The following is a 72089-nucleotide window of genomic DNA, read 5'->3' as shown; positions in this document are numbered from 1 at the left end:
ACCGCCACAGTCTGCCACTTCCATTCCCCTGTTCCTTCTCTCATTTTTGCGCGCCAGCTGGGAGGGTTCATTACATTGGCAATATTGTATTATGGAAAATGGAGACTAGGAATATCGAGATACACTAATGTCGAAGGTCAAAATATTGAAAGGAAAGTGCATATACATATAGGAGGTATAGATTTACTACTTCTGACTCCACATCTATGCACCTTCAAGATATATATATATATACATATACATATACATATACATATACATATACATATAAGACATATATGTAAATATATTGTTGGGACTGGCACATTCTGGTTGGCTGAGACGAGGCTCTAGCCAGGCAGAACGTACCACTCCTGCACTCACCCTTGGGTAGCTTGGCACTGAGCAGGCAGGCTTGTCACAGAGGCAATGTGCAAAGCATTGGCACAGCACTCTCACACAATAAATACACTGAGCGTCACAAAATAGACTTCACATGTTGTGTATGTAATAAATTTTGTATTCGACACAAGCATTAAATAACACAACATGAACATTGTGTATTTCTGCTCATAAATCCCATTTGGAAATATCCCTGGCAGTACTAGGCCCAACTGTGTTAAAATGACATCAGTAATATGCACACTTGGGAACAATCCTACTATACCCCCCAGCAGCCTTATGCGTTGCGAACTATTGTCAGAACAAGGCCCACTCTGGCAATTATTAGAATTCAATACCATACAGTTATAGGGTGTGCCCGATCACAATGATATCAGAAATGTGTACACACAGATAATTACAACACTTTTAGATGTGGGGCAAGGCCTTCCTCTAACAAACCAACAGCAAACCCAGTATTCTTTTGGCAAGGAATTAACGTGTAAAGCAGCACCGCCATACAGTGTAATTAATAACAGGCAGAAACTCCCACATACACACTCAGTACCAATAAGCAGTTCCATGGATCACAAGCAGGTCCAGATAGAGCACAATCGCAGACACACAAGCACACAGTACCGTAATGTGGTGCAAATGATTTCCGGCAGGTCAGTTGAGTGATAATGCACATGCAGACCCAGTGGCCCAAGCCCTTCTGCACCATTCAGCGAGCCCGACGACCCTACACCCACTGGCTGGAGATAAAGAAAGCCTTCCCCTGATACTAGGCCAAAAGCAGCCGGACTCACACTTAATCAGGGATGGAAAAAGGCGGGGGTAGGTAGCAGGGCTAAATAGGTGGTAGTCAACAAATGGTGGTTCGCCACTACTTGGGAAGTTCACCCACGGTATGCAGAGAAAAAGCGGGCTGACACCTAGTCACATACGGATACACACAGTCACACAGACACTCACATAATATATGTTAGAAATAGTATCAGTCATTAGTAGTTGCATACACTATACTAATTTAAGTTATGTAGTTGCTTACGATATATACCTAACACTCATAAACTCACACTTAATGGATGATGTATCAGTGATGTCATTTGAGATGTCATCAGTGATGTCATCAGTGGTGTCACTGACCAAGTCATGAGTGATGTAATATCTGAGGTCAAAATCAGTGCATTGTCGAGTCATAAGTTAAGGGACTGGCCTCTCCTTTCAGTCCTCTTTCTGAGATGACTGGTGTACGTAGTAGGGTGTGGTAAGAGACTGGAGTCTCCTTTCAAGCCTCTCTCTCAGATAATGGATATGCATGGTGGGTGTGGGGAGGGACTGACCTCTCATTTCAGAGTCATTTCAGAACCTTCTCTCAGATGATGGGTGTGTGCAGTAGGGTGTTTGAGAAACTTGCTTCACCTTTCAGCCTCCTCTCTCAGATGATGGGGATTCCCAATAGGGTGTGTGGATGACTGGCCTATCCTTCAGACCTCTCTCTCAGATGATGGGTGTGCAAAGTAGGGTGAGTGAATGGGCCAACCTCTCCTTTCAGACCTTTCTCAGATGATGGGTTAGTGTAATAGTGAGTGAAGAGGGACTGGCATCTACTTTCAGGCCTCTCTCTCAGATGGGTGTACGTAGTAGAATGTGTGGATGACCTGACCTCTCTTTTCAGAACGCGCTCTCAGATGACAGGTGTGTTTGGTAGGGCGTACAGGGTGCGGCAGGCCTCTCCTGTTAGCAGGGCTGGACTGGCTGTAGCGGGCACCGGGCATTTCCCCAGTGGGCCGGAAGGAGTGGGGCCAGTTTTGTTTCCCACCAGCACCCCATGCCCCCCCAAATCCACACCCCTGCCCGGGCCGGTATGACTTAATTGCCAAGGCTGGTTTGCATTTTCAGTCCGGCCCTGCCTTTTAGACCTCTCTCCGAGATGGTGTGCATAGTAGAGTGTGTGTAGAAAGAGTCTTAACTCTACTCACAACTCTTCTCAGGATGATGGGCTCAAATAGTATACTCTGATAAACATAATCTTCACTAAGACTCCTTCTTACAGTAACAAGTATGCATACCAGAGTGTATTCAAAGATCACCTACTCCATTCAATTTTTCAGGATCTTGTGAGATTCTTGCGAGATCATAACATATTTTAAACAGTAGCGGGCGGTGGTGGGAGTGCTGAAGGGTGGTGAGGCGGGGCGGGGGAGGAGCAGGGTGGGGGGTAGTAAACTATGGAATATGGCTGAACAGAGGTAAGGTAACAAATAAATAAATAAAACTAATATTGTTGCGCGCGCTGCATCGCATTTGGCAATGCTGCGCGGGCAATGAAATTTGTTTTATTTATTTATTTGTTTACTTACCTCTGTTCGGGCGTATTCCATAGTTTACTACCCCCACCCTGCCCCTCCCCGCCTCACCTCACCGCCCTGCAGCACTCCCACCACCGGCTGCTACTGATTTTGAATAAGAAATAACCTTCTGTGCACCACAGTACTTATCTCTTACACACTCTCAAGTGCATATTCCAGCATGTGCTCAAAGATGTAGTCCTTCCCATTTTTCATGATCCTTAAAAGAGCCTTGCAAGATTGTAACTTTTTTAAAATAAGAATTAACCTTCTACACATCAAAGAACTTATCTGTTATACCTGGCATCATTGGCGTGGGTTTCCCCTGTATTTTTGCCTTTGCCTCCTGTGTTGTTGCTGTGAGTTGGATTTCGTTTTGCTGGTCTATATGCTTTGAGCACTTTGCCACTGATGTTCATTTCCAAAGTGCAAGTGCTCCCTTTGTAAATTATTGTTATGGATTGGTGAATCCATGATTGGCATATTTGATTTACTAGTCATTCCCTAGTACAGTGCACTGTGGGTTCCCAGGGCCTGTAAATCAAATGCTGCTGTGGGCCTGCAGCACTGATTGTGCCACCCACATAAGCAGCCTCTAAATATAACTCAGGCCTGCCATTGCAGAGCCTGTGTGCAGTCCGCTACTGCGATGTCGGCTTGGCAAATGCACTCACTTGCCAGGCACTAACCTTCCCTTTTCAAACATGTCAGTCACCCCTAAGGTAGGCCCAAGGTACCCCAGAGGGCAGGGTGCAGTGTTTGTTAAAGATGGGACATGCCCTGATGTGTGTGGCATGTCCTGATAGTGAAATACTGCCAAATTTGTTTTTCACTATTGTAAGGCTATCTGCCCCCATAGGATAGAATGGAAAGTTGAAAGAGCTGGAAGAAACTGGAGGAGGAGTACTGCCGCTTTGCTGTGTGCTGTCTGGGGTTGGCCTGCAGTGACGGTTTCTGCCACGGAGAGGAACTGTGTGTGTATCCTGCTTGTAAAGTATCTCCAAGGGCTTGAAGTGAGCTTGCCTCCTGTTCCAGAGGTTTCAGGAACAGCAAACACCTCACCATCCTTCTGGGCACCGTCTCTGGTTCTGCTGGTTCCCGTTGCTGCGGAACACAAGAGCAGCCAACTCCGTTGCCAAGTCTATCGCAGACTTCGTGTCCTGAAGGCACCTCAGAGAGCACCGCCTCGCTTCACCATGCAACCCTGGTCTCAATGACTCCGTCAATGAGCCGCTGCTTGCACCGCATCCTGCGGGAACCGCACTCCGCACCACTTTGCTACATGCTGCACAGACGTCATTGAGTCCGTTGCTGCCCGATTCAAACATCAACTGGCTCTGTCACTGCACCGTGGCCTGCCAGCACCGGATCGAGCGCCATCTCACCCTGCAACACAAGCCTTGGTCTCACCGACTTCGTCAATGAGTCGCTGCCTGCACCGAGCGGCGAGGACACCGGATGCTGCAACGCTTCCATCTCACATTGCAACCGCGACGGTTACCCTGACCAACTCGCATCGATGCGGTGGCCGCAACAATAAAGGTACTGTCTCTGAGTCTGTCGACGCTTTAGTTGATCCGTACCAACGCGTTGGTGGAATTGTTAGACTCTGTCGTGTTCATATCGCGGCAGACCCGAACAGAGCTACTGAGTCGGATGAACTGTGTTTTCACATTATTCCTGCAATTTAAAGGTTATTTTGCACAGTAACTATTTTTACAGTATTGTATGTTGGATTTTTGTAGTTTTTGGTCTTTTGTGTTTTAGATAAAGTTTTACTTATTTTTCTAAACTGGTGTGGTGTGCATTTATAGTGTTTTCACTGTGTTACTGTACGCATGCACACATGCTTTACATACTGCCTCTGAGATGAGCCTGTCTGCTCGTGCCAACCTATCAAGGGGGTGAGCAGGGGTTATATTAGAAGTGTATCCCCCTTGCGCTGACTGGGAAGAAGAGTCCCTACTTGGACAAAGGTACCTACCTCTGCCAACTAGAGACCCACATTTCTGAAATGATCTTTTGCACACTTCAACTGATAGAGTGTATTGAGAACTCATCTATTCCTTTTTACTATTCACTATCCCACAGGAGTCTCACAAGATTGTTAACATTACTTTAACACAATATACATTTGTTATGTTCACAGTAGTTATCCCTTAGACACCTACTCTCCAAATGTAGGGAGAAAGCATGTCTTTCAGCTGGGGAACATCCTTTACGACGCAGATTTTACTCCACAGTGCTTTTATGACGCGTCCGTTACAACGCAAGTCGTAACCACGACTTGCGCTGGAGGGCGCTAGAGGATTAAGAATAGTATATTTACTATTCCAACACCTTCCCTAGTGTCCACGGGGACTGGTGTTAGAATAGTAAATTATACTATTCTCAATCCGGGCCCCCAAACGCAAGTCGTGGTAACAACTTGCGTTGTAAGGGACGCGTTGTAAAAGCACGCGTTGTGACGGTATGCGTCGTACCGTCATACATCCCTTTCAGCTGCCCCCCTAAAATAGCATTTTTACTTCATTTCCACAATACCTCCAATTTCTCACAGTAAACAGTAATGGCAGCCATTTCATTTCCATCATTCCAAGAGCCATGCAATCAGAATGCTCATTCTTGCGTGATCCTCTTGCTCCCACAAGTGCATGAAGGCTCACGGGGAAGATGGGCCTCTAAAACAATCACAGTGCTACATTTTTGATTTTGCACTCTTGCCGGGCACCCGCAGGACTCCTGTGAGCCCAACTGCCAAGATATACATTTATTTTTTACTCTTAATGACTGAAAAATTACTTAACAGGTTTAAACCAAATCACAAAAAGCACAATCTTTGGACCAAGATCTAGCTTCCTGCCAAATTTGGTGTAGTTCAGTTCTCCAATTTTTACTATAGCCTGTCTTCAAAGTCTGTAGTAATCATGGAGATTTTATGTTTTGGGATCCCCTTTTTCCCATCTCCCACTTGACGGATGACCTCAAAACTTTCTAGGAAGGGGATGAGATGGATGAGCTTTCTTATTTGGAAAATTCGTGAAGACTCATCAAATGGGGCCAAAGTTATTAGCAAACGAAAAAATGTTCAGTCTATGGAAAAGCAGATCCGTCACCAGACAGTGCCGTCACCACCCCGGCAACCGCTGAGACCCCCGCTCCCACGATCACCACCCGCACCAACTGCCTGCTCGCCTGGACCAACATCAACGACGACGACACCATCAAGATCATGAACACCATCCACCCCGGATCCTCTGAAGACCCCTGCCAACACCACATCTTCAACAAAGCAAGCAGCACCATCGCACCCCATCTCTGGAAAACCATCAACATCTCCTTCGAGACAGCGACCGTCCCGGAGAGCTGGAAGCACGCAGAGATCAACGCCTTACTCAAGAAACCCAAAGCGGACCCCAAGGACCTCAAGAACTTCCAACCCATCTCCCTGCTCCTGTTCCCGGCGAAGGTTATCAAAAAAGGCCGTCAACAAACAACTGTCCAGCTTCCTCAAGGAGAACAGCACCCTGGACTCGACCCAGTCCGGGTTCCACAGCAACCACAGAACCGAAACTGCCCTCATCGCCGCCACCGACGACATCAGGACCATGCTTGACAATGGAGAAACTGCAGCCCTCATCCTTCTGGACCTGTCTGCCGCCTTCGAAAAGGTCTGCCACCACACACTACAAACACGCCTCCATGACGCAGGAATCCAACAGAAGGCCCTGGACTGGACCACCTCCTTCCTCCCTGGCAGAACTCAGAGCGCCCGCCTCCCCCCTTCCGCTCTGAAGCCACCGAGATCATCTGCGGCGTACCCCAAGGCTCATCCCTCAGCCCAACGCTGTTCAACGTCTACATGGCACCACTCGCCCATATCGTACGGCGGCACAACCTCAACATCATGTCCTATGTCGACGACACTCAGCTGATCCTCTCCCTCACCAAACACCCCCACACCGCCAAAGCCAACCTCCACGAAGGAATGAAGGCCGTCGCCGACTGGAAGAGAAACAGCCGACTGAAGCTGAACTCGAACAAGATGGAGATCCTCAACCTCGGATCCACACCCTTGGCCTGGGACTACTCCTGGTGGCTGACTGCAATAGGAGCACCCCCTACGCCCACCGACCACGCACGCAACCTAGGGGTCATCTTCGACTCCACCCTCTCCATGACGAAGCAGGTCAACGCCATCTCATCCTCCTGCTTCAACACTGTCTGCATGCTTCGCAGGATCTTCAAGTGGATCCCCACTGAAACTAGAAGGACGGTCACCCAGGCCCTTGTCAGCAGTAGACTGGACTACAACAAGGCTCTCTAAGCAGGAGCCCGGGCAAAACTCCTGAAACAGCTCCAACACATCCAGAACGCCTCTGCACGCCTGATCCTCGACATCCCTCACCGCAGCCACATCACACCCCACCTGAGAGAACTGCACTGGCTCCCCATCAACAAGAGGATAACCTTCAAGCTCCTCACCCACGCACACAGGGTACTCTACGACACCAGACCAGCCTATCTCAACAGCCGACTCAGCCTCTACCCTCCACCCACCAGCTCCGCTCTGCTGACCGTGCCCTCGCCACCGTCCCCCGCATCCGAAGAGTGACCGCCGGCGGCAGATCATTGTCCCACCTCACCACCAAGACATGGAACACCCTTCCCATCCGCCTGCGGCAGACCGAAGACCTCCTAACCTTCAGGAGACTCCTCAAGACCTGGATCATCGAAAAGTAGCAGCGTTCCCCCCCCCCCTGCACCTTGAGACCCTCACGGGTATCTAGTGTGCTATATAAATGCTATTATTGATTGATTGATTGAACTATAACTAGTTAGTGGCACCCGGCCCCAGGGAAATATATATATATATATATATATATATATATATATATATATATATATATATATATATATATATATATATATATATATATATACATATATGTTCTCATTAGTGACCAAAGCCAGAGGTGCAGCTGGCTCCTGTGTACTCATTGGGAGGTTGATTGATCAGCCCTTTATTTGCCCAATGGCTTTGTACGAGAAGAACACGAAAGTCACTCATATGACCATCTAAAACCTATTTTTTTCTGCTGAATACCCATTGCCTTGAATTAAAAAAGGGCTCGCCAGCAAATTAACAGGGAGTGTTGAGCCAGAGCAGAGTCAAGGATCCGACTCTGTTCCACGATCTAGTGCACGAGCCGAGCACTGGAAGTATTCGGGGCCTCATTTATGAGAAGTGACGCATCGATTTGTGAAAACAGTGATGCATCACTTCTCAGTGCGCCCTCCTTGCGACATGATGGATGCGTCATATTTACTGTATGATGCATCATGTCGCAAGGAGTTGCAGATACGTCAGTTTTTCTGATGTATCTGTAGGCGCAAAAATGACGCATTGCTGGAGTGTGTCACAAAAGTGACGCAACTCCAGCAATGTGTCCTTTCACATGGGGCAACCCCCATGTGAAAGGCCCTGTGTCAATCTTACGCTGTGAGGCAGGCATAAGATATTGACGCATTTGCACTCTAGAAGCGGTGCAGTGAAATCTCGTAGATTTCACAGCGTCACTTCTACAAGGCATACTTACGTGGGAACGCCCACCCTGCATACATTATACCTGACGCAGGTATTATGTAGCACAGGGGTTTACAAAGTGACACAGCTGCTTAGATGCGTCACTTTGTAAATAGGGCGCAACAGGGGGCATGTTTTACGCCGCCAATGCGTCACAAAAAGTGACGCAATGGAAGTGCAAAACTGTCACAAGGCCTCATAAATAAGGCCCTCAGCATGTAAATCATACAGCAAATATCTTCTAAAAATACGATAACATTTCTTCAAAATTCAAAAAAGTGTTTTTCTTTAACACATGGAAGAGTTACACCATAGTACATTGGATAATACACTGCATCAAGAGACATTTATTAAAAAATATTTTTTAAACATTCCTGTCCAATTACCTGATAACGATGCCATTGGTGAACTAAGGGTCAAGTTGCTTGTCATGTGCAGGGGCGGCTCACCAATAGAGGGCTAAAGAATGACGACCCACCACTTCAAATCATTTTAATTCGTCTGAGTTTAATTAGTGTAGGGGCCAGGCCGTTGAAGCCTAGGAGAAGGGGTATTGCAGCCACATAATTATTTATGACAATAATGCAGTGTAATTGAAGCGGACATGTCAATCTGGTCGATGCCTTTTTAACGGCCAGCCTGACATGAGTACTTTACCTCTCTGCAATTGGGTTCAATGGAAGGCTAGTGGAGTGCAATGATCGCAGTCCCTCAGTCTCCAGTGGAGCGTTTGGAGAACATGCCTTTGCCAATCACAAAACTTCTCTTATGCTCTTTACTGTAGTAAACAGCACTTAAGCAGCATCGGGATTGGTTGGAATACTTTCTATGGTGTGCAGCAATTTCACGCACAATGGAGCACAAGGGCGCAGTGCCCTGTCCTACGTGCTTATTGGAGACGGAGTCCCAAATGGATGCAAAGCGGTGAGGAATTGCAAGCTGTCCTTATATTCTTTAGTCATCCAGTGCTGTGCTGCTGTTTAATATAAACTTGAGTTCACAGCAATTTGTGAAGCAACTTGGAAGATACGTCCTTATCTTCGTGGTCGGGTGTTAGGAATGTGAATTGTATAGTGCTCCTTTGCTGCACAGTCCTAATGTGGTTCAGGTTCAATGAACTGAATAAGGTTGGTGTGGATATTGATTTTATTTCTACTCAGTGCATTATCTTTTGTTACATCTTCGCACGCTACAAATGGAGTCTGAGCAGGTGTGGAGGTCTTGTCTCTCACTGCCCATTACTTCCTTTAATCAGATTAAAGTTCTTCAAAGTCGCAGTGAGTTAATACTGTGTTGCAGCAGGAAACAAGTGTTTTCTTTTTTTTTAGTTAGTGCTGATCTGCCTAACAGTTTCTTTTATAAGATCTTTCACTAATTACATTGTCATTTGGCTATGATTGAAGACATTCTTGCAAAGGCTATCAAAGGCGGTGTATACATTGTTTCTTCAGAAATTAATTAACTTTCCACGTAAATGGTGAAATATACATATGTTCATGGGGGAATGTTAATTGTTGATGGCATTTGGTACACTCTGTTTGATGTCATTTATTCATTTGCTTCAACCCAAAAATGTTAAATCCTGGTATTTTTATAAACTTGAAAGGACAAAAGAGCTTGCTAATTCACTACCTTATTGATGTATTTGGACTTCAGACTGGCACTAATGAGATGAAAGCTGTGCCCTACCTGTGTACACATGTAAAAATGGCAAAATAATGAAGTAATACTATAACAAAATGTGTTGCATTACAGCACATAAAGTTACCTTTTGCTTCCATATATTTTGGTCCTCCCCTGCAGCATAATTCCAATGGCCCTACATATAATATAAAACCAGCAATATATTGAATCTTAAATCTCCATTTCTTCCCGAATGCAAGATTAGTTAGTGCTAAACAAAGACTCTGTTTGGCCACACTTCCGTCAGCACCCACAAGGACATACTTGTGAACAGTGTAAGATACGGCAATGGCGTTGCCGTAGGTGTGTGAGGAGCATTCTGCATTCCAACAGTGGTGTTATTTTTATAGAATGAAGGAGGTGGTAGAGGGGGCCCATATGACCTTCGGCCAATGGCACCCTTACTATGCCACTAGATAGCTGCCACAAGCTTATATTCAATCACACTCACTTGCGCCTTGCAAGTCAAGAACAATTGTTACACCTCACCACTTTCATATTTCACCAGCCACCACTGCTAATATGTCTAGATTCTTAGATGGAGCAACACTATATTCTATTAAAAGAAACACAAGAAGTGTTCATTCAGTGCACATCCTAAACTTGCATATTTGAAGGTTTTATTATGTGTGATAAATAAAGGGATGCTCAGTTAAATTACCTATTTGCAAAGATCTCACAATTTTATGAAGCAAAGTTTTTGGGATTGATCCCAGGTTTTCTACTTCCACATTGTACAGTTTAGCCACTAAAAGAGTAGTAGTGGAAAAAGAGCATATTGTCGGTTGCCTGTTTCACATCAAAGGTTTGCATGTCATTCTTAGCACACAAGGGTTGAGCATAGGTGACAGACATGCAAAAGCCACATGAAACCTAAGCTCGCTTTAGGCTCAAGGGTCCAAGAGGATCTCGAGTTGAACCAGAGCCTGGTATCAGGCACAAGTCTGACTCGAGCTTTCAGTGGCTCACCCAAAACTAGTGAAATTTGAGCAAAAGGGCTCGCCCCTTGAGATACCAGGAAGCAGACAGGTTCGTGGAGAAACTATCACTTGGAACACAATTTCTGCCTCAAACTATCTGTGGACAGTTTCTGCTTGATGCAGGCCTCTGCAGTAAAACATGCAATTTAATAACCAGTCTAATTTCTGACAGTTCAGGTAATTTACATTATGTTAAAATTCACGAATTCTGCGATCATGCAATTACGCAAGTGTAAAGGAACATTTTGCACATGCCTACAGATTACACTTTTGGAGCCGAATGTGATTTGCCAGTGTAAGAAATTGGGTTACTGGTTGAGGGGGTGAAATCCTACTCAAGCAGCAACCACAATCCATGTCAGAATGTGGCACAAGTGAACCCCAAATTAACCTGTGCTTACTCTCTGGGTAGCTTGGCATAGAGTAGTCATGTTTAACCTAGAGGCAATGTATAAGGTATTTAGACAGCACCCTCAAAGAGTAATAAAGTAATAAATTGAAAACACAACTCAAGAAAAATGCCACAATATTTTAGAAAAAAGGACAGAATCAAATAAATAAACCAAGACCAAAACAACAAAAATCCAATCCGTATGACCGGATATATACAATTTTAAACATGACAGTGTAAATAGCACCAAAAAGCAAACTGCGCCAATTGTGGATATCTGGCCATGCTAGACAGGGGCAAAGTCTCAAGTTCAGGCCAACTGTAATGATGTGCAAGCCAGCTACAGGAATCCAGTTAGACTTGCTGAACAAAAGTACCTTAAATCCTAGTTGTGGAGTGTTGAATTTGCGATGCGACATCTGGGCCATCATCAAGTATCCCATTGCAGAGAACTTGTGTAATGAAGTCTGGTATAGAGGATGCGTTGTGCAGTCGGATGATGTAGCTTTTCCAAGGAGCTGCAAGGCTGTGATGCTAGAATCTGTGCCGTCGTCAAGGCTGCCATCAACAATGGATTTGTAATGTGAGGACCTGAATCAGAAAGACATTGTGCAGCAGTGGTTCCAATGCAGGCTGCAAGGATGATGCAGAGTCCTTGCTCTGGGAGAATCCTTGTAGCAGAGGCGATGTGTTGTTTCTGCTTGGGGTTGTGTAACACAGCTGAGGAGATGTGCTGTTTCTGCCGGATCCACGGATGGGCTGGCAAAGAACCTTATGGGCCACTTCCATAGGACCAGGAGTGGAGTGGCAGCATTTGGCATGGTAAGACTCACAGATGGCAGAGTCCAGGTGCTGGGTGCTGGATGCAAGATTGCTGGAGCCTTCTGTCCCTGAAGCTTTAGTCAGGAGGCCAGCCAACTAGCCCTTTGAGCAACTCTGAGTTCAAAAGCTGCATGTCCAGTCCTTCGAACACAGGTCAGAGGGCAGCAGGTCAGCACAGCAGGGCAGCGGTTCCTCGGAGCAGCAGTCCAGCAAAGTGGCAGTGCTTTCAGCATCACAGCAGTCCTTGTTCCTGGCAGAGTATCCTCAGATCCATATGTGCCTGAGTTGGTGCCTGTGGTCTAATTTATACCTGGGCCTTCCTTTGAAGTAGAAAAGCGTTTAAGGTTTCGCTTTGACGCACACAGGCTTCCTGCCTTCCCTGTCTTGGCTCCGGACTAACTACTGGGGTTATGCAGACCTTTGTGAGGAGGCAGTGCACAGCCAATTCAAGTGTAACTAGGGCTGTGACCAGCTCCGCGCTTGCATCCTGCTAGTGATGGTCCACCCAGACAAACCTAAGCTCTTTATTGTGGGTGGCTGTCTATGAGGAATACACAACAGCCAACTGTCAGCTACACCCAGTCAAGTGAACCAGAGACACACTGCAGTTACTAAATGTCAGTGGCAGGAAAATGCCAACTTTTTAAAAGTGTTTTTTTCAAAATTGTAATTTAAAATCAGACTTTACCATAAGAGAGGCTTTTTCATTACAATTACAAAGACACCAAACATAAACCGTTTAGCTTTTCCCATTTGTAAGTTACAGCTTATTAAATGTAATAAGGTAACTCTGATGTTATCCTATGGGGGAGGTAGGCCTGCTGTAATGAAACATTGAATTAAGACTTCTTCACCACTAGGACATGTGAAACTTAAACATACACGTCCAAATTTTAAAATAGACTGCGCCCTGCCCCCAGGCTTTCCAAAGCCTACCCTAAGGGTCACTTACATGTATTAAGAAGTATTTGCAATGCAATTAATCTCACCTTTGGGACCTTATAAGTATTTAGTGATGCAGCATATTATTGCACATTAGTGCAAGGTAGATCTCCATGGCAACTCGCCAAATAATCAGATACAGCCACCTCTAAAATTCTACACCATGTGGTAGTTTGGTGGCTAATGTAAAGTAAAATTGTACACCCATGGGGAAAGTAAATCAAGCGCAGAGGAGCTGTTGCCTTCCTTAACCCCTTGGATGCACGCAAAATGTTGCCGCAGTTCGGGAAAATTTCATGCATGTGCAATTCGGACGGCTCCCGGCCTTCCGACGCAGACGCCACCTATTGAGTCGGACGGCTGGGAGCCGTCCGACACATCCAAAGGGTTAAGAAGAGCCAGCTTTAAAGGGGCACTTTTGAATATCGGAGAAGGACGAAAACTGAAGCTGACATCATCAAACAAGCAGCATTCTCAATGCCTATTGTTGATGACCGTGAGAGAAGCAGGCTGTAAGAGGTTTCACATGACTTTAACGGAAGGTGACCGACCAACCCCCCTGCCTCACTGTGGAGAAATCCAGCAGCCCAAATTGAATACTTCAACAGATTGCATGCAGACCACCTTGTTTTGACATTCCCTTGGGTTTGCTATCCTTTGCATACCTGTCAGGATATGGCATGTTTATATGTACCAAGAGTTAGTGTACATTACACACATAGAGAGTATAGTTAAACACATAGATTTTACCTTTGTGAATTGCTTGCACTTTTGTATTCATTGAATGTAGCATCTCCATGCATAAGTTTAATTGACATAACCTTGAAAAGGGTTAGTGTATCGCCCCTAAAGTGTTGTGTCCTAACATCAACAGGAAATGTAAATGTATGCATAGGTGTTTGCAAAGCAGTTTACAAGGGGAGATGCGTTTTTAGATTATTACAATGGAGAATAGCATTCATGAGTGGCAAGCCTTATTCACTGCTTAATTTGAGCCGGTGGTTGCAGGGGGGGCCTACCAACACTCATTTTTGGGATTGGCAATTATTTTTCCTCAACAAACTTTGATTCAGTGGAAGCAAGAGAAAAACATTAAAAGGGAAAGAGATGGGCAGAATATCGCTGACAGAGGAAGAAGCAGGGATGAAAAATAGTCTGCTAGAGTTAGATAAAGAGCCAGTGTGTAGTAATGTATTAAAGAGACATGAGATGGAATGAAGTCTATGCAGCTTTGGTATCTGATACACCAACCTTTGATAGCAGAGGCCGCAGACTATTGAGCAGAAATTTGGGCCATGGCACTTATTCTTTTGCAAATTAAGCCCTCCATATTACACGGAGATGTGTTCTCTGAAGAGGGTTGGGGCAGTTCTAATGTTAACAGGGTCTCTGTTCCCGAGGATAGGGACAAAGATGGAGAAGGCCTGTCTTCTATTAGTTTGTTGTCGTTTTTGTTTGCAGTCCAGGGATGTCCTGGCTGGTGTGGAGTTAGGCTTCTGAGATTGGTAGTTTCTCTACTGGATATTTTCATGGGCCCTTTCTGAGAACCATATACGTGACTGCGGCGGTCTTGGAGAGGACAATTGCGGGAAAATGCAGAACCGGGAAGTCAAGTGGATCTTATATTAGCAGCATGTCACACATCTCTTTGACTACAATATTAAGAAATGAGCTGACAGTTAGCATGAAACCAGACACACCTTGCTGAGTTAGTTTAAATTACATTTCCCCAGTACATGCAAGCTGGTACACATTTGACTAAGGATGTACAAACATTGGGCTATTTTTCCTTAAGTATACCCTCCACACAAGAACAAAAAGTTTACCAAACTAAGTCAACTTTGCAAAATACATTGAATGCTATTAAACAGTGAGATTTGCATTTTATTTTGGCCGCTGCGGCATCATAGCTGCAGGTTTCCTTCTCAGAGTATCCGAACTGTTCTCACTAAAAAACAGTGAGCATTCTCAAACAGGAGTATTCCAAAGACTCAAAAATGACCAGGAGCAGAAAAGTGGGGATGGATTCCGTAAACCTTCCATCGCATGACTCCGCTTTTCTCCAGAATCTCCAGAGCGACTCTTGGCATGGGAGCTCCTTTAATAAACTATATTAGTTTTACCTTTTTAAAACGTAAGCTTTAACTTTGAGGAATTGCACCGGATCTGAAGATTTTAACTCTGTTGGTACCTAGTGCTGGTAATAAAGCCACAACATCGTCTTTGCCTTTGGTGGGTTTTTAGTGGCGTTACATTTCGGGACTGCCGGCCTAATGCTATTTTATAGAATGAAAGAAGAGATGCTGAGCGTGTGACGTTTGTATAGATGAGGCATCATTTCAGTGTGTGCTACCAGTCATACTATAGGCTTACTTTAGCATAACTTTCACGATTTGGTGAAATGCTGTTGCACTGAAGAGTCCTGCAAATAGAAACACATGCAGGCATTTGCATAGCCAGCCTCTAGTGAGAGCAGTCTCGTAGCTTATTAGGTAAAAATATCCACAGAGCACATTGAGATAATTAGCACAATCAGGAGAATCCTATAATTATGAAGTGGATGCAGTAATTTAAACCTGAGATGTTCGTTCGAGTTGGGAATCCCTCCCGCCACTAGATGGGGCCGATGCTGACCCTCGCTGGGTATAAGCTATCCTTGCTTTCTGTTGCCTGCCTCTACTGCAGAGCTTAACAAGGCAACACGGACAACGGAAGGGGGGGGGGGGGTAAAGTCACCACGGAAAACGGGAGTGAGAGTGGGGGTGGGGTAAAGTCCCCACATACAATGGGAGGGAGGGGGGTGGGGTAAAGGCGCCATGGACAACAGGAGGGAGGGGGGTGGAGTAAAGTCAATGCTGACAATGGGAGGGGGGAGGTAAAGGCACTACGGACAACAGGAGGGGGCGTGGGGTAAAGTCACTACGGATAAAGGGAGGGAGGGGTGTGGGGTTCATTCACCATGGACAATGGTAGGAGGGGGATAGGGTAAAGCCACCATGGACAATGGTAGAGAGGGTGGTGGGGTAAAGTCACCATGGACATCGGGAGGGAAGGGGGAGTGGTAAAAGCACCACAGACAACGGGAGGGAAGGGTGGTTGGGGTAAAGTCACCACGGACAATGGCAGGGGGTGGGGTAAAGTCACCACAGACAACAGGAGGGAGGTGGGTGGGGTGAAGTCATCACGGACAATGGGAGGGATGGGAAGTGGGGTAAAGTCACCACGGACAATGGGAGGGAGGGGGGGTGGGGTAAAGTCACCACAGACAACGGGAGGGAGAGGGGGTGGGGTAAAGTCACCACAGACAATGGGAGGGAGAGGGGTGGGGTAAAGGTACCAGAGATAATGGGAGGGAAGGGGGTTGGGGTAAAGTCACCCCAGACAACAGGAGGGAGGGGGGTTGGGTAAAATCACCACGGACAACGGGGGGTGGGGTAAAGTCACCACGGACAACAGGAGGGAGGGGAGGTGTGTTAATGTCACCATGGACAACGGGAGGGAAGGGGAGATAAAGGCACCACAGACAACGGGAGGGGGTGGGTTAAAGGCTCCATGGACAATGGGAGGGAGGGGGAGGGGAGGGGTAAAGACACCACGGACAACAATTAGAAGGTACGAACTGCGGGAGGTTGGCGGGGGAAGGCACAGGAAGAAAATAGTGCTCACAATATAAATAAAACATACTGTGCAGCACTTGAAGTAAAGGGGCCAGTAGCCATCAAAGGATACAAATCATGACATGGCCGTCATAAGGAGGGACTAACAAGCCTAAAACCAATCGGAAGGCAGCATTTAGGAACAACAAAGACAGAAGCCAATGAAAAGATGGGCGGAAAGTGGGTGGACTTCCACTCCATACTGAATATTGCATGCTCCTAAAGGCTCGACCTAAAAAGAAAAGTCAGGGCCTGCCAAAAGGTTTATTTTGCCATATTGACATGACAGTTTAGAACTGCACACAGAAGCTACAATGGCGGGCCTGAAACACGTTTAAATGGCTACTCAAGTGGGTGGTACAACTAGTGATGCAGACTCACTAGTAACATTTAATCTACAGGCCTTGGGTACACATAATACCCCTTTACTATGGACTTACAAGAAAATTAAATATGCCATTTGGGTATAAACCAATATTGCCATTTTAGAGGAGAGAGCACAAGCACTTTAGCACTGGTCAGCAGTGGTAAAGTGTACAGAGTCCCAAAAGTCAACAAAAAGGGGTTCATAAAACAGGAGGGTGAAGGCAAATGGTTGGGGGATGACCCTGCAGAAAGGAGCAAGTCCAACAGCCAGTATCTTGCATGACGTGTTTTTAAGCAAATGTATTGCTTATGCAAAACGTCTGACAGCTTGTAATGTGGATGAGTAGTATGGGTATCACATACACACACACTCACCCACTTCCAACTATCCTCTCAGATGTGCACACACATATTCCCGCTCTCCCATCAATAGACAGTCACTCACCCCCTTGCACATATACAACCGCAATTCACTAACACATGGACACATACATTCACATCACACATACACAAATACACATTCATAATTAGGGCTCCTGGTTTTATGGTATTTATTTTTTTAACATTCCTGTCCGTATTTATCCATATTATTGGTATGTATCCATATTTATTTTGTGTTTTGAAAATAGATGGAGTTGCAAAATTGTATATTTCTACATTTATTTAACTCTTGCACATGCCTTTATACTTGGATGCTGACGCGTTTTAGCAAATAAAGAAGCCATAAATAATATAAAACTACCCCCAAAGGTACATATTAGCATTATACTACAAATATATGTTAACACATATCTGTATTTAAGTAAATTTCATCCTATTTGTTAACTCCCTATGTTGTCTAACTGTTCAGGTTTTGCTTGGAGTTCATGAAAGACAGCACGGGAAGTCTCTCACAAGAAGCACAATTTTTAGTATTTTTCCACTTTTAAAAATAAATACAGACAGGAAACACATTGTTTTCTGTCTGTATTTATCTGTAAAAATCAGTAAAAACGGAAAACTGGGAGCCTTATTCATAATTGTACATGCACCCATCATTCAGCAAGCAGTTCCTGGGCCACGCAGTAACAGTGAGTGGAGGAAAATGTAAGCACAAGGGCATTGGAATTTGTTGGAGGCTCAAAGGAAGGAAGGGACTCAAGGAAGGTTCTACCACCACCTTTGATTGTCAGCCAATGAGAGGAGGACCTTTCCAGACGTTGCAGACTGGGGTTGAGTCATTAAGAGGAGCTGACCCCTTCCCACTCTGCAAAGAGGCATCTTTGATCAGTCAGCCTTGGGCACTTCATTGCTTGCACCTAAAGCGACGAGGGCTTACTCTATCAGTCACACTCTCCCTCGTCATGATAGGAAGTGCATCAAAGGCTTTTACCATGCTGATGATGTCACAGCCCTCGGGCCCATGAAGTCTTCAGCCCTGCAAAGCTAGACTCACACTGTCAGGAGTCTGTGCATTAGTGAATTTAAAGAGCATGGCTGCCTGACCCTGACATACTGAGGGCCTCATTTACAAGCCCCTTGAGCTGCTGCTGCGTCACTTTTTTTGGAGGCAGCAGCAGCGCAATCAGTGCACCACACTTTCCCATAGAGGCCCGGATTGGCCGTTGCGGGCACCGGGCAATCCCCCGGTGTGCCGCTAGGAAGGGGGCCGGTTTTGGGCCCCTGGGGGCCGTTTTTGTTACAGGGCCGTTTTTGCAGCGTTGAACGGCCCTGTAACACAATCGGCCTAAAACAGGCCCTGGCAAAGAGCACAGTTGCACCCCTGGGGTGGGGCGGGCCGGCCGAGCACTTTGCCGGGGCCGGTTTTGGTTCCCAGTCCGGCCCATATCTATAAACTGAGGCATTGGGTCCAGTGCATCAGTTTGTAGAGACCGGCACCGGGGCTCATGTATGCAAGTTATCATGTACACTAAAAAGCCACGTAGAACTGGAGCAGTGAAAATTACATTTCACTGTTGTCACTCTATCACTTCACTGTGTAATGAGGAGGTGCACTGCATTAAAATCCTTACTGCTGCTCAGACCAGGCATAAGGAATGATGCAGGGCTTTAAAAATGGGTCTGGCCTATGTTATGTTATGTTATGTTATGTTATCAGTTTTGTAAAGCGCAAACAGCTGCCCCCGCAACGGGGCATCCCGGCGCTGGAACCATAACACAACCAACTGAAACAAGGGGAAGGGAGGGACCTAACAGGGGGGGAAGAGATAGGTTTTAGTTGCTCTATGGAAAGCTAGAAGGTTGTCAATGCATCGAATATTGAGGGGGAGGGAGTTCCATAATTTGGCCCCCAGTAGTTTGAAGGAGCGCCCTCCGATGCGGCAGAACTTAGTGTGGGGTACTATTGCTAGGTGTTGCCCCATGGACCTGAGATTCCGTTTGGGAGTGTAGGGGGTCAACAGCGAGCGGAGTAGCTCCGGGCCTTCGTTCTTCATGATTTTAAAGGCGAATATGAGGGCCTTGAACTGGATGCGGGCTTCCATGGGTAACCAATGTAATCTGTGAATGGTTGCTCTCGCCGAGCATCTTCTTGGGAGACCTACTATAGCCCTTGCCGCCGAATTTTGGATCCGTTGGAGTCTCTTAACTTCAGATTTATTAGCTCCTAACAACAAGACACTCGCGTAGTCCAATCTGGACAGAATGGTAGATTGTACGATGAGTTGTCGAGTTTTGGAGTCAAAATAGCCTAAGATGGGGGTGAGGCTTCTCAGTAAGCCAATGCAGGTTGCGGCAACTTTTTTTGTGTGTGACTGGAAGCTAAGAGCAGAGTCCAGCCACACTCCCAGGTTTTTAGCTAGAGTCTTTGGGGGGGGGGGTGCTGGGCCCAGTGATTGGGGCCACCAGAGGTCATTCCAGTTGTCACTACTTTTCCCCATTATCAGCACCTCTGTTTTGCCGCCGTTGAGTTGAAGGCAATTAGCCGTCATCCATTTAGCAACGGCAGTCAGACCATCCCTGAATCTAGTGGCATCGGGAGAGGGGGCTTGGTTGAGGCTGATGACCAACTGGGTGTCGTCGGCGTACGACACCATTGTGAGGCCCCATTTCTTGGCAACCTCCGCCAAGGGTTGCATGTATAGGTTAAACAAGGAGGGACTGAGGGCAGAGCCCTGTGGAACTCCTTGTCCTATGTTTTGAGGTTGGGAGATAAACGGAGGGGCAGATACCCTAAATGATCTGTTGGTTAGGAATGATCTAAACCATTGAAGTGCCGAGTCTACGATGCCTATGTTTTCAAGGCGTTTCAATAGGATGGCATGAGAGACCGTGTCAAAGGCCGCGCTGAGATCAAGTAATATCAGCGCGGCACTTTTGCCGGAGTCCATAATTTCCCGTAAGCTTTCTGTGGAAGTTAGGAGTGCGGATTCTGTGCTATGGCCCGGCCTGAACCCGTGCTGGGAGGGGTCCAGGATGTTGTTTTTCGCCATGTGCTCACTGAGAATTTTGTTAGCGTGAGCTTCCGCAAGTTTCGCGACCCATGGGAGCAGTGAAACGGGCCGGTAGTTCTCAGGTTTAGCGGGGTCTAGGGAGGGTTTTTTTATGATTGGTGTTACCCAGGCCTGTTTCCAGCAGGTGGGGACCGTAGCTGTGGCAAATGAAAGAATAAGGAGTGAGGTCAAGGATGGGAGGAAGAATTCCAAGGCTTCCAGAAAATGAGTAGGCCTCATCGGATCTGTGGGTGCGCCCGATTTCACCTTCCTACAAAGTTTGGAGAGTTCTTCACCGGAGATGGCGGGTATGCATGTGAGACTAGAGTCTCCGAGGATGGCAATGGGAGGGTTGATGTCCTCTGGACTATCCTGGGTGAAGGCGTTGTAAATTTTTTTCACTTTATCCGTGAAGAAGGTAGCTAGGTCTTCACATTGTTGCGTGGAGGTAATGTGAGAAGCCGGCTTGTTTCCGTTTTGTAGTTTTTGCACGATTTGGAAGATAGTTTTCGTGGGGTTAGGGCTAGCATTTATCTCAGTGGCGTAGAAGGCAGCGCGGGCTACCCGGATTGCCTTGTGATACGTTCTGAGAGTGGTCAAATATGCGTTTTTGTCCTCCTGCTTGTACTCCTTCCTCCATTGTCGCTCCATTTTTTTACAGACTTTCATCATTGTTTTGAGGTTCTCATTGTACCAGGGATTGGAAGGGGTGTTACGCCCTTTGGTCCACTTCGCTGGTATAATGGCGTCCAGTCCCTTGGTAATCCAGTTCTGGAAGGACATATATGATTTTTCAATGTCATCTATATCCTCCAGGTTAGGTCTCCCCAAACTAGCTGCTAGGTCGCATTGTTGGAGTTTGTGCCAGGGTCGTTTTAGGCAGGAAGTGGGAGACTTATTTATGGTGGGATGGTTATTAGGGATGGAAAAGGTTACTAGTGAGTGGTCCGTCCAGGCCATGGGTATAGGATCATCCGCTCTGGCCTCAGGAATGTTCGTAAATACTGGGTCCAGCAGATGGCCCGCAACATGTGTTGGGGTTTGGACGAGCTGAATTAGCTGAAGAGCAGCTAGGTCTGCTGTAAAATTGGTGATTTTAACAACCGATGAATTGTCTATATGGAGATTGAGATCTCCTAAGATCGTGAAGTTGGTCGAGTCAGTAATCATAGCGTGTGTTACCTCAATGAGCTCTTCAGTGAATTTTGTGGAAGGCCCCGGCGGTCTGTAGATGAACAGGCCTGAAAAGGTGCAATTTGGATTAGTGAAGATTTTGAAGCGGGCGCATTCACAGTCCGCGATGCTTTCCTTTAGAAAGGAGCAGGTAAAGGAGGATCTATGGATGGCGGCGATGCCTCCTCCTCTTGAGTTTCTATTGATACAGGTCATAGCGAACCCATCCGGTATAGCTAGATTGGGAATACTGGTTAGGTCATCTTTAAGCCAGGTTTCACTCAGAAACATTATATCTGGGTTCTCATCCATTAATAGCGTTCTTACCTCCGCATGGTGTTTGACCAGGGATCTGACGTTCAGCTGCATGATGGTAAGTGACGTTTCCTTCCTTTCGTTCTCTTTCTGGCTGATATGGCGTGGTACAGGTATGACTAGGTTACAGCTTTTACAGTGGAGGGCGGTACGACCAATGCAGCCCTCTAGCTTGTCGCATCTCAGGCCAGGGTTGAGTGACCACAGTGTATTACTGTCGTATACGTAAGACTTTTGGGCAGGGGGTCTGGCGAGAGGCGAGGACTTGGCGAGGACGGGCGAAGACGGGCTTGCCTTAGGCGCGCCTTCGGCGCGCAAACGGCGCGCCTGCTGCGCCCGTCCGCTGCGCGTCCGGTGAATGCACATCCTTAAAGGTGGGAGAGGGGGAGGGTGGGCGTGTCCTGCAGGTAGGCGTGGCCTCTGTTCCTCGCCGGCAATGGCGGCAGAACAGTTTGTTTTGGTGGAATCGGTGCAGCGAAGGGGTCGCTGTTTAGGCGTACTTCTAGCCCGTAAAGGAGGTGCCCGAAGGGTGAGTGCGCAATTAAAATGCCATTTTTAACAAGTGACACAAAATACAAATTTTTAAAATATTCCGTCCTCTCCCGGCTTCCGCCTCAGGAGATTGCGAAGTTCTGGCTAGGTCGCGCTGTCGGCAGCGTTTTATACAAAGGTGAGTGGGCGTGTCCTGCAGGTAGGCGTGGCCTCTGTTCCTCGCCGGCAATGGCGGCAGAACAGTTTGTTTTGGTGGAATCGGTGCAGCGAAGGGGTCGCTGTTTAGGCGTACTTCTAGCCCGTAAAGGAGGTGCCTGAAGGGTGAGTGCGCAATTAAAATGCAATTTTTAACAAGTGACACAAAATACAAATTTTTAAAATATTCCGTCCTCTCCCGGCTTCCGCCTCAGGAGATTGCGAAGTTCTGGCTAGGTCGCGCTGTCGGCAGCGTTTTATACAAAGGTGAGTGGGCGTGGCCTGCAGGTAGGCGTGGCCTCTGTTCCTCGCCGGCAATGGCGGCAGAACAGTTTGTTTTGGTGGAATCGGTGCAGCGAAGGGGTCGCTGTTTAGGCGTACTTCTAGCCCGTAAAGGAGGTGCCTGAAGGGTGAGTGCGCAATTAAAATGCAATTTTTAACAAGTGACACAAAATACAAATTTTTAAAATATTCCGTCCTCTCCCGGCTTCCGCCTCAGGAGATTGCGAAGTTCTGGCTAGGTCGCGCTGTCAGCAGCGTATGTGTTCTGATGCATTGCTGGAGTTGCGTAAGTGTTACCACCATCTGCAGCAATGCATCACTTTTGTGCCAGCAGATGTGTCAGAATTTCTGACACAGCTGTTAATCCTTGCACCATGGAGCCCTGTGTAGTCAATACAGCCATCCATGGTGTCACAAGGACAATTGGTGCAGGCGCAAACTGACGCATCGGTGCTGATGCGTCAGTTTCTTGCAAATGAGGCCCTTAGTGAATGTCAGACTGGCCTTTGCTCAGCCTAACACACACTCATTACACTTTCGAAAAGAGAGGGGGGCGGAGCATGGGTGCCAATAATTAATGAAGGGGCCCCGCAGGAAACTGGTTCGAGCATAAAATGTCTCGTGGCGGGTCATTTTCTGCACGAACCAGTCTTCAGCTGTTTGTTCGCTAGATTATTTTTGTTTAATATGCAATGTTTACTCATTTAATAAAAGTTAGTGAAAATTAAGCAATTCAAAATTTTTAGAAATTGTAGAATTTTGCATAGTGTATAATTCAGGAGCCTAACTAACATAAAAGAGCTCCCTTTGCCCCGAAAACCGCCTTCAGTGCACCATTGGGCTTTTTTTCTGTATAAAAAGGGATGTGCACCGCCTTCAGCAGTCTGTAAATACATTCTCTGGCTTGCACATTCACACTTTAAAAAAACAGACATTGAGTCATCCACACTTAAAAAACAGACATTGAGTGAAGGAGACAGCGAGGGCCTTTTTAAGATTCTGAAGCGTTTTGCCTTTGAGAATATTTCCATGGGTTTGGTTTTGCATCTGGGAATATCGCTCACGTTTTTCCTCTTCCCCTGACAGGATTTGTATCGATGGCTTTTCCTATTTACAAAGCGCTGATTGATCCTTATGGTGGAATTAGTTGCCCCGTCTGGCTCGATAGGGGAAATGTGCTGAGCTCTGCACTCTTCATCGACTGGGTCAAGGGGTCGCAACCGCAGACCATGCGCAGCTAATGCGCCTCGAGGCCGCCTGCGCCGCTGCCCCGCCTAGCGCGTGCCGACGAGACGCCATCAGCAGGGCCCATTTTCCTCTGAGCCGCGCGCTGTCTGCTGCCGCTCAAGAGTGCTTTAATTACGCTAACTACCGTTCTTCAGACTTGCCACTGTTCAGAAAAAAAGCCAGACAGAAAACACGAAATCAAATTAGTCTGGAATCGAAACATGAAATTAGAGGAGAGAGAACATTATGCAAAATGGGCAAAGCCAATTGGCTTCCGCGGAAGAACAAACGAGGCCCAGGCACATTACTTATTCCAGAGGGAGTAACGCGGTTTGCTACAGTGCATCATTCAAGGCATTGGCTGCAGGCGTGTTTAGGACTGGGCCTCTTTCGGCTCTCTGAGAGCTGGTGATGATAAAACAGGCTGCTACAAGGCCTAGGTCAGAGGAGTCCAACCCGGGTCCAGGGCGACAGGATCCATGGATGAATGTCAGGATAGCCAATGGTAAAGTAAATGCGTTCCATTCACATTCATCCATACGATTGCATGAGTTTTTCGCATGGGGCTATGAAGAAAATCAGTCCTAGATCCAGCCCTCCAGGGCATCTCTGGGTCTCTGTGCTGTGGGAGAGGCGTGCATACGAGTGGACCACGATTCTCTTGGGTTAGGCGAACAATCACATTTCACAGTAAGAGAAACAGTCCTGGGGCGTTTACAAAAAATGCCTTTTTTAATATGTCACATTTTAATACCTAAAGAGAGCCATGCTCTAAGTGCTGCCATTTTAGCAGCTAAGGATAATGGGGCATCCGAGTTTAATTTGTTTTTTCAGGATCGCATGACTTAATCAAGTGCATGCGGCGACGCAGTGGCGGCTCCTCCGCTATGGCGGAAGGACGTTGCACCACTTCTTTTGCACAGTGCAAAGTAAAGGAAATATAAAATGATAACTTTGAGTTATTATCAGTTTATGTTTCCTTTACGTGCAGGTGGGTGGGGCTGCTCCGCTCTCGGATCAGGGGAGGCATGGTTTGCCCACTCCTAAGTGCACAATATCTGTTTGGCCGGCCCACTTGGGCCACCCAAACTAGTCATGCGCACTTTCCCTGTTCTCCATGCACGGTGCATTACAGCCTGCATGGAGAACATGCTCAGGCCCCCAATCTTTGGCTGAGCATCGAACCAGGATGCTCAATCAAAACCAATAACAACGCTGCATTGCAGTGCTGTGATTGGTCAGGGGAGACTGGGAGTGCTTCCTGTTCCTCAAGTACCATGAGGAGAGCAGGAGCAGAGACGTAGTGCAGGTACGCTTTCCGGAATGAGGATCTGAGAAGGGAGACTCCAACATAGGAGAAAGGACTTGTGCCCAAATCGGCACATAATAGCGACAAGGCTACTTCCAAAGTTATCTGTTTATTCCAAGATGTAAGGACTCCCCCGAACCAAGGAGGGATAACGAGTTCTAAAAATACACACCTATTTAATGAATGAGTGATCTTGTGGATTGGGACATACTCGCCCACGCAGGAGTGGAAAATCAGTGAAGACTCCCAAATTGGAGAAATTACTTTTCAACGCCAAGACACAAAGATAAGCCCTGATGAAGCCCGTGTTGGGCGAAACGCGTAGGCTGTGGATTTTATGAATTACCATAAAAGCATTTGAAAACTACGTCATCTGTTGGAAGATTCATCACTCCTGTCATCCATTTATGTCTAATGTATTGCATTTGAAGCCAGTAATATATATGATACACGTTGCCTCCCCACATTTGTGTAAAGAAGCTTATATGTAAAGTTAAGACCAACATTGGTGGCTGGTTTTAGGAGGTGGGCCATAGTGCATACGGGAGCTAGAACCAAGGAACGGTTTTCAAAACTGTCTGTTAGTGCGGCAATAGTACCTGGCACCAGTTTCTGTGTTGTAACTACTCATTACAAGACTACCTGCTTGATTCTGAGAAGTGCAGTTACTGTCCAATTAAAGTATTGCACATTTGCTGAGAAGTACAGGTACTCTCAATTTCAAAACAAAGAATGGCAGGTGCTCTCCTTTTCAAAATAAAGACGCGCAGGTGCTCTCCTTTTCACAACAAAGAAGTGCAGTACTCAATACCTGACAGTACCGGCCCACTTAAAGTACTGGGTACAGCAATAAAATAAACGTTTTTAAATGCTGCATTACAGGTGATTTCAATTCCAATTATTGCATATGTGCATTCCACTGTGGTATACATTCCTGGTCATGAGACCGTGAATCTTATCCGCAGGGTAGTGAAATCTTTTTGTCCCAGGAATGGTACCACTGTCACTCTGTGTTAGAAATGGGGGTCTTTAGTTGGCAATGGTTTGCAACTCTGTCCAAGTAGAGACCCTTGCTTCTAGTTAGTGTAAGGGAGTCACACCCTTAGACAGCCCCTGCTCACCACCTTGGTAGCTTGGCACGAGCAGACAGGCTTATCTCAGAGGCAGTGTGTAAAGCATGTGTGCACACGTACAGTAATACAGTGAAAACGCTACAAACCGACACCACACCAATTTAGAAAAATAGGAAATATTTATCTAAACCAAACAAGACCAAAACGACAAAAATCCACAATACATATACCAATATATGGATTATTCACACAAATAAAGCTTGTAGCAACAAATAACTCCACCTGGAGCTGTCATGACAGATAAAAATCCAAAGTACGACGCCGACCACAAGGGGCCCGCCATCGGGCTCAGAGTCACAGAGAACCACAAAGAATAGTACTTTGGCAAAAGATGAAAGCAAAGAGAGTGCACAGCATTGGGGAGGTGATGCTTCATTGGTGCCAGGTGGCTTGGTTCCTTATTACCACAGGGGAGGTGAGGCCTTGGTTCCTTACTGCGATGTAGGGGAGGTGAGGTGTTGTTTCCTTACTGTTGTTGGGGAGGTGATGTTGCAGTGGCAGCGAGACGTCAGTTCCTTACAAAGGGGCATTGTCTATGGATTCAGGAAGTCACCCACATCAAGTATCGGCTCCGCGATGATGAAGCACCAGCTCTGTTAAGTCAGGGCTGCAGTGCGAGTCGGGGCGGTGCGTCATGAGCATCATGAGCAGTGCCCTCGACTCTGATGCTTGCAGCGGCCTCAGTGACGGCTTCGGAGTTGATATGGTGCAGCAGCAGCCGGCGGTGTGCTGTGCACATTAGGAGTGGCGCCCACAGCTTTGTTGCAGGTTGCAGTGTCGCTGGCCGGCATCAGGTTTGCAATTTCCCTCTGTGGCAGCTGAAACAGCAGTCCCAGATGCAGGAAGACTGAGGGGATGAAGCCTTTGTGTCCCTTAGACTTCCGAACGGGAGCAAGCTCTACTTTAATCCTTTGTAGATCTTCTTAAAGCAGGATACACAGCAAAGTCTTTGTCATCTCTGGGGCAGAAACAGCCACTGCAAGTCAACCCAAGACAGCACACAGCAAAGGGACAGTACTTGCCCTCCAGTTTTCCAAGCTCTTCTCCTTGACAGAGGTTTCTCTTGAGTCTATACGTATTCTAAAGTTCTGAGGTCTGGGTCCGAATATTCATACAGCATTTTTCTTTGTTCTCTTGTGTCAGAGAGGCCCTGTGCTCAATCCAAACTAGTTCTGACCTCCTTGGCCCAGATTTTCAGTGGGAGGTGGAGACAGCATTGTGTAAGGCAGACAAGGCCCATTCAGTTGCAAGGAAAACTCTTCTCCCTACTCTAAATGCAACCCAGGTCTATTCAGCTCAGCACTGATCGATCCAGGAAAGGCAGGACATACCTCAACCCGCCAGTGGCTGTCTACAGTGAAAGCACATCCCCAGCCTCCGTCATACCAAAGCCAGACAATCAATCCACAAACCAGCAGAGGCATACGGGATGGCTGATCAAGAAAATACCCACTTTCTGAAAGTGGTTTTTTCAAACAATATAAAAATCATTTTTACTAAAAGATGCATATTTATAGTCTGAGTTCAGGCACACCAAATTCCATCTCTCAATCCTGTCCCAATGGAAAGTTATACTTGAAAGATGTCACAAAGTTTTCCCCATTCTATCCAATGGACAGATAGCCTTTCAATAGTGAAAAACGAAACGCACTGTATTTCACTATCATGATATGTCACTAACCTCAGTACATGTCCTACCTTTCACTTTGCCCACAGGGGTACCTTGGGCCTACCTTGGGGGTGACTCATATGTAATAAAAGGGAAGGTTAGTGCCTGGCAAGTGGGTGCACTTGTGTGGTCGACATGCCAGTGTAAAACTGTGCGCAGACACTGCGGTCGCAGGTCTGAGAACCCTTTGAAGGGTTGCTTGTGTGGGTGGCACAATTAGTGCTGCAGGCCCACTAGCAGCATTTGACTTACAGGCCCTGGGCACACACAGTGCACGGTACTAGGGGCTCAGTAGTAGGTCAAACAAGTCAATCATGCCAATCCATAATCACAATTTACTGAGGAAGCACTTGCCCTTTGGTGCTGATCAGCAGTGGCAAAGTGCCCAAAGCATCAAGACCAGCAAAAACAAAATCCAGCACACAGCAAAAATACAGAGGCAGAGACAATAGACAGGGGAGATCCACAGAAAAGATGCTAGGTCGAAAACCCTGCATTCTGAATTAGACTTCTAAAAGAGAATACTCTATTCTTTCCGTGGCAAAAGGATATGGCAGGACCAAAGACAAACACCTGTGCTGACCCACCAAGAGGAAGGTCAGCGAAAGCATGAACTCAACACTGTTAAACCAGGTGTGGCCTATTTCTCAACATGGAACGCTCTTGACTTTTTGTAAACTGCAAGCTTGTGAAGGAAGTGAAGGAAGAACAATTACACATTTCTAGAATTGGCTTTGGTTTGTGATTTGTGGATCCCACCTAGTTATAAATTGATCTTAGTAATCAAAGACTATGAATGATGAGTGTGGTAGCCATGATATAATGGGGAAGTGAGTCTTTGCAGGCACTTACATTCTAGGGATTCTATATACATCCTTCAAATACAAGCTTAAACAATGCACCATGAGACCAAAATCCTACACCATCATAGTAGACATATACCAGCTCTGAAAGTACAGCTCCAGAGTTTAGGATGATATTGAAAACTGGGCCAAAATCTTCCAAACTCCATATCTGACTTCAATCAGTGGGTCTCAATAAAGATGACAGTTCACTACTGCTCACAAGCAATTGACGACATTTTGAGACTCTTTGTGTCACTTTCTATTATGTGAGCTACTGCACAAACCATTACTAAATCTGGGACTTACAGTCAAATGTCCACTATAGAACAAGGAAAATAGTATTATGGATTCCACTCCAAAGGATTCCTTAGAGTACTAAACAGAATTTCCAGACTCTTTCTCCAGATGCCCTAGCGGAGCAGACGTCCACTAGAAGAGGAATCTGTCTGCAGTCGGATGTAAAAGTGAAATGGGAAGCATTGCAGCTGTCCCTCATAAGAAACTTCAAAGACTCCTAAGAAGACTTTGTGACCGCAGAAACCAGTCGTCTGAAGACTCCAATTTACCTGTGACTCCAAGCCCGAGTTGAAGTGGCCCAACAGTTTCATTGTGGTCCCCTAGCCCTCCAGAAACCGAGTCCACAGTGGTTTCACCCACGGTGAACTCTCTGATATCGCTTGCAGCCTTTGCACACATGCCCCCTCTTTAGGGACGGCTCCCAGTAAGGAAAACCCAACGTCTAAATGCACCTCTGCATTCGTCACCCCTGGGCCATGGAGAAGAGGACTAAAGGTGTGCCTGCATCCCCGAGCAATCTGAGGTCTGAGCTCTCCTGTTGGTTCACCCTGACTGGCCTCTCAGTCAAAGCCTACACCCTTTTTACTAGAAGAGTGTCATAGAGTAACATTGGGTACCCAACGCTGTTTCCCTGCACCCGGCCGCCCTAGTGCCGCTGGTGGTATTCTGCTGGCACTGCCTTGGACTTTGCCCACCACTCACCTTAACTCCTAGAGACTGGTCCCGTAAGTCACTGTACTGTACCTGATAGCCGCACTTGCTTTTCCTCCTACAGGATAACATTGCATCTTATGAAAATTGCACAGTGTCGACTTTTTAAATACAAATGAATATCTTATGAAAAATGTACTTACCTGAATGAATTGCTTATGGTGCCTAAAATATATATAAGGATATGTGTTATCTTAAAAATGTAATTGGTGTGGATCTCCTTACTGAGTCGTGTGTTTCACTTATCCACTATTGTGTGTATTTGTGAATGTCTAACACCCCTCTGATAAGCCTACGTCAGCTTGATCACACTACCCCTTAGAAGAGCACCTTGGGATTGGTAGAGCAAGTCCCTGTTCACTTATAAGGGAACCCCTAAACTCTTTCATGATATATATAAGTTCGATAGATCAGGTAAAGAGCCAGCTTTGTACATGAGTTTTTCACTGGAAAGCAATAGCATTTCCTTGTGACTGCTAAATATCACTAAAATAGAATAAGCCATGTTCTGGCATGTAACCATTAAAACCGTTATTTTGTACGGCTCTCGCTAAGCACTGTTAGTATGAATACCAGTTTTAGAGTTTGGCAGAGAGGATATTCCATTAAAAACATGGCGGTGTACCTTATCCACCAAACTTTATATCTGTCCTCCTATTTAGAATTGAGCAGGCATTCAGCTTTCGGTTGTGGGTGCACAAGTTGGCTCTGTTGACAGGGAGTGTGTTCTAATGGCCCGACTGAGTGTTGCCCGTTGGAGTAAGGGTATCAGGTCTCACACCCTACTTAGGGCTGATGGTCTGATGTCCTTTTTTCCATCCTTCACTGTCAGGGAAAACCTGTCAGTGATAAACAGAAAAATACAAAAATTAGGGAAAATCTCCCTTGGTGTTGGGGTTATTTGTTATTTGTTTTTCTAAAACATGATCCTAATTTGGGAGTTTATTTTTGAAAAACAAAAAATTAGGTGCACACTTGTCAAAACCAATGGCAGCCATACACCAACATGTTTGTACCTTTAGAGGAACCTCCATGACGATAGAACCTCCTCTAAAAAGATCGCTGCTGGGCTGGCGGCAATCTCTAAATCTGATGGGCAGTAATCCCTCAGGGTGACAGACATAATGTCTTTCATCACCCTGACTGATGGTCTACCACCTGCTAAACTCGAAACCTGCTCTTAAAACTGGTTATGTAGTGCAATGGCCTAGCAACAATAGCAAACAAAAGTTGTTCCCTTCTGTTGCTACATATTAAAGGAACTCCACGCTCCTGTGACATGGCTCACAGAGAGAAAAGACCAACCACATCACTCCGGCCCTGACGTCATTCTTCTGGTTTCTGTTGAGGTGCAGGGTCAGGCTCAGAACACAGTGCACCAAGTATGAGGATTAAAAGGCACCTACATCGCTTGTCATATTTTTTCAAATGATCCTATTTTCATTTATGAACAAAAGAACTGGGGAAAGGGGTATAGAACAATTGCACCTATCCTAAGTATTGCCTTGTTTAGTTTTGTTGGTGCCACGGATCGAGATACAATATCCCCTAAATCTCCCAGGAAACAAGTTGTCCTAACTTTCAATTTAAACAGATTCACATTCTACCGAGTCAAGTCCAGACCGAAAACACTCAAAGGCATATCCTTCAATGCTCTCCACCCACATTTGTGAAAAAGCATAAATACTTCGCTCTCATTTTACTTAGCTCTGTTTCTGTCTTCAAAAAAGCTTTTAGGGGCTAAACTTTTACTGCAGGAACACTACATTCTTAATGAGGATACCAGACTCACTGATTGAACAACCATTAGCACAAACTGTAGAGTAGCTGTATTAGCTTTTCATTTCCCTGTCTACTCGCACTCTTAAATTGCTGCAGTGGGACATGATGTTAGTTAATGACACTACCTAAAAAATAAATAATTATATGTTTCATATAGTGTCTGAACTTCAATAGGAAACAGTATCACAGTCCTCCAGTTGATTGCACCGGCCACATAATTCTCTTGTAAGAACTACTAACTGTATACTTCCAAGTAGGCCAGATACCCTTTCTACGGCTTGCACAAGAAAAATGCACATAAATGTCCTTGTCCCTTAGAGACATCAGAAATTTCGAGCTCTCTGAGTGAAACAAGAGACCAGTTTATATCAAATTGGCTATATTATAAAGTTAGGGACCCAAAAGGCCCCTGGATGGTTAGAGAGGTCCTCACAAAAGAAGTAGGAAGGGACACGTCCTACCTATTATGTATATCTAAAAGAAACTTAGTGACCCTTCTAAAGAAACAGAGAGTTTTTTCAAAAGATAAAGGGAACAGGGGGGAGGGATTGTGTTTATTTTATAATTGTTCTCTCTTCAGTGAAAATGACACAGAGAGTTCCTATGTACAATCTATAACCAATCCACCATTGTGGGTGGGAAGGAAAGGAAACCCTTTTCTTAATATAGCCCTCACTTTAATTGTGACATGCTTCATCATCGGGCTCACCCCAACTCTTAAAGGTCAGGGAGGACTCAACCACGTTTCAGGGAGCACTTATGAGAAAAAAGGTGTATGGGGGCGTAACATTAAAGATACAATATCTCACCCACTCCGAAAGTATCCTTTATTAGGGAAGTGGGAGACAAGGTAAAAACACTATATTAGGGTATTAGGATGTGATGGTCCTATGAACCTAAACTAGACACCAACATGTTTCAGCCATCTCTAGTGGCCTGGAAAATGGTCATGGGCTTTTATCTGGGTGGCATCCGATGAAGTTACTTCCTCAAAAGACGTGGTGCACAATGGGCATGCATTTTGCATGTTGCACATTCAATAAACCGTGGATATGCCTGGTGTTATGCAGGGTACAGCAGAACTGGACAGTGCTCTGATCAGGTGACCACACGAGGATCATACCAGTGACACTCAAAAAAACTCGCTTGTTCTAGATACCATAAGTGCTATGGGATGAACATACATGCATTGATTCATTCACACTAGTCATACACATTTTGGGGCCGATTATGATGGCGGACGGACCTGAGTCCGTCCGCCACCATAGAGTAGGAGGGACCGTCCGCAGAGGCTGCGGAGGTCCCTCCGTGCAGATTAGGATGTGACCGCCAGGGTGGCGGTCACATCCTCAATCTTTAACATTGCGGCGGGTGCAGCTTGAAGCTGCACCCGCCGCAATGTTAAAAAAGCATGCACAGCATTTGCGTGCACAAAGCGGCAGGCACCGCATGGTGCCTGCTGCTTTGTGCACGCAAATGCAGGGGGGTACCATAGGTACCCCCCATGTGCACCCCCACCCCCCCTTCACCTAGGGGGCCCGCAACGGGCCCCCGCAGTGAAGTTCCGTATGCTTTTCCACGGCGGAAAACCCACCGCGGAAAAGCATATTCTACTGCCCATCCTAATATGGTGGACGGTGTCTGGAAGACACCGTCACCATATTAAAGCTTTTCCGCCGCGGTTGTAAGCCGACCGCGGCAGAAAAGCTGCGGACGGAAACCAGGACCCACCAGCCATCCTAATGTGGCGGTGGGTCCTTGGTCAGTCCGCTGCGGTTTTCCCGCATCCTCGCGGCCGGCGGTGGCTTCCGCCGGCCCCGAGGATGCGGAAAAACCGCAATCCTAATGACCCCCAGTGTACTGTTACACATTAACACACATATACACATTGGCCATGTAATGCAGAGAATCATAGGTAGTAGAAGGCACTCACTCCACATTAACAGGGTGTCAGATCCCAACAGGGGCATGAGGGGAGGCCTTGCCACACACTATAGGTAAGGAAAACATATTGCCAGAGTTTTTTTGTTAGAAAGAAGGCTTTTAAGTCAATAAGTAAAGAGGTGACATGAGGTGGTCTCGAATGCCAGGTGCCTCAGTGTAGAAGAATCAGCCACTTACTTTGTCAAAGGTCTTCCCTGCTACAACTTACTTTGTGCTCTGCTCCGCTGCTTGCCCTGTCTGCGAGTGAGGCCGTAATGTTTAAATACTCTTACTTCCCCTGCGCATGACACTCCGGATCCTGGGAATTCGGCCACGCCTCCTATTGCATGCTGTACCGGTATTGGATGCGAAAGGGTCTTGGCTCATGTGTCGGAAGGAAAGTCAATTTCATCATGTTCCTTCCTGGTTTCTGTTAAATTGACAGACGCAGGGAAGGCATGGTGCTCGGCCTCCCGCACCACTGGGTCAGCCGCGTTTCTCGGGGTGAGGCCGGGTGCTGTTTCTTAAGTCCGCGCATGGATCGAGCAATGCTATTTAACAGAGTCACCGTGTTATTGGCGACTCTGAATGTAAAGACAGGACTCGCCAATTCAAGCGGGGTCAGACAAAGTACTGTGTACTGGCTATACTGACAAGATGGTTTTACTCATATTATAGATAAATACTTGACTACAGGATACGTTTTTTGGTATATTTCTTGCAGAGATGTGGAAAATAAAGCATATGGGTCTAAATACAAAAGAACGAAAGACGCTCCCATGTGCGTGTCCTTGTTGTGGGACCTGTGTCTCGATTAAAGATGGAGCACCATCCCCGATTGGGGCTGCCGTACAATCTTATTAAGGGTTGTGTGTATTCTGGGGGATTTTTAGACAGGAAAAAGGTAGACACACTGGTACTGTAAATACTATACCAAAAAAACACAAAACCACGCGTTCTCATAGAGGTGCTGTACTCAATATTGTAAATGGCAGGTATGTGTGGATGCTTTGTTCATAACTACATTTTGAGCCCTGTTTATTATCTGTTGAGATTGTTTAACAGAATCCAGGGGATGTCGTTGTTTGGACCTCTAATGTGTGTCTGTAATCGGGTACACCCACCTTTGTTCTTTCAAAAGGAGTGTCTTCTGGGACCCATTTTGTGGAGTATTTTTTTCTATGACTGTCCACTCCATGTCAGTGTCTGTGTGAAGGGTTTCTAGAAAATGGGCCGTGAGTTTGTTTGTTGCCCTCTTGCATCGAAAAGGGCTCCTTTGTTCGCTGATGCGGGTCTTTATTTTCCTGTTGGTCATCCCTACATAGTGTAAACCGCATGGTCGGGTGATTATGTACACAATGTTGGCACTATTACAATTTGTGTGTGCTCTCTGTTCCTATGGGGTCTTGTGTCCCAGATCAATGGTCCTGGTGTGCGATGTCAAAGGGCATACAGTACAATTTCTGCATGGGAAATGGCCAATGACTGGTGGCATATCCCAAAGGGTGTTCTGTCTATCAGTTGTTCTGCAGGTGGTATTGCTGTGGACCAACCTGTCTCGGATACTTCGGTTTCGTTTAAAGGAAAACGTTGGTTTTTCAGATTCCAATTGGTTTGGCGTTAATAAATGCCAGGATTTATTGATGGTTTGTTTGATAAAGTTGAAGCCTGAATTGTAGCAGGAATACATATTAGGTTGTTCTTTTTTTTTCTTTCTATGAGGCATTCCCTGGGGATGGTGCACACTCTTTTTCTTGCTTTAGTCTCTATTTAGATGGGGTTTTTGCGATCCTGGAGTTTCTTGGTCAGTTTTTCTGCCTCTTTTTTATAGTCATCAATACTAGAGCAATTGCGTCTAATGCGCATTAATTGTCCTACTGGTAAGTTTTATCTACGTGCTCTAGGGTGTGCACGTTCAAAATGTAGGAGACTGTTATGATCTGCGGGTTTGGTAAAGAGGGAGGTGCAGAGTTTTCCATTTTCAGCAAAGATATTGACATCCACGAAATATACCTGTGTGTTGTTGTGTGTCATGGTGAATTTAAGGAAGGCATTTCATTTGTTTATCCATTCGTTGAAAGAGTCTGTGGTAGTGTTGTTTGTCTGCCAAATTACTAGGATGTCATTAATGTACCTAATCTAAAGGCATATCTGGTTGCTGTATGGGTTATTGGCCCAGATATTTTAATCTTCAAACCAACCCATGTATTGGCAGGCCATGCTCGGGGCAAAGGGACTGCCCATTGAAGTTCTGTGGCGTTATAGGTAGATCTTGTCTTCGAAGCTGAAGAAATTCTTGGTTAGGGCGAGTTTGGCCAATTCCATGATCGTCTATTGGGGCATTCCGTTTCCACTCCTGGGTTAGTAGAAGGTCTTGGATTACCTTTAGGCTCTCTTCATGGGGAATACTGGTGTAGAGAGCCTCCACATCCAGCCACATCAATGTTTCTTTATTTGGATCAAAATCCATATCCCTGAGGATGGTCAAGAGGTGAGTGGTGTCTTTGACATAGGATTCTGCCTTGGTTACTAGTGGCTTTAGGTACCAATCCACAAATTGTTATAGGGGTTCCAGGATTTAGTCAATACCGGAGATAACTGGTTTATCTGGTGGTGGGGTCCGTTCCTTATTTACTTTCGGGATTGTGTAGAATTTCGGGGTTCTTGGTTCCATTCTGGTCAGGAACTCTCTCTATTTGTTGTTGATCCAACCCCTCTCACCTTGCTTCCTCTAGAAGTAGCTTGATCTTGTATTGAATTCTTCTTGTTGGATCAGTGCGGAGGATAGTGTAGTTTCTCTCCACTTGTATCAACAGCAGGCATGCTGTTCTATAGTCTTCCTTACTCGGGATTACATTGGCTCCACCCTTGTCTGCTGGTTTTATTACAATGTTGTCTTTTGTACTTAATGAGTTGAGGGCAGCTGTCACCCTTTTGTAAAGGTTGGGAAAAGTATTGGATGTGGGTCTATACTTTTTAATGTCTTTTATGACTGCCTCCTCAAAAGCCAAAATCTCTGGAGGGATGGTGGAGAGGGGAGGGGTAACGGTAGACCGTTTCTTGAGGTCAGTATATCTCTCTCCTTTTACTGCTCGGGTTGTTATTGATAAAAGCCTTTATCCTGATTTTTCTGAAGAATTCTTCAAGTTCACATCCTGGTTCTGAATTTGTCCATTTCCGTTGTGGGGACGAATCTTCGTCCTTTGTTAAGAACCATAAGTTTGTCTTCTGAGAGGGATTCGTTGGACAGGTTGACCACCATATTTACTGATTGCTTGAGCCTGGTTGTGCCTGTTCCCTGGTTCGGCTTCTGGTGGTGGCCCCCTCTGTTGTGCCATCATTCTACTGGATCCTCAGTCCTCCTTTCTGACCTCTTCTCCCTGGACGGCCGCCAAACCCTAAAAAATGTTGGTTAGGGTGATTGGGTTTGTAAAAGGGTATAGGTTGCGGCATTGGTGGTCCCTGGTAGGGGGCAGGGACATACCCGCCTGGCCAATACATTATCTGTTGGTGTTGGATAGCGGGATTGGTGAAGTTTCCACTTTGCTGTCTGCAGCATCCCCTTCTTGACCTATTGGATTAGGAGTTGTCACTTGACCAATCATCTGTGTCTGAATTAGTTGATCCAGTATCACTTCTCCCTGATGTTTCCGCTGCAGAGCTAATTTTTATTGTAATCTTTTCACATGCGAGAGTACACGTGTTTGTGGGAGAATTGCTTTAGGTCCTTTTGGAGCTTGGTAATTTTGCTCTGAAGTAGATAAACTTTGTGTTCTGAGATTTCTTTGTTAACTTCATCAAGTCTTTTCTTGAACATCGAGGGCCCGATTCACAGAACAAACTTAAGACCAAATCCTAAACTTACAACTTTTGGTATTCACAGAATGAATTTACGATTTTTAGTATTCACAGAATGAACTTAAGACAAACTTAAGACAGACTTAAGACAGACTTAAGACAGACTTAAGACAAACTTAAGACAGACTTAAGACAGACTTAAGTTAGGATTTTGTCTTAAGTTTGTCTTAAGTCTGTCTTAAGTCTGTCATAAGTTTGTCTTAAGTTTGTCTTAAGTCTGTCTTAAGTTTGTCTTAAGTTCATTCTGTGAATGACAAAAATTGTAAGTGCATTCTGTGAATACCAAAAGTTGTAAGTTTAGGATTTTGTCTTAAATTAGTTATGTGAATCGGCCCCATAGATCTTAATCTGAGTGCTGAGAGCATCCTCACTGATTACAATTTTTATCAGCATTGCCTCTGAAATCAAATTGGCTCCATTGAAATGGTACTTTAGAATTGTGCAAAGATGACATTTGCAATTGATGTCAGATGAAGAAACAACCGCTGCACTTTAGCACTGATTGTTCAGGGCAAAACCTTTTGCACTGGTCAGTCAAAGCAAATGTGAGTGCAAAATTAATTTGTACTGGTCCATGCTTTATCATTTGGTCCTTGAGGTACTACTAAATTATCTTGCCTGTGTTCAACTCCTAAAGCACCAGGGTCTCTCAATCGAATGATAGTACAGAGAACATTCTATTATGTTCACTGAACCATAAACTCCCTGCCTTCTACATACCACGACTATCACACGACCATGATGACATTTTCACACCCACTGTTCTCTGAGTGGTACCAGGGGCACTATGTTCTTGGGATGGCACCAGTGGCACAGGACTCTCTAATGGACACTTCAGCCTGCGGTTAAAGTGCCTTACTGATGTGTATTCCTTTTAAAATAAGCTACCACCAGCGAACTTCCTGTGGCTAAATCTGAAACATTGTTGTGGGTGTTCCCTGGAATAAAAGTGAATGATTGCCTAATGCTGTGGATGTCACCAGGAATGTACTTGATTGACTGCTACAAATGTTTGAAATATTGATTGCATTGATTTGTGTTGTATTTCTCAACCCTGTGAGGTGAATTCATTAGATTGCTAAGCCTCGGAATTTTGTTTCATAATAGCTTACTGATGATTTCTTTCTTTTTAATCTGTTAAAACTATTCAACGCCAGTCAGTTACTGACAGCATACATACACAAGTACAGCTGCAGGACAAATTAAATTGCCACACCACCCATAAATGATGCAAAAGCAAAGCAAACAAGACGTAATCGCTTTGTATTACATGCAACTGAATTATCTAAATGTGCATCTCCAGTCGAGCACGCGGTCTGACTGTGAAGCATATCTCTTAGTAACAAGGAAAAGGCCACAAAAATAAAATACCCACTGCTTTGAACCCTATTTGTAATAGTACTGATCGAACAAGTGATGGTGCCGAGCGTGGTACTTGTGCAGGGGTTAGCTTATTTATTTTCTCCCTTCCTTACAACCCTCCATTTTTTTATTCTGTCCCTCGTCCTTCTCGCTGTCTATTGTCCTTCCTCCCATCCATCTATCCTTCCCTCCACTGTTTCTGTCTTTTTCCATCTGTTAATGTTTCAAGCCATCTATTATCTCTTTTTTGTTGCTTCTTCCGTCCCACATCCATCCATCCAGTCATCATTCATACTAAATTCCTTCCCTACATCACCCAAACATCATCCTTCTGTCCATCCTTCCTTCCTTCCCTCCATCCAACATATGCTACCTCAATTTCTAAATCCATCATTAACTACATCCATCCATCCATCTATCTATCCAACCATCCATCTCTTTTTCCTCCTTTACCCACCATCCTTTTCTCAAACCTTCCATCTTTCCATCTCCTTTTGCCCATCCTTTCATGTTGTGCTCTCTTGTTTCATTTGGTTTGAGGCCAAAGCTTCAACATACTATTATCTTTCAGTGGCGTTTATGAGCTTCGGTTTGGAGATTCAAGTCTGCGAAAATAACAGTAAACATCAATGTAATGTTTTAAATTACAAAGAACTCCCAGTGACACCCACCCATGATCAAGCTGCTAAACCAGGGGGTCCATGATGCACAATGTGCTTTGTTTCATGATGTCTGGCAAATCGTGTATCAAAATGTGTCACTCACATGACCTAGCAGTATCTTTCAGCCGTCCACTGAGAAGTTTGTGATCTCTTGTAATCTTTTTTCAACCACTCAATAATCTTAAATGTGATCTAATCTATTTAAAAGCCTTTATTAATTAATGGTGAGGAAACAGGAATATTCTTTTAGCCTCTGATAGTTCCTAACATGGGGGATTTTATTTCACCCTCTCATAATAGATGCATTGGAGCAAAAATGTGATACAAACTAGTTGGTCATAGTAGAGACCATCTCTGTAATTTTGTGCTACTTGAGAATAGTTCTTTCATTGAATAATGATCAATAGTAAGCTCATATCACCTTATTTTAGATCAAGATCAGGATGATCTTGAATTAAATTGATTGTGAAAATATATAGCTTGGAGAAGCCCACTAGCGTAGATGATCCCTTAAAAGGCACATGTTTGTGAGTTTTATTGAAATGCTCAATACAGATATGCATTGTGCATAGTTACACTAACATCTATGAATTTGCATTTTTTACATTTAGGACTGATTCAGATATTATGTACTGCAGCAACAAATGATGGGCAGAATGCTGAATGAATCAAACATCCACCCCAGTCAAGAGATCTTGGTTAAATCCATTGTTCTTTTGCTCACTACGGTCACTCCGCCATCCCAGCTTGGACCCAGCCATATGCAAATCAGCCTTGACTCTGCGCCTCACGGGAACAGTCCAGCTCGAACTGCCATGCCGGGTCCTGCCTGGACCAGAAACAAGTATCCTGGGACCAGTTTTGGGGTAACACCACTCATCAGCAAGACTTGCTTGAATCCAGTGGCAAGGTGAGGAAGGGACCCTCGTCTGGGCATACCCATCCCACTTAGGGCAAAATGAGCTGCTGAAACAAATGATGAACGGAATGCTGAATGGATCAAACATTTAACTGCAGAGGTTCAGCAATTGAGGTGGAGCTTTTGCACTCAGGGATGAATCTCTACTTTTGCCCTGAGTGCAGAACCTTCACCCTGAATGCGGAACCTTTGCAATTTTTCTGAAACCAAGATAAAATCTAAACAGTATGTGGGTTCCTCATTGGTGCACATATGTTTGAGTGTCTACACAATAACAAGGTGCACCACACAGTTTTTTTCTGAAGGTAAGAAAAAAAAAACAAAGAGTATCCAGGATCCTTGCTGGCATAAAAATGTGAATGTGTTTGTGCCCCAGAATGGACTTACCATAATCACAAGCCAAACAAAGGAAAAGCAAATCCAGCCGAGTACCACAATAACATCTGGCTTTGGCTCTATAAGGAAGTTCTTCTTCCTGGTTCAGGACTACTTTGCAATTAGGCAAATTTGGACCAAATTGCAGACCGCATATTTTCAGCAGACCAGTGTGTAATGAGAAGCTCGGTGCACATATGGTACCGGGGCCAATTGGCCCATAAGATGAACCAGCATCCAATCCTGTGGAAACAGAACTTGAAAATGATAACTTCTGCAAAGAGAGATGACCATGAACAGATAGAATGAAGTGCAGATGATGAAGAAGATGCTTTCATGAGAAGCAGCCCTGTTGCTCCTAGTGTGTACCCATTACAAGCAGAAACCTCAGCTAGGCACATGCAAAAGGAGGATGGCTCATCACGTAGGTCACTTGAGGCATAATCGTCATATAAACAAGCATTGGCATAGCCAATAGGTCTCGCCTTTGGGACCTTATAAGTGTTTAGCCATGCAACACTTTATGTTATTGCACCAAAGATATTGTGCTGGATAACTAAACAGTTATAAGGTCCCAAAGGCAAGACCTATTGGCTATACCAATACTTTCACCGGATCTGTGGGGAAGTCCGACCTTTAACACAAAGAGGAGAGGGACATAAACACTACCGGAGTAAAAAAAAACACATTTGTAATGTATTATATGTAATTTAACACCTTCATTTCTTTGCTGAATTCAGAGCTTCCTCCTCCTCTTTTAAAAGCATTAGCATTTTATTTACATGTGAGGAAGAGGCCATGGCTATTTTATGGCTGTACGGCGGCACAGCACGTAGTGACATGTGTGCACAGCCAATAAGAAGGCAGAATATTTTGCTGTCTACCGGGGGACCTAATTTTGCGGCCAAAATAGTAAATATTGCGGCCATCGCGGCAATCAGCTGATTTCGTGATTTTTCCTTGAAGCTAGAAATCGCGAAATGCTGGAGGGTCTGCCTAGTGGTCCTGCTAGAGCGGACTCAGGGACTGGCTGGTAAATCTAATGCTTCTAGTGGGCCTGCAGCACTGATTGGGCTGCCCACATGGGTAGCCCTGAAAGGATGTCTCAGGCCTGCCACTGCAGTGCCTGTGCGCAGTTTGCTAACTGCCATGTCGACTTGGCAAGTGCACCCACTTGCCAGGCCCTAACCTTCCCTTTTCTTACATATAGGACATCCCTATGGTAGGCCCAAGGTACCCCCCTGGGCAGGGTGCAGTGTATGTGAAAGGTAGGACCTGCACTGATGTGTGTAACATGTCCTGATAATGAAACACTGCCAATTTCGTTTTTCACTATTGAAAGGCTATCTTGCCCCGTAGGACAGAATGGAGAATGCTTTGTAAAATTTTACAAGCATATATTCCCATAGGGATAAGATTGAAAAATAAAGTTTAGTCTCTCTGAACTCAGAATTTAATAACACATCTTTTACTAAATTGTGTGTTTTAAAGTGCCACTTTTAGAAAGTAGGCATTTTCTTGTTTAATCATTATGTGTGCCTCAGCCTGTGTATTGACTGCCTGGTTTTGGAGTGACAGGGGCTGGGGAGTTGCATTCTCCTAGACAGCCACCGGGGGGGGGAGGGGGTGGTCCTGCTTTTCCTGAATGAGTCAGTGCTGGGCTGAATAGACCTGGGCTGCATTCAGAGTAGGGGGAGGAGTTCTCACTAGCACCCAAATAGGCCCAGTCTGCATTTAGAATGGTGGGAGGAGATTTCCCTTGCACCTGAATAGGGCCTGTCTGCCTTACACAATGCTGTCTCCACCTCCTGCCGGGCCCCTGCACCAGAGAGGACACAACTGGTTTGTACCAAGCTCGGAGGCCCTTGCACAAAGAGAACAAAGACATTTTGGGGTATAAGTATTAGACCTAAAACCCATGAACTTTAGACTACTTATGAATTAGAGAGGAACCTTTGCCAATGAAAAGAGCTGGAGAAAATGAGGAGAAGTACTGCCCTTGATGTGCGTCTGGGGTTGGCCTGCAGTTGCTGTTTCTGCCAAGGAAAGGAGAAGGACTTTGCCAGGTGCTGTGTCCCCTGCTTGAGGAAAGTCTCCAAGGGCTTAAGTAGAGCTTGCCTCCTGTTTTGAAGTCTCAGGAACACAAAGACTTCACTTCCAGCTCCCCTGAACTTCCTTGCTGGGAGTTCTGACATGCCAGGAGTGCCTCTGACTGTGTGTGGCCTCTGGAGGTTGTTTCTGCTACTGGGAGCTGGAAAGCAACACAACAACGATAAAATCGACGCATCGCTCTTCTTGCAACAGTTTTTCCGACGCAACGCTGTGGTGCGAGAAGAATATCCCTGCACTGCTGTGCCGCTGCTGAAACCGACGCACCGCCTGTCATCGCTGCAAGAATAGATGCATCGAAGGATCGCGGCTGAATAAACTGACGAAGAAACACTTGACGCCTCTGCATCGTTCGCCGATGCATCCTTGATTTCCACGCATCGTCCCTGTGCGGCAAGTTTTCCCATGACTCGCGGATCGAAGTCGTCTCAAAATCGATGCATTGCTTCCCCCTACAGACCGGACCAGACGTACGGCTCCCCTGTGCCTAGTGGAACTGTCGCATTGCATCCACGAAGGTCTCAGGAATCGATGCACGTCTTTGTTTTCCGACACTTCCCATCGCTGAGGCTGTTTGGCTTGGTGAATTTTGTCGCAACGACAGGTACTTTGCAAGAAATCACACATTCATAGTTGTCTATGGACTCAGTTGCTAAAACCCTTTGAAAGTATTTTTTCTTAATACTTGTATGTTGGATTTTTGTCGTTTGGTCTTGTTAAGTTTAGATAAAGTTACTTTATTTTTCTAACCAGGTGTGGTGTCCATTTGTGGTGTTATCACAGAGTGTATACCCCCCTTACTCTGACTAGAAGCAAGGGTCCCTGTTTGGACAAAGGTACCTCTGTCAACAAGAGACCCCCATTTCTAACAACTCCATAGCTAACACCAACATTCTTTCACCGGATCTGTGAGGAAGTCCGACCTTTAACACAAAGAGGAGAGGGACATAAACACTACCGGAGTAAAAAAAAACACATTTGTAATGTATTATATGTAATTTAACACCTTCATTTCTTTGCTGAATTCAGAGCTTCCTCCTCCTCTTTTAAAAGCATTAGCATTTTATTTACATGTGAGGAAGAGGCCATGGCTATTTTATGGCTGTACGGCGGCACAGCACGTAGTGACATGTGTGCACAGCCAATAAGAAGGCAGAATATTTTGCTGTCTACCGGGGGACCTAATTTTGCGGCCAAAATAGTAAATATTGCGGCCATCGCGGCAATCAGCTGATTTCGTGATTTTTCCTTGAAGCTAGAAATCGCGAAATGCTGGAGGGTCTGCCTAGTGGTCCTGCTAGAGCGGACTCAGGGACTGGCTGGTAAATCTAATGCTTCTAGTGGGCCTGCAGCACTGATTGGGCTGCCCACATGGGTAGCCCTGAAAGGATGTCTCAGGCCTGCCACTGCAGTGCCTGTGCGCAGTTTGCTAACTGCCATGTCGACTTGGCAAGTGCACCCACTTGCCAGGCCCTAACCTTCCCTTTTCTTACATATAGGACATCCCTATGGTAGGCCCAAGGTACCCCCCTGGGCAGGGTGCAGTGTATGTGAAAGGTAGGACCTGCACTGATGTGTGTAACATGTCCTGATAATGAAACACTGCCAATTTCGTTTTTCACTATTGAAAGGCTATCTTGCCCCGTAGGACAGAATGGAGAATGCTTTGTAAAATTTTACAAGCATATATTCCCATAGGGATAAGATTGAAAAATAAAGTTTAGTCTCTCTGAACTCAGAATTTAATAACACATCTTTTACTAAATTGTGTGTTTTAAAGTGCCACTTTTAGAAAGTAGGCATTTTCTTGTTTAATCATTATGTGTGCCTCAGCCTGTGTATTGACTGCCTGGTTTTGGAGTGACAGGGGCTGGGGAGTTGCATTCTCCTAGACAGCCACCGGGGGGGGGAGGGGGTGGTCCTGCTTTTCCTGAATGAGTCAGTGCTGGGCTGACTAGACCTGGGCTGCATTCAGAGTAGGGGGAGGAGTTCTCACTAGCACCCAAATAGGCCCAGTCTGCATTTAGAATGGTGGGAGGAGATTTCCCTTGCACCTGAATAGGGCCTGTCTGCCTTACACAATGCTGTCTCCACCTCCTGCCGGGCCCCTGCACCAGAGAGGACACAACTGGTTTGTACCAAGCTCGGAGGCCCTTGCACAAAGAGAACAAAGACATTTTGGGGTATAAGTATTAGACCTAAAACCCATGAACTTTAGACTACTTATGAATTAGAGAGGAACCTTTGCCAATGAAAAGAGCTGGAGAAAATGAGGAGAAGTACTGCCCTTGATGTGCGTCTGGGGTTGGCCTGCAGTTGCTGTTTCTGCCAAGGAAAGGAGAAGGACTTTGCCAGGTGCTGTGTCCCCTGCTTGAGGAAAGTCTCCAAGGGCTTAAGTAGAGCTTGCCTCCTGTTTTGAAGTCTCAGGAACACAAAGACTTCACTTCCAGCTCCCCTGAACTTCCTTGCTGGGAGTTCTGACATGCCAGGAGTGCCTCTGACTGTGTGTGGCCTCTGGAGGTTGTTTCTGCTACTGGGAGCTGGAAAGCAACACAACAACGATAAAATCGACGCATCGCTCTTCTTGCAACAGTTTTTCCGACGCAACGCTGTGGTGCGAGAAGAATATCCCTGCACTGCTGTGCCGCTGCTGAAACCGACGCACCGCCTGTCATCGCTGCAAGAATAGATGCATCGAAGGATCGCGGCTGAATAAACTGACGAAGAAACACTTGACGCCTCTGCATCGTTCGCCGATGCATCCTTGATTTCCACGCATCGTCCCTGTGCGGCAAGTTTTCCCATGACTCGCGGATCGAAGTCGTCTCAAAATCGATGCATTGCTTCCCCCTACAGACCGGACCAGACGTACGGCTCCCCTGTGTCTAGTGGAACTGTCGCATTGCATCCACGAAGGTCTCAGGAATCGATGCACGTCTTTGTTTTCCGACACTTCCCATCGCTGAGGCTGTTTGGCTTGGTGAATTTTGTCGCAACGACAGGTACTTTGCAAGAAATCACACATTCATAGTTGTCTATGGACTCAGTTGCTAAAACCCTTTGAAAGTATTTTTTCTTAATACTTGTATGTTGGATTTTTGTCGTTTGGTCTTGTTAAGTTTAGATAAAGTTACTTTATTTTTCTAACCAGGTGTGGTGTCCATTTGTGGTGTTATCACAGAGTGTATATCCCCCTTACTCTGACTAGAAGCAAGGGTCCCTGTTTGGACAAAGGTACCTCTGTCAACAAGAGACCCCCATTTCTAACAACTCCATAGCTAACACCAACATTCTATGACATCATTCACTCTTGACATTCCAGACACCAGCTCAGGCATACAGGGAATACACAGGATACTACAAACTGTTTTCAAGTACAAAACTCAACCAGTGTCAAGAAATTGTGCAGGATTAAACCCCCAAGCAGATATCTAAGTATATATAGCATGTTCAGGGCATAGTGCTGGTGTGATAGCTCGGGTCATTAACACTTATTTTGCAGATCTTTACACATTCTGCTTTTCATAGATTCTAATCAGAAAAAAAGCTTTCCAGTTAATGTCTGTGCTGCAGAATGCTGCATGTAATCTGCGAGTAGATAAGATAGCTCATTGGGCTAATGTGTATGCTGCTGACATTGTTACGTAACCTACATGTCACAAGTTCCAAACCTGGTAAATTTTTTCAGTGGTTTATGTGCAAACATCTGTATGTATCCTGCATCACCCGTGTTTAAATCATTCAGATTTTACAAATGCTTCTTTCTTTAAAACCTGATAAAATAACCATCATTATTTATGTAGAAATTAATACCTATTATCAAGTGCTTAAAGCACTTCAATTTAATATCCACACTAAATAAACAATTGCCAGTGTCACACTGCACATGGATCTTCATACCTATAATACATTATGTATTAAGTGTAATGACCAGACATATTATATTCCCAGTCAATCTTAAATTGAATGCATCAGATCTCATATAATATCTGCTCTCCCCTGTTTTCCACTATTATCAACATAATATTGTCCCACTTCTCCTTTAGAGGTCCAAAGAACCTGAGAAAGTAAAAGATGTTGACCAGTTGGCATATCTCTTGTCTAATTTGTGAAGTGGTAACCAGAGCTAATATATTTTTTTTGCGGATGATCTCATGATTCTGATAGCAAGATGTGGCAGCACCCAGTTTTACTCAATTTGACAATCAAAACCCTCTGTGAACCAGGACAATTTCACAATCAAACTACAGATTGTCCTTGAAGTGAGGCAATTAGACCTGGCAAGCGTGCACAGAAAAAAGGCTTCCAAATCCCCGCAAACCCAAATACATTTCAGGCTGCTCCATAGCAAGATGCAGCACATAGGGAAGGTGATTCACTGCTAGAGTGTCCAAAAGTTTAATTTTGCTCTTCTGGGAGTTGTAGTCTTGGTTCATTGTGATTGAGCCAATTGGACCAACGCACCTGGTGACAATATGTAAAAGCAAAGTCCAGGAATGGAAAAGTGGTGCCTCGGTGGCATGGAGCAAACTGGTCACGCTACCAAGAAACCACTGACAAACAATGAGATCTTTTAAAATCCTTATTGTTGTGATGCAGCGATGAATGGAGATATTTAAAGCATTCCATTCTTACTGCATGCCCCCTTTCAAGGATAGTGTGACCAGATTTTGAAAGCCAAAATTCAGGACATAAAAGTAGAGCTATAATTGTGCATCTATTGAAACGCATAGAATTATTTAACAGACAGACCTCACCGAAAAGGAAAATGGAAAACTGCAAAATTTAAAATGAGACATCTGTATCAATTAGATTGATTAGGAATGAGTTTGCAAACCAAACTAGCACAGGTACACCAACAAAACTCTCCTCTTTTGGTTCGCTGACAATCAATACCCTTTGAAAAGTAGGACACATAATATGTACAATTTTTGGGGGGGCAGACTATTGAAAAGCTAGGACTGCCTGGGCAAATCCAGGACAACTGGTCAGCTGACCCCTGTGAGAGGCGTGAACACACCCAGTGCTTAATCTGGAGTAGGCTATGCAGCGGGCAGAAGACTTTCTTATAGATATCAGGCTTGCAAGATACCAAGGTTGTCTAGTCTTCTTTCCACCTCACCCATCTTTCATCCACAACCAGTGCTTTAAATGGGCAGATACTCTCCGGTACGGAGTACCGTCAATTTTGTATTTTGAGAGGGAGAGTACCGGCACTTCTCAAGAGAAATGTAATACCTTCAATTTGAGAATACCAGCACTTCTCAGAAACAAGCAGGCACTCTGTCTTGTACAGCGTACCTGTACTTATAAATTTCCATTTAAAGCACTGCCCACAACAGTACACTCTCTCTCTCTTTATTTTACTCTTGCATGTTCTTTTTCATCCCTGCTCCTTCCCTTTTTCCTCGTTTTCCATCTTTCTTTTCCTTGCTCTTTCACTCTTTTCTGTCTTTCCCTTGTTCTGGATCATAGTCTGCTGAAAAATAAGGCCCGGACCCAAAAAATGAGTTCAGGTGGACCTCACCCGAACTAAGCACTAGACACAGCCAGGAGTTTGAAAAGACATGCCACTAGAACACCAGCGTGAGCCAGGTCCAATGCCTCTTCGCAATGCTGTCGAAATCATTGGCTATTCAAAGAATTTACAGCCATCTGTCATCGATCGTCTCATCTTGTGACTGGCCTGGCGCCTGCCGATCATTACAAACCAGGTTTTGGCGCACGAGCGGTAGGCAGCACGCGCCCCGGCTGTGCTAGGTCCTCGAGGCGCCCAATAGCACGGCCGCGTGCTCCCCGCCTGCTCTCGCGCCGCGGGTCACGGCCCAGCGCTCAGGCGTCTTGGCATTTTGATAACTTTACGTTTTATGGTGGCCTAAAATGCAGCTCGCGACGCACATAGCGATAGCGGGCAACATTTAACGCCATCTAATCAAGTGTAAAATGAAGTGAGAACTCCCAGTCAGACAGAAAAGTGCTCGCTCTGTTTTATGCTGATCATTAACCGCAACAGGAATATTTCTCTCTGGAGGTTTGTTATTAACGAGCGCAGAAATTACGGGTTTCAATTAACTGTGCTACACTTATATTGAAATAGTGTGGCCGCCACTGTGGGACGCATAAATACTGAAACGAGACGGCTAGCGCATTTTTTCTGTCTGCAAACTCGTTTTGTTTCTTGCTAGGGTCCAGATTGTTCAATGGAGAGCCGACAGCTTCCAGCCGTGTGTTGTGCCACAACGGGGCTGTTGTCGTGTGCAGTGCAGAATGCAGACCGCTGTGGGGCAGGCATCGTGCAAACACAGTGATCACAAGCACCATGGTGGGGGCCCACTATCAGGTAAACTTCTATGTTGACATCATGAACTGTCCAGATATTTCAAAACAAGCACTGGCACAGCCAATCGGCCTGGCGTTGGCTGCCAGCATTGTTGACTGTCAATGCTTGTTTTGCTAGGCCATGGTTTTCTTAACACGTTGTTGGAGCTGCTAGGCCCTCATCAATGTTAAAATAAATTGTAAAAAAGCACACATTACCATACTAGTTGCTGACACTGAGGCAAACAACTTTGTGTGTGAATGCGCGCAGAAAGTGCTTCCATTTGCTGTGAATATAGCCAATGGCTGCAGTGGGTGGACCCACTGGCCCATGGTGTATGCTGTATTGGCTGGAAGAACAATGGAAATGACACAACAACATACCAGTGGATAAACAGCGCTGTCTGAAAGCCCCCACATGAAAGTATATTATGTGTATAATTTTCCCAAAGTTAAAAAGTCTTGGCTAACGCCAGACCTAAACAGTGGCATAGAGGCGTGACGACCATTATCTGCAGGCCTTAGCATTTGGTGGGTGCTTATTACCACTCTATTTCAAGTCCGAAATATAGGAATTCAGGCAAAGTCTATGTGGTATCAGATTATGAATGCGTGATTTCCAAGTTTGGCCTTTTTCTAACCTTTTTTGCACAAGGACATTTTCCAGTTTTTACTGACTTACGCACAAACTTTCCTTCCTCACCATTGGCACTTCTCCACAAACCTCTTTCTTCCCTTCCCATCTTAAAGAGTCACCTTCTTTACCCTTTGAAGGGGGTGATGTTATTATCTTTTTGGGTTTTTCTTTGTGTGCTCCTTTTTCATTTTCTTAAAACCTTTTTATATAGTACATTTGTTTTGCTCCACTTAAAAAAATAAGAGGGCTGCTGTGTTGCAACCACGAATCAAAGCAGGTGGGTGTTGATGGTGGCTCCAGAAGTACTCAGTGCGCATGCCTGCCTTACCATTAGCCTCTTCAGTGCTCATGACAAGGTCAACTCGTCATGGGTTTTACCTGCCCTGTGCTTATGACGAGTTGACCTTGTCATGAACAATGGGAATCCTGAAAATCCAGCGCAGGAGGAGGAAACCCCTTAGCACCCAATGAAAGACTGGTGTGCTAGAGAGAGGAAAGATGGATGTTGCATTGGCCCAGTACTAGCCCCAGTCAGAGTCGGCCCACAATACAGAGGTAAGCAGTGTTTTGTTTGTTATGCAAGGCCATATTCATACAATGCGGTGCACTGGTCCGCGGAGGATTTAAGAGGCTGTATATTTAGTGCAGCGGCCACGTTTAATTAAAACAGCCTTTTATTGTCGCGGTTTGATGACATAGCCTGCATATCTATTCGATAAACAATGTGTCCATGTAATTGCCTGCATATCTCAAATTATTTCTATATTTTATAGGTTGGAAAGTGGGTAATTCCTTTTTATTATTCTCTCTTAGGCTTTGCGGTTTAAAGATTACCTAAACGTAAGAGAATCTACAGATATATAACATATTTATATAAGCAAGAGTAACAAGGCCACAAAAAAGGTTAGGTCATCCTATTCTGGTATTGAAAGCTGAGCTCCCTGGTAAGTGAGCTTTTTGTTCATTGAGCCACTGAGAGAAGACCGGGAACCATAGCCAAAAGCTGAAACATCTTTCCTCTGCTCCTTCAAGAAGGGAAAGATGATCTGATTTAAAGAGGGGCTTTTCCACTGGAGAAGCAGGTCATGATCAGGGTATGTCAGTCAGGTAGATTCAGATGATTGTTAAATCAATATTAGATGCTTTTCCACGTACTGCAGTTTGGCCTCAAGGCTTATGCTAGAGTCCTCACCAAGATTCTGGCCTCTGTAATAGCAGCCTTACATGAGCAGAAATATGAATTCATCCTTATCGGGATGATTTATTGATTGTATCTCACTCCCACGTGAAACTGATGACAGACATCCAAACATCAGTTCAAATTCTGTAGAGATTTATATTTCAGCTGAATGCCCAGAAATGTTTCCACAGTCCTCACAGAGCCTCGTCTACATAAGCAACCTGGTTCAAAACAGATCTCAGTGTTAAGTGTCTCCCGCCACACAGGTGTATGAAACTGATTCAGAGACATTCACATTCTGAGTAAAAGTCAAGCCTGAGCCAGGGACTGCAAATCCAAGGAGGTACGGTGGGTACACCTTCTTTCTGTTAGAAGGGGTTCATTTTGTACACAGAAATAAGACTGCCTCATGATAATAGTAGTTGCTCCTTCTTTTTGCCTGTTTTTGTTTTTCAGCAGCACACCACTTTGTGGTACCCCGGGCATGACCACATAACTGTCCTTTAGTTCATCATATTCTGCAACATTAAGCCTAATACATCAGATCTTTGGGAATTTATTCTAGAGTCAGATACTATAAAGGATCAGCTTCAGTGGCTACATATCAAGAATTTAGAGAGAGGTGTTCCCTTGAGATGTCAAGCCCCAGTAATAATAACAATGGTTGTCAGAAAGATGGGCTGGTGGACAGTTTTGGCATGCCAGACTGTTCTTGTTCTTTGGGTATGGCAGCTTAGAAGGTTTTTGTACAGTCGAATCAGAGAAAAGAATTTGGCATACTGATGGAAAACTCTGTCACAGTGCCGTACTTGAAAAGGCAATTGGGACAGAGTCACAGTCTTTGAACAAGATGGTACAATACATTTTGATTTCGGCAGAGGAGAATCTAGTCTTATGCAGACCTGTTTAGATTTGTGGTTGGGACAACCTGGTTGCAGAATCTCTTAGCAGAGTTTTTGCTTCTTACCAGAATCTCAGATTAGCAACTCACATATTTCATGACATTTCCAGAAGATTTGGGACTCCAAAGATAGATCTTTTTGCAGATGCTACACATTGTGCACTTAAGCAGTGGCCAGCAGTAAAAATAAGTGCCCAGAGTACTAAAACCAGTCAAAACAGGTGGTCAGAAGGAAAGTTGACAGGGGAAATCACGGCAAAAATGGCAGGTCTCTCAGTTGCAATACTATATTTAAAACAATACAGAACATAGTAGGTAAGTAACAGTTTACAGCAGTACACAAGTGGTTAAAATGAACTTGTTAGACTTGGCACTTTTTGCAGGGTCATCCCAGAACTTTTTGCCTTCCTTCTGTATTTTTTCTAACCTGTTGTTGGTAGTTTTATAACTCTGGACACTTTATCACTGCTGATCAGTACTAAAGTGCATGTGCTCTCTCTTGTAAACTTGGTAAGATTGGTCTACACTTGTTTGGCATATTTAATTTTCCTATAAGTCCCTTGTACAGTGGTATCCCATAAACCCATGGGCAGTAAATGAAACACTACTGGTGGGCTTGCGGCGCTGCTTGCACCACCCACCAAAGTAGCCTTTCAAACTTGTCTCAGGCCTTGCCACTGCAGGGCCTGCGTGTGCCGTTTACTGCCACAGTGATGTGGCATATAAAGTGGTGGCCATGCCTGCAGCTCTACTTTTACTACACATTACTCACCCCTAAGGTACGCCCTATCTAGCCCTATGGGCAGGGTCGGTGTAGGTAAAAAGGAGGACATGTGCCTTAACTGTGTGGCATGTCCTGGTAGTGACAAACAGCCTATTTGGTTTCTCACTGCTGGGGGAACTTTTGCTGCCCTTGCTGCCGTTGCTCAGTTTTGCCCCGAGTGTACTGCGGACCTCTCCGGACCCCTGATTGCTTCCACAGACCCGCCCGCCATTCTCCCGCTGCCCGGCTGCTCTGAATCTAGCTAGAGCGGGCCGCCGAGATGAGACCGGCGAGGGGCGAACTACATCCCCCAGAAGCCCTTCCTGGGGTCCGTGTCACCTGGGAGTGCCAGGCGGCGCATTAAAACCGCATCAGCCCCATCGAGTGGGGGAACTTTTGCTGCCCTTGCTGCCGTTGCTCTGTTTTGCCCCGAGTGTACTGCGGACCTCTCCGGACCCCTGATTGCTTCCACGGACCCGCCCGCCTGTCGCCCGCTGCCCGGCTGCTCTGAATCTAGCTAAAGCGGGGCCGCCGTGAGGAGACTGGCGAGGGTCGAACTACATCCCCCAGAAGCCCTTGCTGGGGTCCGTGTCACCTGGGAGCACCAGGCGGCGCATTAAAACCGCATCAGCCCCATCGAGTGGGGGAACTTTTGCTGCCCTTGCTGTCGTTGCTCTGTTTTGCCCCGAGTGTACTGCGGACCTCTCCGGACCCCTGATTGCTTCCACGGACCTGCCCGCCTGTCTCCAGCTGCCGGGCTGCTCTGAATCTAGCTAGAGCGGGCCGCCGTGAGGAGACCGGCGAGGGGCGAACTACATCCCCCAGAAGCCCTTGCTGGGGTCCGTGTCACCTGGGAGCGCCAGGCAGCGCATTAAAACCGCATCAGACCCGTCTCGCGGGACGCCGGGAGAAGCCCGGGCCAAGGGCGTGCCCGTTTTAGCCCGTTCTAGACTGTTACAGGCTGGGCTGGGCCATTCCCCGTGGTTCTTCTATCAAGCTTCACACATCTCGACGAACCAGGTACTTTCATTTAGTCAACTGTTGTTACAGCCAGTAGACCTAACGTGACCCACTAGGAAGAGTCCTAGATCTATCCATCATGACCCGGGAAACTAGAAGTAAGACAGCTATGACCAACGCTTTGCCCACTGGCCCTATTGACCGTTTTATTTCAAGGACTAACAAAGTCATCAATCAAAGCATATCCCTTCTAGAGCGAAGGGTGTCACAAGACCTCGCTATCGCCAGAAGGTCGTCACTGGGCCCCTTAGCCTTAGCCCAATCTCCGCCCAAACCGTCATCAGATATACCAGTGCTAATACAATCACCAGTACTAATACAATCATTGAAACTACAGCCAAATGTTCTAGCAGAAATCCATTCAATTCCGAAATCTATCGATCTTTCTGTCTCGAATCTCTCACTAGACTCAGACACCCTAGGTAATCTAGAAAACACACCTGACCTCCAGCTACTACAGTCTTAGGACCCAAGTGCAGGCTCTCAGCATACGGGGGTAAAGGAGGGAGCTGTCCCTAAGCAGAAAAAAGATAAGAAAAAAGACAATTCAAGAAACACCAAAGCTGCCACAACTAACAAAGAAAGACCTAATTCTCAAACTACGCAGGGTTTTTCAAACGATCCGTCCACTCAATCTATTCATCTAACAGATCTACCTGTTAATTTAATTTTTCGACCTACAGCTAACGCGGGGGAGCCCTGCAGCCTATGTAGTACAAACACCCAGCTCCTGGAAAGCTTCAAGGAAATCCTAAAACACCATCTCCAACCCCTATAACACAGCATAATGGCTATTGAAAAACAACTTGCAAAATTGACCCAAAAACCATCTAGTCATCACAGCATGGTTCAATCGAATATAGGGGCTAGTAAGGGAATTTCCACAAGCTCTAGCATTCAAGGCGGTCAAAAAGTCTGTGAACCCAAACCTTCCAAGACGACAATACCTCAAACCACTCAATCAAACGCCAAGAGGCCTCTCACCCCTGTTCCCCCAACCCCAACTCCTGGAAGTGGGACAATAGATGCGACCTCGACTACCATTCCTACCCAGTTAGCACCCCCACAATTCGTCCCAACTCAGCCTACTTCTGATAAGGGTCCCGTCCAGCCACAAATCCAGAGACCAATTCCACCTTTAATACCCCGGTACCCCACGTTAAATGTACCAGGTGACGGGAAAAAGGGGTTTAAGTCCAGACGCCTGATTCATCTTCCACGAGAAGCGTCCCTCTTTACCGTCATTCTCACGGGGGTTCCGGAGCTTCTGGAAACTACAAAGGAACCATTTTGGTCCCTTCAAAATAAGGTTCTACAGTGGCTCAACATTAACAGGCTAACACAATCTGCATATACCAGCAGAATATCCACTGTATGTAGACTTTCGTGGATAGGCCCAGAACCTAAAACCATACAGGGAGATTGTATTATAGTCAACTGTGAAGACCCGGCTACTGTCGACCATATCTGTTCATGGCCAGTTCTAGCCAAGAGCGGGGGGATTGACGCTTATCGTCTTTCCTTCTTTTACCCCCCTTAATATCGACTACAATGAGAGCTTCGGCAAATTAACCGATAAACACAAATCTGTCACTCTCGACACTTACCTGTGACCAATCCCCATTATCCTTACCTCGTCCCTCTGTCCCCACAGGTCACGTTGTGGAGGATTTTGAAATTTCGCCTGGCCAAATGCCCCCCTTGACCTAGGGTTCCAAATCTCTCTTCCATACTGAGATTCGGATCAGCCCTCTCCAACTAACTATGATTGACAACGCAACTACAGTCTTCTCACATAGTCAAGCACGTGACTCCCTTACATCTAACGTGATGTCCCTATCCGTCCTATATTGGAACATTGCTGGTCTTCGTACCAAGATCAACCTACAATCGTGGGCGGCTATGATCAATGAGAATCATATCCTTTGCCTCCAGGAGACTTGGCTAACGTTCCCCGTCCATCTGGTGGGCTATAAAACTTTCTTTATTCCAGCAACACAGGGTTTGTTCGGAAGACCTAAGGGTGGTCTAACTGTTTACGTAACCAACATCCTTCCCCTTACAACAATTACCAGCTTAAAAGAAGAGGTTTGTTACCAAATTTTAAGTATCCATGTCGCCAATAGATTTGTTTACCTTTTGGTAAACTTATATAACAATCTTTCACCCACTGATTGTGAGCAGATAATAAATGAAATCACCACTTGCTTAATGTCACAGCTGAACAAGCCATCGTCTCTCCCTCTTTATATCATTTGGGGAGGCGATTTCAACATCCCATTATGCTCTAATTATAGAAATGGGAACTATGGACTGAATGACGAGACCGACTGCCCTCTGGCCCACTTTGTACATAGCACCAACGGGAACTCTCTGAACGAGAGCCTTTTCACGCTAGAGCTGGACTATGCAAACCAGTTGGTCAACCCACAAGTTGACTTCTCCACAACATTTCATGGTAGGGGTTTGTCTAGCACAATCGACTTTATTCTTTGCTCACAGAACTTAAGGGGCCAATTGGCAAAATTTTCCACAGGTACAGACAGTTGCAGTGATCACTACCCCAATAGAATCATAATACAATTACAATCAGTATCACTTCACACAAATGTCAGAAGCCTGCTAACGCAAGAATCGGTAAAAATGGACAAATTGAACGGGTTCTCAGTGAAATGGGCCAAAATAGATCCAGAGAAAGCCATCCATTCTGTTAATGATTGTTTAGACCCCAGTTCATCGCCCCAAACAGTGCTGGCCAGCTTTGGCAGGATTCTGGGAACAATAAAAGAGGAACTATCTCGCACTACCGCCCGGAAACCATCGGCCGAGGGCTGGTTTAACTCCGGGTGTCGGAAAGCACTTTCAAATCTCAAGGCAGCTCTCCAGATTACCCCGAGGGACCCCCAAGAGATAGCAAAATTAAGAAAACTCTATAAGGCCGAAAGGGTAAAACAAACTAAAGATATCAAAGCTAATCTGTGGTTACAACTTCATGACAGCTGTCGAACAAGGGATAGTGGACATTTCTGGCGTGTTGTAAAATCTCCCTTCTTGTCAAACTCGTTGTCACCTCAACATCTTGACGTCGCAGTAACTGCAGAAGAATGGGTTGCCCACTTTTCAAGAATCTTTGGTGGATCCCTAACTAAATCAACTGAGGGAAGCTCTACCACCGTTCCTACAGTGGACCCAAAGATCTTCCCATTAAACATCCGGTTTGAGCACGGAGAGGTGATCAGGGCCCTAAAAAGTCAAAATCAGGCAAGGCGCCCGGTCCAGATGGGGTGCCGGTGGATATTTTCACTCATAACATCAAGCTTTGGTCTCCACTTCTCACCCAGGTTCTGACCGCGGTAACAACTTCGGGCCTTATTGACTCTTGGTCTACATCCATCCTCCTTCCCATCTTCAAAAAGGGCGACCGGAATGATCCGGTTTGTTATAGACCCATTTCCCTCCTGGACTCCCTGGGTAAGGTAGCGGGACGTCTGCTGCTGGAACATCTCCAGGAGTGGGCAAAAACCAACAACATCCTAACCGACCTCCAATATGGGTTCCAGGAGGGTCTTGGGACTGTAGAACAGGCCCTGAATCTCGCTCTTCTGATCGAGAAGTACGTGAACTAAAAAAAGGGCCATTTATTTCTTGTATATGTTGACCTCAGTGCAGCGTTCGATTGTGTACAGCATTCGAAACTCTGGGCTCCGCTTGAGGAAATGGGCGTCGATCCTGCTCTTATAGCATTTTTGCGCGTACTGTACTCCGACGCAACCGCAAGAGTTAGGTACGGGATCAGCGGAGAACTCACCCCCCCTTTCCAAATTACAAAAGGAGTCAGACAGGGCTGTGTACTGGCTCCCTTCTTGTTCAACCTGTACACCAATGGTTTGGAGGCAGCCATGCTAGAAGGCAGCCAGGATCTTCCACAAATTAAACATCGCCCCATACCAACGCTGTTATATGCGGACGACTCAGTCATCTTCGCCAGGACGCTGATCCAACTTCAAGTACAGCTTAGTAAGTAATGTTCTTATATGGATTCCCTTGGCCTTAAGGTTAACATAAAAAAGACATTCGTAATGCACCTTGGCCCTAAAATAAAAAGCCCTAAACCCATCTTTGTTGATAAGACCAAGCTTGAAAGAACCCGCGTCTACCCCTTTCTGGGCATCCTGGTGGACAATTCTTTGAGTTGGCGACAGGCTGTGGCAAGCAAACAACTGCTCTTCTTGAGAGCCAAGGCAGCCCTAGTTTCTTTCTCAAGGAAACTGGGGAAACCGGCTCCCCCTGAATTACTCACAATATATTATGCAAAGTGCCACACTGTGGCAACGTATGGTGCAGGGGTTTGGGGCTACGGACCGATAAGCCCACTTCAAACGATTGAGAACGAGTTTGCTAAATATCTGCTGGCCTTACCACACAGTGCCCCAACCTATGCCTCGCTAGCTGAACTAGGCATGGATTTTATCACGGACACCATCCGTTGCCAACTTATGCTTTTGTGGCATTGTATATGGACCAAAGAGGAGTGCCACTTAACGCGTTCCTTAATTTTAGATTGTACAGCCCTTGACAACTGGGAAAAAATACCCTGGCTAGTATACATTAGGAACTTTTGCCGGGACATGGACCGCACCAACTTCTTCAATGATCCTCCGAGCATGAGTGACATATCGAGAAAAGAACTCAAAAAGTTATGTTTGTCCCACTTAAGAGCGCTCCGATGTTCAGCAGAACTGGTGAAACCCACAAACTCACAAATTATTGCTGTACAGACCCATCTGGGTATTCAACCATATCTGACCTTCCTTTTGAACAACTATGAAAAGTATCTTCTTACAAGGTTTCATTTTAATTCTTTTTTCCGGCTTGTAACCTTTCCAAATGTCCAAAACTGGTCCCCTACTATTATTTCTTGTCCCTGTGATGATGTTTCCCCCCAATCAACAATACATATTCTTTTTTTCTGTAAATTTTATTCTTTTCCTAGGAAGGTTTGGATTCTGCCTTTACTAAGATTAATCGGCCTAAGAACCTGTTGTCCAGCATATTTATCCTTGCAATGTCTGAAGTCTCCTTTTATAGCGAAGTATGTAGCTAATTTTTTAAAAGCCTGTATCAAATACCGACGTAACTATGAGTAATTCATATTTTAGTCTATGCTCTTCGAGCTTATGTGTTTTTCGTCTTTTTATCCTGTTTATAACATGATTGTTTTACTCCTTAAACGTCTTTTAACATTGTATAATTTTAATGTTTTTCTTTGTACTTTTCATGGTTGCAATAACATGTGGCAATCGAATAAAAGTTTATGAAATGACAAAAAAATGTATGCACCACCCACCAAAGTAGCCTTTCAAACTTGTCTAAGGCCTTGCCACTGCAGGGCCTGCGTGTGCCGTTTACTGCCACAGTGATGTGGCATATAAAGTGGTGGCCATGCCTGCAGCTGTACTTTTACTACATATTACTCACCCCTAAGGTACGCCCTATCTAGCCCTATGGGCAGGGTCGGTGTAGGTAAAAAGGAGGACATGTGCCTTAACTGTGTGGCATGTCCTGGTAGTGACAAACAGCCTATTTGGTTTCTCACTGCTGTGAGGCTGCCCTCTCATAGGGATGAATTGGGGATTCCCTGAAATGTGCTTCAGTAGTAATTCCTGACATGAGAGGGGTGGTGTGACCATGTTTGATATGTTTAGAATAGTAGTGATAAGTCATGCTTATTGGTGAAAGTGGATTTATTATTACTATTTTAGAAATACCACTTTTAGAAGTGGGCATTTCTGTGTGCTAATGTGTCTTTGTGCCCTGCCTGGATGTGTATTGACCGTGTGGTTCTGACTGACAGGGAGCGGGGATGTGCAGTCACTCCAGGCAGTCCCAACGTGGGTTGAGGTGTGTCCTGCCCTGTCTGGGTGACTCAGCGCTAGGCTGAATAGACCTTGGCTGAATTTAGAGTAGCGGCAGGAGTTTTCCCTTGCATCTGAATAGGCCTGGTCTGCATTTGTTGTGGTGGGAGGTGCTGCAGCTGCACCTGAATAGGTCTGTACCTGCCTTCTCCAATGCTTGCTCTGCCCCCCTGTGATGTGTCTAGGGCCAAGGTTTACACTTTGAATGGGGGGTGTTGTGCGCTTGTAAATGTACTTTAAAGTGCCCCCAGAACAAAGACATGTGGTCTAGTAGGAAAGGGACTGTGGCCCAATGTAAGGAGAAAAGACAATGCGTGGGACGAGAAGAGAGCTGTGCTGGCAGGGGACTGCCACTGTGACTTTGCCTTGGGAGCTGATTTGCTGGAGGAATTGCCCCTATGCCCAAGGACCATGTGTGCTGGCCTGTTGCCTGTTTTCCTAGCTTGAGTGTCCCATTATCTCAACAGAGCCCAGCATAAAAGGAGTGCTTTGGACTGCTCCTGGGGATTGCTGTAGGCTTGAGAGGACATAGCACTGGTGAGAGCTGACTGTTCCCTGGTAGATTTTTCATGCAGGAGACGGGTCGAGAACTTGTTTTCAGAAGGGTATAGTGAGCACCGCCTGTGGTAGCGGGATCAGCGCGTGGCCGATCTCCTGTAGTGCCGGCTTGAGAGCGAACCCGGCAGGACACCCCCACAGCAGCCAGAAGCAAGGTGGAGAGGGAGGGCCACGTGGCTGAGCCTGGTTGTGGGCAGGACCAAGTAGGACTGTGTCCCCAACAGTAAGCGGGGGAGAGAAGGGCCAAAAAGGGCAGAGTCAACGGAGACTTAGCTCCGTGCGCCATTGGCCATCATTTCCCTTTTCCGACCGAGCCAGGAGACGCTCCAAGAAAGGTCTTCTCAGTTCTGCCGTTGCACCGCACGGTCGGGGGCAGCGGTCTCTGTGGGATTCTGCAGGTGGGGGGAAGATGAGGGCTCCTGTTAGACTTGGCCCTTTTTGCAGGGTTATCCCTGAACTTTATGCCTTCCTCCTGGTATTTTTTCTGACCTGGTTTGGTGGTTTTAGGACTCAGGGCACTTTATCACTGTTTTTTCAGTGTGAAGTGCATGTGCTCTCTATGGTAAAACATGGTAAGATTGGTCTACACCTGTTTGGAGTATTTAATGTACCTGTCAGTCCCTTGTAAAGTGGTATCTCAGATACCCAGGGCCAGTAAATCAAAATGCTACTGGTGGGCTTGCAACGCTGCTTTTGGCACCCATCCAAGTAGCCTTTCAAACCTGTCTCAGGCCTCTGCCATTGCAGGGCCTGCTGGCTCAGTTTACAATCGCTGTGAGATGGCACATAAAGTGGGTGCCACGTCTTTGACTCCCCTTTTACTACATGTCAGACACCCCTAAGGAAGGCCCTAGGTAGCCCTATGGGCAGGGTATAAAGTAGAAAAAGGGTAGGACATGTGCCTTAACTGTCTGGCATGTCCAGTGGCTCCAGACAAGCTGGGTGAGTCAGTGCTATGCTGAATAGGCCCATCTGCATTTGGAGTGGTGGGAGGAGTAGCACCTGGGCCTGAATAGGACAGGGCTTGCCTCACTCAATGCTGGCTCCACCCCCCTGTGGTGTGTCTGTGGCCAAGACCTACACTGACAAAGGAGGTGGTTATGCACCTTTAGAGAAAGGTGTTACTGCCCCTAGAACTGGTTTGGACAGGGCGCAGAGCCCTGGGCCCGGGGTAGAACAAAGAACATAGGGTGTATAAGTATTGGGGCTGTAACTCCATGTATGGTGTGCTGCTTGGTGCCGATTTGGAGCGGAAGGACTGCTGGGTGCCAGGAGGAACTGCCATAAAGGACCCCCCCTCTGCTGGAGGGCCCTGTGAGCTGGCCTGCCTGGGCCCAGCTCTACCCTAGATGCTGCCCTGCTGTGAGGGGTGAATTGACATGCAGGTGCTGCTCCTGCTTAGAGCACAAGAAGGGCTGGACTACCGTACTTCCTGTTAATTTGAAAGAAAGTGTGTGCAGTGCTCAAGCGTGCTCCCATGTCAGTTCTACGACCTAAGGGTGAAGCGCTTCTGTTTTTATTACTGTGCCACCCTTGTCTGTGGCTATCAAGGGACGGAAGAGGGGAGTTAAGCCAGGAGAAGTGCTCCCCCTCTCCCTGGCAGCCTGTCACTGTTTTTGTGGTGTGTGCAACCGGGACTCTGCTGAGTGGCCCCGGGCTACAGGAGACCACCATGGAACACAGGCAGGAGTTCCCTGGCATTGCAGGGCACGACAAAGCCGGAAAAAGCAGGTGGAAGCCAGGCAACGCCAGTGCCTGATTTTGGGCATGGCCCACTAGCGCGAAGGAGAAAGCAGGTGGAAGTCAGGAAATGCCTGTGCCTGGTTGTGGATGGGGTCTACTAGCATGAAGGAGACGAGCAGGAGGTAGCAGAGCCTCGAGGCCTCCCATCGGAAGTCAGGCAACACTTGTGCCTGGTAGTGAGCGGGGCCCACTAGCGCGAAGGAGAAAGCAGGCGGAAGTCAGGCAACGCATGTGCCTGTTTGTGGGTGTTACCCACTAGTGCGCAGGAGACAAGCAGGAGGTAGTAGAGCCTCATGGCCTCCTATCAGCTGAGGGCCACCGGAGGCTCACCATAAAGGAGGGGTGAGGAAGAGACTTTGCTCCATGCTTTTCCGCCCCAGAGGGACCTGACCGGAGTAGGACGGCTGCCAAATATCACGCTCCGCCCCTAGGGAGTGGTGAGTGTGGCATTTTTCTTACACCCGGGATGTGTTGGTGATGGGCCCGCAAGTTTAGTATTGTGCAGCTTGGCCGCATGATCGCGGGCAGCGGCCTCCTTACAGGGAGTAATTGCACAAAGGGAAATTCGGCCTTGCTGGTCTAGGGGCAAGGCCGCCCCCCCCCTAGGCTCCAGCCCTCACTTTAGAAAAGGGGCTGTGCAGGGCGAGTCCAGGACAAGGGCCCTAAACGCTGTAACATATTTCCCAAAGGAGGGGGGAACAGAGATTCCCGCACTCCATGTTGACTGGGGAGTTACTGCCATCCTGGGGTAATGAGTACTTTTAGAGGATGTTTACAGCTTTTGCCCTGATTGAAATGTGTATGTATTGATCCTTTCATAGCAGAGATTCTACTGTATGGTGTGCCCACGGCTAGTAGCTCCGATGGTGCACTACTAGTGATGTTTATGCATAATGTGCTTCGGCCATGGTGGTAATATGTGCACTTAGTAAGCGATTAACATGCAGTGCTGAGGATCGTGAGCAGGATGGGGTGTGGTGATGTACTACACTGTTCGTGATTATGTGTTACATAATATGTCTATGCATAATGGGTTTATGCTAAGTGTACTGTTACGAGTAGTTACTGGTTGTTTTACTCCTTGGGTGTTCCAATGGTGATGACAGTGGCCTGATTGGCCCTGTAATGTATATAATCCCCTGTGAAGTCATACCTAGTGCCAGGTGGCACAGTGTAAATACGGGATTATGCTCTAATGTGTGTTGTGAGTAATACACAGGCTATTTTTATATGACCTTGTATGGCATTTCTTTTGTGGTTTGCCTAGTGTGTCGCTTCTGTGTGAGTGTGCTGAGCAAACGCTTTACACATTGCCTCTGGGATACGCCTGACTGTGTGTGCCAAGCTACCAAGGGGGTGAGTAGGTGTTATCTTCAGCGTGTAACTCCCTTGCCCTGACTAGAATGATGGTTTCTGCCTGGCTTAGGTGCATGCCCTAGCCAACCAGAAATTCCATTTCTAACAGCTCCCATGGCAGCCTCCTGTCTGTGCTGCATTTGTTTCCCTGAGTTTTTTGCAGCTGCTCTGCACGTGGTGTCCCGATACTTAGTAACACCGGATCGTAGTGTTAGGATGAGGCGAGACATTGACTGAGGCTGCTGTAACGGCCGGATTCTCGGACCAGATAGGATCAGCTCCTCAGAGCACCACCAACCCAGCCGAAACGTAACCACCTCCCATCTCAGGACCCATCTATCCAGGCACTTGGGTACCTACCTGAGGATGGGGAACTCGCAATATACAAGCTCATATTATCAGAAACACCACTATATCTATAGGGATTACTAGGAATACTCACTGATTACTAAGGACGTCCATGCCCTACACCACACTCATACCTCATAGTCTCGCGACCACATGGGTCCAGACTAATCTACCCTGGGGCAGTTCTGATTATTTACCATTACACACTGACCACAGTCAGTGCTCGCTCGGCACCTCCGCAATCCTGCGTGCCTACACACCAGTGTCCTCCCTGGTGTTCTCTCACTCACAGTCTGGTCCACAATCCGGCGAACCTATACACCAGTCTCCTCCCTGGTGTTCTCTCACTCACAACCCGGTCCACAATCCTGCAAACCTATGCACCAGTTTCCCGCCTGGTGTTCTCATTAACGCCGCTTACCAACGACGATCACTTTCCTATGAATACCTTCAGCTCTCTCTCTCTCTATGGTGGGAAGTTTCTCTCACTATTCACTAAAGGTTCACTACTACAATAATATTATGGAATGGCCGAATTACTTAGTGTATAACTTATTCTTCTAGCTCAAGGGCTCCTCTCTCTCCCTAATTATTCAGTGGCTACTTACCTGATCAGGGGCAGCATCTGTTCTGGCTGTAACACCTGACTAGAAGGAAAGGTTACCTGCGCTTTAAGAACAAGAGACACACACTGTATGCAAAAGTTATTCCCTGATTTAAGCGCTCCTACTCCCTTTTGATCCATCAGTTGCTATATATATAGCATCTGGTTAAAAGAAAGGTTAGCTCTGTCTTAAGAACAACACATGCACACTGGTTCACTAAGAACTGGGGTATCTTTAATACAATAACAATAAAATGGGAATAGACACATACACAGATCTGCGGGGTCTCTGTAACTAACAGGGACTGTCACACCGCTGAAAGAAAAAGGATTAGCAATGCACTAGCCTAGGAAATAAAAGACAAGATTAAGGTGTAAGTGTAAAGCAAACTAGTTCAGACTACCTCACCTATTAGAAGGAATGTTTCTCTCTCTCTCTCTGGGGGAATCAGGGCTCTCTCTCTCTCTCCCTCCGTCACCACAGCTTCACTCCTCTGGCTCAACTGCTCCAGCTGGCAGCTTCAGCTCCTTCATCTGACTGGTAACTGCTTTAATGCCTTCTGATAAACTGGCATCTCCAGCTGATAGTTCCAACTTTGTTCATATGACTGCTCTCTCCAGCTTCAGCAATTATCTGCCTTCTCTCTCCATTCCAGAAAACCAATTGAACTGAACTATACTCTTCAGCTCCAGCAACCATTCTACTCCTCTCTCTTCAAGAACCAAACTGACACCCCTCCTCTCCTGCAATTCGCTAATATGGAATCCTCTCCCCTCATGGAAATTTCCAACAGAGGGCTGTCTCCCACCGAATTCCTGTGCTAGCTCCAGAGCTCTCCACGCAACCGCAGTGGCCATCTGCATGTTACGTCTGGGCCCAAGAGACAAACACATTCTTCCGATAAGAACCAGTCCTGGCTGGTTTTCCCCTAGCAGACAACAGCTCAAAACTAAAACATTACCTTTACCCTGCAAGCATCTCAGTTCTGCAGGGGCAGAAAGCAAAATGGAGTCTCTCTAGTTCTGGGCCTTGTAGGCCTGAGAAGGATGAAATAACACTTAACTCTGTCAGAGTACCTACACAAACCATACCAATATGTAATATAAAGTCAGGACTACAGGATCCACCCTCTACTATAGGCAGGATGATGAAAGGACACATAATTATGTCAAAGCCAATAGGCAATAGATGGATTAGAGTCAAGAATAAGGGATCTATCATCATATAAAGCAGCTATCCTCTTCTAGGTCTGGAAGAAAGGGCTTAAAAGGGCCAACACAAGGTAAGAATACAGATTATAGATGTTAGCAAGCTTAAAGTCATCATCACTCCGAAATAGAGCCAAAAGCCATGTCAGAACAGCTGCCGAGTCCTGGAGGAGGAAGGAACCTCCATGACAGGAATGCATTTCCCATAAGGGAGACCCGGTGGCTTCTGTGGTCAACGCTGTGTGGAGAAGTACTGCATAACGGGTTATGTGGGTGTATTGGGCCCTGATATGGCATATGTAGTTTTCTTTGGACTTATAGTATCAGGATCCTGATCGTTATTTCAGGAAGGTGCTGTCATATGTATAATGATGGTGGTTTGGTAACCTGTGCAAATTAGGAGTAGTTACTCATTGCACTACATGTTCGTTTATGACAATTGCCCAATTGGCAAAGTAGGTTTATGTAATACCTGTGAAGTCATGACACATGCCTACTGGCACAGTAATATATGTGATTGTGCTCTAATGTGCCTTTATGGATAATACAAAGAATATTTTTATATAACCTTGTGTGGATTCACCTCTGTGGTGTGCCTAGAGTGTCACTGCTGTGTGAGTGTGTTGTACAAACGCTTTACACATTGTCTCTGGGATAAGCCTGACTGTTCTGCCCAGCTACCAAGGGGGTGAGCATGGGTTATCTTCAGTGTGTAACTTCCTTGCCCTGATTAGAGTGGTGGGTTCTGCCTGGCTTCAGCGCATACACTAGCCATCCAGAAACCCCATTTCTAAGAGTACTTATCAAGGACAACAGGCGTCAGGAAATAAGATTCTTTTTGTCAATTTTGGATCAGCTAAGAGAGGTTGCAAATCTGCATTGTCTACCTTAACAAGATGGATGAGGGATGTAATTGCTGTTGCCTATTCAATTTAATGATGCTCTTTTCCAAATTCTATTCAAGGTCATTCCATGATGGGTATTGTGGTTGTTTTCATTACGGACATGTATTTAGCAGAACTTAGACTGCACTTTCTACATTTGTGAACCACTAATGTTTGAATCATACGCAAGAAGGGGAATTACAGCCTGGTACAAATGTGTTGAAAATAGAGAATGTACCTTGATACTATTGTTGCATAAGAGTTCATGTTTGTAGGAAATAGGGTTATTAGTTACAAAGGAAGTGAGTTCTTCACTAGTCTGCAATTATTTTTAACTGGGAAACAAGAAGCCCAGTGTAGCATTTGACTCTGTCAGGGTAAGGAAACAAAGCAGTCCAAGGCCAAATTAGGGAAAGTGGTGTGAGCTAGTAACTCCGGCACACCTGCATGCAACAACACTAATTTATTTTTTATAATGGAAAAGTACTGTTATTATACACACAGTGATAAATACTACACATTAAATTACAAATATAAACAATCAGGAAGATGAAAATACCTTTGGTGACACCCTTGCATCATGTTACACCCTAGTGGGTCCTAAATCATATAACTGCAATACCCCAACCTGTATCAGAAACATTATCACAATATAAAGGGGTGTCATTATTAATAAGACAGGCCTATTGGCCTTGTTGGGATGTCATTGGGTTAGTAAAAGCAGAAATGTATTATAATTGACCATTACAAGACCGTTGAAATCAATGGGGCCATCCCAGTGTATAATACATGTTATAACTCACCCTTGAAGTCAATGAGGGAGTACCAAAAGGTTAATTGCATTCATTATAAGGGAAAATCATGCATTATTAACCATCAGCATTGTCAATGAAGCATTGTGTTGAAAAACATATGCTGGACAGTCTTTATTTATTATTTTTATTTGCTTACTACTACAGTCATAGGACCAACAAATAGGGAATCCCAGCACTCCCAAGCCCATACACCCAAGTAGAGACACGGGGGCCAATTACGTTGCCGGGCGGACGAGAATCCAACGGGCATCCTTGCGGAAAAGGGACAGGCCGACAAGTAGTCGACGGTCCTGACCGCCAAATTAGGATTAAACCACCATGGAGGTGGTTGAAAACATGCCTCCTTGCATTGAGGCTTGTTCTGCGTCCCGGAAAAGGGCCGAAGCACAAGCCCCAATGGAAAGAAGCATGTTTTTAATCATCCCTGCACCATGTGGCAGGCACCATGAGGTGCCTACTACACGATGCAGGGCTGTTTAGGTGGTACCACAGGTGCCCCCCAGTGCCCATAGCGGAAGGCCAGGGGGGACGGGGCTCTGCTAGGGGCCCTAATAAAGTCTTTCCGCCAACCTCCTCACGTCGGAGGAACTGATGTGAAATGGCTGGCGGAAATGTGGATTGTAATTCTTACTGCGGTGCCTAAGAAGACACCGCCTCCATTGTAGGGAAAGTGATCCGACCGACCACCTGATGACACCTATGGCACAACACTATCGGTCCCACCAATATTGAAATCTGCCCTTAGGGAGAGCTTTAGACCAGAAACGCCTCTCGCAGGGTTATATATTTAACTTGCTGGGAGACTTAAGGCTAGCTTTTGGAGGCAATCTCTGGTGGGGTTGCTGCACTCTCTGCACTCCCCACAACATTATTGGTGGTGTCTGTGAGAAATTAGGTTGTTGGTTGAGTGGGGTGATTGAGAGGCTGGCAGAACACCTTAAGCCCACTTCCAAGGGTCAAGGACTGGGGTCAGACTCCACAGCTGATCTCTGTAGGTTCTGAGTTGAACGGCGGAGGTATGACTCTTCATTCAGCTGGTGAAGCAGGAGCAGATCCATTCTAGGTTTTTTTTCGCAGATGCCAGCATTGTTGAGTCTTACACAGAGGATGTGGTAGGAACAGTGTTGGAGTGGCTGAGAGGTCTAGGAGAATGAGGGCAGGAGTGTCACCTCAGTCAAAGAGGGTGTGAATGTCGTCTGTGGTAGCAAAGAGAGCAGTCTCAGTACTGTGGCTGCTTCTGAAGCCCGACTGGGAGAGGTCCAGGATGTTGTTTGTTTCAATGAATTCGGAGAGTTGGGCATTGATGGCTTTCTCAATGACTTTGTCCGGGAAGGGGAGCATAGAGATGAGTCTGTAGTTCTTATCTATCTAAGCTATCTAACATTTTGCTATGTTTTTCTAAATAACTGATTACATGTATTTGTTTATGGTTTACTACATTAAGCTTTAATGTGTGTTTTGTGCATTGTTTACTTGCATGACCACAAACTATTAGTTCAAAAAGTGAACTAATATAATGAAGTTTGAAGCACCTACTTTAAAATGAATGCTGCCCAAATGCCCTCTTGACATTTTCAAACTCATTGATAGTGAATACTTTTTAGCTACCCTTTTCCTGACCTTTAGAAAGACATGCAACTGACCTAGTAGCAGGAAGGACTTACCTGGTATTTTGGCTGAAAATACTTTAGCGGTATAACACATTCCTCCAAAGTTGCATCAATCCATCAATATTCAGTACTCGTTTGATTTACAAAGATTCTGTGTTCTGTTTTCAGTTTAGATCTCTTATTCCCTCTCTATGAAGGATCCCACACGTCTTTTGTTTGAATGATTGTTAATTCCTGGATTCACTTGCTTTGCAGCCATTGCCAGTTCTGTTGCTGCCAACTTGGGTTTCCAAAGGTGGGCATTACGTAACGGTTATCAGAGTTTCAAAGTGGCATGTCAGTATTCCTCTTGTTTTTTTTAATGTTTCACCTTTAAAAAAATAGTAAAACGTATTAGTTTCTCTAAAGTCTTAATTCTATGTTCACAACTTTGCCATATGTCACAAGCTCAATGTCCACAAAACCACTTCTTTTTCCAACAAAATCGCTTTTCTGCTCTTCTTCTCATTCACCATTACTCACAATTTCTTTGGGTGCGTTTCCGAATTGAATTTGAGATATGCTTTCTCTTTTGCAATTAAACTCAACCAAATTCTTGCTATTGATCGAAGTTACAAGTTGGCTACCCAATAAACCACTTTTTTTAAAATATTACTTTCCTGCTCCTGTTATCGTTCACATCTATGCTCACCTTCGTCAAATGTGTTTTCCAAATGTCTTTCTAATTGAGTTTGGTTTCAGTATTGAACTCATCAAGCTTGCAGCCTCAGCCAAACTCACAAAATATCTACTTGGAGCTTTCTACATCCTCCTGATATTTCTTTATACAAAACCACATTTTGTGGTTCAAGAAAAGACTTGGGGGTATATTACCAACAACTAGCGATAATTGGTTTAGCGGCGATATTTTTATCGCCGAGCTGCGGCGATTTTTATCGCTTATGAACCTTGCTATTATCAAGGTTTATCTCCTAAGCGATAAAAGTTGTCCGAAATGCATGAATATCGTTGAAAAGTCAGCGATATTCATGCATTACCGAGCTAATGCTCTTAGCCATGTTATCCACCTACCATTGGATAACATGGCTAAGAACTGCTCTGGGACAGGTGTTAGCTTTTGGAGATATCCGCGCTTAGCGCGAATATCTCCAAAAGTTGGTAATAGGAGATAGCGATGTTAGCTGGCACGCCCACTTTGCATGTCATTAGTGATAAATATCACTGACATGTAAAGCGGGGCCCAAGATGGTCGTTCTCTCCTACTAGCTGTCGCTAACTGGTGTTAGCGACAGCTAGGTAATAGGGAGATAATTTTATCTCCGCTTTCTTGACTTTTAAAGCCAAAAAAGCGTAGATAAACCCCCTTGATAATATGCCCCTTAGAGAGGCATATTTGCAAGGGAAGTGGCGGAGTGAGGCGTTAGCCTTCCTTGCTTAACCCCTCACTCCGCCACTTCAGAAACACAGGGCTGCACCATATTTACAAATATATGGTGTAGCCCTGCGTTTCCCTCTGCGCTGGCGCTACACTTAGTAGCCTAGAGCCAATGCAGGCACCCTTGCACCATAGTGCAAGGGTGTCTGCGTGTAGGGGAAGATTGTTTAAGTGCCGGAATGTCCCCATTCCTGCACATAAACAATCTTTAGATGCCGTTTTGTAACTTCTATGTGTGATGCTTGATGCATTGTTTATGTGCAGGAAAGGGGACCTTCCTGTACATAAACATTCATTGGCCTTTTGCTGTTTTCATGTGTGCTGTACAACGCAGCACACATGAAAACTGCAAAAACAAGGAGAAAGGAACCATTTTCCCTAGTTGCGCCAGGGTAAGACCAGGTTTTCCTTGGTCTTAATTCTGGTCCTGCCTCCTATTTTCACCTCCCTTGTAAATAGGGGGCAGCGTCAGAATCAATAGGTGTTGTGGTTGAACGCCCACAACAACACCCATTGCCTTCCCCTTTCACGCTAAGCATAGCGTGAAAGGGGGCCTTATTTACAAGGTAGCATTAAGCCACGCAGCCTTGTAAATATTGCTAGGCCCCTATCGCCATCACAACGTCACTGAAAGTGAGGTTATGGTGGTTATAGGGGCTAGTAAATATGCCCCATAGTCTGCTCTTCGTAGCATTCACCCATATGCCTTGTTTTCAAATGTGTTTCTTCAATCATGCTTTACATTTTGATTTCGTTAAGTTTTTTACTCTTGTTGAAAATGTATCTTCAGTCAAACTCACTAATTCACAGCTTTTGGACGGATACTCGTACGTAACTTACATGTCTGCTCCATTTCCTTGGAGTCTTGTCGAAGGAACACTGCTATATGCACCACTTTTCATTAAAAAGTTATGATTTTAATTAAGGGAAATATTTTTAAAAAACACTTTACACTTTCATGTATATCTGTGCCCCTCTTAAAAAAATAATGTGCACATTCCATTAAAATCACGAGTTAGGATTTTATTAAAACATTTTTGCAATTGGTATCTTTTGTAATTCCTGCAGTTTAAGTGAAAAACTTTTCAATCAGCTTTTTCACTTTTTTACACTTAGGGTTTGTTTATATTTATTTTAATCAGCCACTCCTTGTTATACTGTAGCCTATGATGTTTTAAGCTTGTTTTGATTCGGTATACCACCTCTGCATCAAATCTGGTGGATATTGCTTCCTATTTGGCTAACTTGTGTTCCAGTTTCTCTTGTTCTTGTAGAATAGAAGACCGTTTGGATTTTCCTGAAATAGTAAACTTCATCTAGGGAGAGAGATGCTGCTATACAGAACAGATAAGTCTACAAAAAGGTTAGTGTTTTAATGTACTTGACTACTCTTTCACACAACGTTCACTATATTTTTGTGAAGGAGGCTGTATTAAAGTTGGTGTCACCATGATCTCATTGCTGCAAAAATAGGTATTTTTTATTTAGAGAATATTTTTCTTCAATATGCTTGTAACCATCAGGGCTGGACAGGCCTTTTATTCCACAGGGTATTCCTCCCTTGGGCTAGAACATTTGGAGGC

This window comes from Lissotriton vulgaris, chromosome 5 (genome assembly GCF_964263255.1).
Source record: "Lissotriton vulgaris chromosome 5, aLisVul1.2, whole genome shotgun sequence".
Lineage (NCBI taxonomy): Eukaryota > Metazoa > Chordata > Amphibia > Caudata > Salamandridae > Lissotriton > Lissotriton vulgaris.
Note: the sequence above shows the minus strand (reverse complement) of the source record.